Source organism: Barbus barbus, assembly GCF_936440315.1.
Source record: "Barbus barbus genome assembly, chromosome: 13".
Taxonomy (NCBI): domain Eukaryota; kingdom Metazoa; phylum Chordata; class Actinopteri; order Cypriniformes; family Cyprinidae; genus Barbus; species Barbus barbus.
In genome coordinates, this window is record NC_136741.1 from 10250503 (window position 1) to 10318181 (window position 67679).

Sequence of the window (67679 nt, forward strand, 5' to 3'; positions counted from 1 at the left end):
CCACAATTGGTGAAGAATGCAGGCAAAAATGCTTGAGTGAAAGGGTAAAGCCCAGTATACTTTGGTTTTTATGCATCCACTAGTGTATGCACAGTCCAGTTTTTCTAACCTTGCAAACTCTATATGCATAGAGCCCACATGCGAATGGAAATTAAATAAGCATAGCTGTAGATGCTAATGCACTGACCACCTGTGTTTGTGTACTTGGTCAAATGGTGTTCACTTTGAAAGGCTGTAGCATACAACCTGACCAATATCCAAATCTGACTAGTACTGTACTATACATCATTCCACTTCGCCCGACCTGTTAGACTTCGGCAGTGCCATCAGTCTCTCCCAGCCATCACTTCTAATTATAATTGATCCCTGTGGCCTGCAAACACAGAAATACCAGGTATGTTCTTTCTGCCGAAGCCCTTCTCTTCCTAGACTATGGAGGTATAGTTCCTAGACTTGTTTGCTTCAAGTTCTTCCAGTGCTGGGACTAGAATGGCATGGGGTATAAGCGGCTGTTGGTGGTACCACAAACGAAGATGCAGGCAATTATCATGCTGACCCATTCTTATTCCATGGTGGGCCTCCTTGGGAGCACAGAACACCATACAATGGATCCCTGACAGGAATGTGGGGCAATCGTGGCCCAAGGGTTAGAGAGTCAGACCTGTAACCCGAGGTTGCAGGTTCGAGTCTCAGGTCCTGCAAGGATTGTAGGTGGGGGGAAGTGAATATCCAGTGCTCTCTCCACCCTCAATACCACGACTGAGGTGAGACCCTTGACCAAGGCACAGAACCCCCAACTGCTCCCCGGGCGCCGTAGCAATATCTGGGTGTTTGTTCACTTCTCACTGCTGTGTGTGTGCACTTGGATGAGTAAATGCAGAGGACAAATTCTGAGTATGGGTCACCATACTTGGCCACACATCATGTCCTTTCCTTTCCACTGGCTGGGACTTGAAGGCAAGGCCAAGAAGTTTTGCCACCAGTGGGAGTCATTGATTCTCAATGTATCAGTGTGATAGAAAACTTAGCCAATGTCTGCAGTCTGACTATGCTAAAAACAGAATTTTCTCTTCTCAAAGAACTATGACGCTAAGCACCTTTGCAAACACAGTGCCTCTGTCAACAGTAGTTTAGTTATAGGAGATGGACATAAGTCTTTGTTCTATAACTTTGGTCAAAAACGGCAGATACCAAATTAATTTTGGAATTCATATTTCTTATTCACAGCTGTAAGATGCCAAAAAATCTTGATATTGTTACCACTAGGACAATCAACACAATCTCAGAAGTGACTCCTGTTATGTATACAAAAGGAACAACCATTCACTCTCACATGTAAATGCAGTTGTCACTACTAAAATGTGCATATGGCCTTCAGACATTCTATGCTATTAGGTTGTGAATAGATGCAAACGTATGTTAGCTTACCATTAAACACAATGGCACATTTTAACGACAAGTAATCTGTAGGATTGCATAACTGTCACTGCAGTGGGAAAGACCTGGTTTAACCCTTATTTACTAAGGTACAGTTACGTTAAATCAATTTTGTACTGTTACGTCCCACGTATTTGTTTAATTCCCTGTCTACACAAGATGTATGTGGTCCACTTATTTATTTGGTGCAATGTGGTTGTACTTAGTTTTTTTTCTGTTTTGCATTGTGTTTTGTACTCCCTCTCTGTTTTTTTCCCTCTCTGTCATCCCTTCAGACAGGTATAAGCGTCAGCTGTGCCTAATTAAAACCAAGCTCTGGGGGTGACCTGATTGGTTGATGAGACGGGAGCTGGTGGATAAAGCTGAGGTGGAAAGCCAGGAAGTGGAGAGTCCTTCCTCCTACCCCAGCATATGATTGTTGAGCCTGTGTGTGTTGGTTGACTGTTGTGAGGGCCTAAAGCCTGGGTTTGTGTTACTAAGCAGTTTTGTTGTTAATCAATCTAATCTGACTCTGTTGAACTATATTATCCAAGTTTCTATGTCTGTATTTAATTTTGGAAGCCATAGAGAGGTGGATGCCATTTTCTTTTGCTAATGTGTTTTCTCCTGTTTTTGGTCAGATAGGGAGTGAAGTAAAGTTATGTTGTTTATTTGCTTTTTCTTTATTCAGGTAAGATAGTTTGATCCTCCCCCATTTAAACTTATTTTGTTTGTTGTTTTGGCCTGGTCCCCTCTTGAAGGTTCTTGCTTCCTCTTTCATGTAGAGTCAATAAAAAGAAGTCAATTGTTATATCTCAAACCTGTGTGGTGATTGCTGGCTGGGACAGGAGTGATGACCTCCACTAAAAGCCTTGTTACATTTCTTTTCCCAGACGGGGAGGAAATGTAACAGTACGCAAGCGTAACACCAGTAAATGTACCCTAAGGCTGGAATACTCTACATGATTCTTGAAATCTGAACAGATTTCAAAACACAAGGCATCATACACTAAACTCAGAGCAAAATTGGTAATCATACACTACCAGATTTTCAAGTAGTTCAGAACACAATAAAATCAGAGAAATAAAAAAAAAAAAAAATGAAGACAATATGTTCTCTGAAATAGGTTAAAAAGATCAAATGTCTGGATAGTCTGATACAAAAAAAAATCTGAGTCTGTGCCCAATTATATACTACGCAATTTCCTGTAAAATCTTTCAACTTCAACTACCCAAAATCTGCAGACTAGCCCTGAATTTCGGCAGAAATGACTCATCCTGATTATAAATTTGGGTTCTCTGCAAGTTGTAGATTTTTAATTGTCCCAGGAAGCTGATCTCCAGCAGATGGTACAGGAGGTTCAAGGGCATCTTCTTGGAGATCCCCTGGCAAACTCATGTTTTTGCTTATCTGATGGGAAGCATTTTAAGTCAATGTAAAATATTTGTCCGAATTACTTTTGATCATAATTTGTATTTGCTTGACAGAAAATAGTCTTAACATAGTGTGAATTAAAAGTCTAAATTAAATCGGTTCAGATAAACAGATTGTGAATCTTCAGAATATGTGGGTTAAACAAACCTTTAACAGGGCGAATGAGACATGAGGATCCAAGTGCAAGCTTTTATTATGAAACATGGTCAAAACAGCAAACAGGTATGGCACAGGCAAGACAGAGGAGTAATCCTAGGGCAAACATGGGTCTTTGATCGGCGGACAATATCCAGAGGGCTTGACAAGAGGGGTAATCTGATAACGTGACCAAAAGTCCAGGCGAGGAGCAAACACAGTCCGAAACAGCAAACAAAGGGTTAATCCAAAATACATGGGTATGAATCAGGAACTAGAAAATCAGGAAACACAACGAGACTACAGTAAGACTAGAACTAGGAACTAGAAACTAATACAGGAAAAGGCTCTGTAAAGCAGCTATCACTTGAAGAGATGATAAACGCAGACCAATACTAGAGACTAGACAGAAAACAAACACGGAATGGCTTGGTACAGTACCTAACACTAGGAGAGTGCTAAACGCTAGACAATACTCGGCAACTAGATCAGGATATGAGTGCATTCAGCTGTGTATGTGCAATCAGTGCAATCAAAATTATGAAATTGACACACACACAGAAATACACACTTAAATTGTGAAATCATAAAGATACAAACAATATAAACATTAATCCCTGAAATCACAAATACGTCATTCATAAGTCATAACTGACCTATCAGAGTCAGCTACACCTAATATTCCCACTTTTTTATTAGCCCCGGTTCCAGTGGACCTGAACATCCTGTATACAACTTTTCAATGACCACTCACTGTACACCCCCATACACATTTATATTCAAGATTCAAGATTCAAGAATCTTGAATATAAACACCCATACATACTATAATATAAATGTGTATGGGGGTGTACACAGTGAGTGGTCATTGAAAATTTGTTCTGATAGCCTATGTTCTTTACAGAAAATGAGCCAAGGCCAATGAGTCTGAGTTTGAATAAATAATTAATAGTATAATTTTTCTTTTGATAAAAAGTGAAAACAGGCAAATGTACAGAAGTATAAAAAGGACTTAAAAAAATATCAGCATCATAGAAAGTTTGAATAGAATATCAATCTATTGACTTAAGAATTTCTTGGGTGGTTGATTCAAAAGTTAAATCAAGTGATCAAAAATAAACTAAAATCTTCTACAGGCATTTATTCTATCTGAAAAATGTGTTGTGCAAAGAAATGATAAAACAGTATTACATTTCATTAAGGAACAAATTTGTAATTTGTGGTTAAAATATAAAGACAAAAATTGGTAAGATTTGATTATGAAAGCACAGAATGCAAATATGAATAAAAAGATAAGTCATGTTTTTGGTTTTTCCACCGATCGCTGATAACATCAGTTCCTGACATGTCTTATAGCGTAGGTTATGCTAAAATAAAAGAGCTATTCAGATATAAACATGCTATGTAACGCGTATGAAAACAATTACAGTTACTACTTTGTATTGATGCATGTTAAAGGGGCGTGTACTCATTGAAATTTCTGCAATATCCAAAATCGTGTACGCGCATTCACCGGCGGCTCTGAACATCACCAAAAGCGTGTGCGCGCAAAGAAGAAATAGCCTAACAGGACAGCGGAGACGCGGTGGCTTGGAAAGGAAAGACAAATACCTAAACTGCGAAACGGATTGCCCTCCTGAATGAAATTCAGATGTTTTTGTCGACGGACACATACAGGTTATCATTACGCTGATGTTCCATATTTCGTTACATCTGCTCTCGCTCGTCTGCGGAAGATCCATCATTGAGATCTTGACAGCATACAGCCGATGAGAGGTGCACAGGATATAGGCTACTATTGATACCCAGACTCACAGAGCAGCAATAATGCTTTTTGTCGATTTTGTAGTAGACATTTATTTTGCAATGTAATTTCAGTCGTCTCGCCTGCTTTCTAGAACGGAGGTGGAAAGGAACAGAACGGGGTTTTTTCACCGAGTGCATTATCGTAACCTCCCATCAATTATTTAATTGATTCATGATCAATTCTGGTGTGACAGAAAGACTGGTAAATCAAATCAAGGACGGATACCTCTTTACTGCTTCAAATCAGATCAAATCTTTATTTATCTCCAGTCAGTGAACTCGCGGCAGAAGCGCATTTCTGAGGGTACCGGTGAGGTAGATAGGGGGAGATAGAGACGCCGGAAATAGCAGAAACAAATCACAGGAGAGTAGACGGTTGGGAGCAAGCGAGTAAAAAAAATGCTACCTTCGCAAGAAGCCTCAAAGATTTACCATGACAACTATATGCGTAACTCTCGAGCCATCGGTGTCCTGTGGGCCATCTTCACCATCTGCTTCGCCACCATCAACGTGGTAGTCTTCATCCAGCCTTACTGGATCGGGGACAGCGTGAGTACACCACATGCCGGTTACTTCGGGTTGTTCCATTACTGCGTGGGCGACGGTAACTCGAACCGGGAGCTGATTTGCCAGGGAACATTTTCCGACTTCAGTTCCATCCCGTCCGGCGCGTTTAAGGCGGCCTCTTTCTTCGTGCTGCTGTCCATGGTGCTCATTTTGAGCTGCATCGGCTGTATGGCGCTCTTCTTCTTCTGCAACACCGCCACCGTCTACAAAACCTGCGCTTGGATGCAGCTGCTTTGCGGTGAGTATTTTATTTTTATTCTGAAGGTGTTTGTGGGAAATAGATACATCTAGAATACGCCATAGTTTACCTTTAGTCTAGACCTTTAGTCACTTTCCAACAAAACACATGTTTACGACTGATGTAAGAACTGATGTCTGATGCTTGTTTATTTGACTGGAGCTCATTGTGGGTGCGTGTATTTTCAAGGGGTTCTGTTTGAAAGTGATAAAGATGCCTTCATGTTGCCTTGTTAGCGCAAAGGAAAATGTTATTACATACAGTACATACATTTATTTTTGAAATGCCTTTTGTGATGGAATATTGCACAATGTACGGTAGGCCATTTCTCACTTTTTTATACAGAACAAAACAGGTAGGGTTCAAAATCAATAAAACTCTTTTGTGCTTTCTGTGCACTTAATGCATTTCTTTTTATGTTTGATTCTCATATCAATATAAATTCCCATATGCCAGTGGTCTGTTTTCCTCTAGAACGCAAGTAAACTACTATTAGCCTACTGTTCCCTGGAATGGGGTAATTTAACTTTCTGGGGGGGAAAGTGTTTGCCTGTGCAAAACAGTTCATCATGATGTTGGTGGTTGCTAGGTATTGCTATGTGGTGCTATGTGTTATTTTTAAAAGTAAAATAAGTAGAAATAACTTATGTCTAGATGGAGAAAATCTTGAATGGATGCAAAAACAGCTGGGTGAACCTATCCTGTTGGAAGGAACATATATAAATATGTCTATATGCCAAACATTATTTAGTTACATAATGTTTTATAGTCAAGTATTAATTAACAAATTATTGAAATTATTTAGCCTACTGGTTTTGATCATTTACTTTTATATTGATTAAATTGTACTATTTGGAGTTAGAGTTAAGTAGAAATGTAATATACACATTGAAAGTCCACATTTTGATAGCTTTAATTCATATAATGTATTAATAATTGTTTAGGTTTAGCAGGAGTGACATTTGATTTTGAATTTCAGTGATTAAAAGCCTTAATGATTACAGCATAGGCTACTACAATTTTACCAACATTAGCAGTGCTGCATATGAAGTTTACAACAAGGTTTTTAGTGGTTATATGGATCATTGTGGACCCCAATATTGTTGTTTTGTTACTGTAGTGTCTGTTTACTTTTACATGATGGAAAAGAATGGGTATGAGTTTCTTTCTATTATGTTTTTCTCCTCATACACATTTTTCTCTCTTTTTGGAGACATAATAGAATGCTAATTTGCATGGTGGCTTTGACAGATAATTTGTTACAACAAATACAGCTGTGTAGTACACAACCATATGCACATTCACACAAAGTTAAATACTTACAGCACCTAATCATTTTCCTGTTCCCACATTAGGCTGTAACCTTTTGTAAGGCTTCTATACAATCTGTTATCTGTTAAATGCCATGCCTGCAGGGAGCTGTTGTTTCTTGTGCCTGCTGTGCTGTGAAAACATCTTTGTCCACAATTTCTCAGTTTGTACACATATTTATTTGTGGATTGTGGTACTGTGTGGTAGTGTAGCTTTGATGGTTAAACTGACACAATTGTTTGATGCAGAATTATCCAGGAACTTTCTAGAACCCTTGAGCAACATCCAAAGATCAGGCCTTTCTTGCCTTGGCAAAGGTCAGTAAACATGACTCTACCATCAGAAATACATTAGGTTTAAAATGGGATTCATGGTGGAAACCATTGCTCACCAAGAAAAACATGAAAGCTTGTCTCATGTTGGCTAAATAGCAGCTGGATGATCCACAAGAATTCTTGAACAATGTGAACAAATTGTGATCCATGCGATTCTAAATGGCCAAAATAATGTCCCACCCTATATTTTCTTAATTTCTCACATAATGAAAGAGAAAAAAAGGTTGAATTAATATCTACATTTTTAATTGCTTAAATTCAGTGTTACATAAATATGGTTTCTAGCTCCTAATTATTCTGACAGAGACAATCCACAATGGATTGGGACTTTGCTTCTAACTGTTTCATAACATGCTTTTCTTGCAAAAAGATGGTAAACTGAATGTTGAATTTAACAGACACTTTTCAGTGTAATCTAAAAATCATTTTGGAGCTTTGAGGGCAGCATAGTTGGATTCCTTGCTTGTGGTCCCTCTATTGCTCAATCTTCAACTATGCTAATTAAAAAAATCAAATACCTCAGACACAGAAGAGCAAAGCAAATTTTCTGTGATTTCATGGTAGTCTCGCGTAGCCAGACCTCCAGACTGACGGCTGAAGGTCTGGAATCCATGGCAGCTTTCGTTGGCCAAGGCCCGCCCTTGAGGCCGTTTGACTGACATGTCAAACAACCAATCACAGTTTGTTTCATTCAGCATCACATTTCGGGGCGTTGAAATGTCGCCACAATAACAGACCGGTGTGTAAAACTCTCGGACATATTTGAAAGATTCTATGCCGCGAACTTTAAATATTTCACATACTTTTGAAAATCCAGCGTTTAGTTGATCCTGATAAGCGCACAGTTGTAAACACACACACACACATCTCCTGGAAATCCTGTATAATTCAACCAATCCGATGACGACTTCAAAACTCCTGAAGTGTTTCCAGATAAGTGTGCCATATGCATCAGACATTTAGCCAACGGTCCGTGGGCGTGACGTCTGAGACTGAGACCATGTACATGGCAACTTTTGTTTTCTTTCTACCTTAACAAATTTTTGGACCAAAGATGTTGGACCATATGAGTTTTATAGTCTAGAGTAAATGTATTAACATCAGATGTTTGTGCTTCACATAGTATGCATTTATTAAATTACCTCATGCTTTTATCCTAAGCAAGAATCTGTGTTACTGTATGCCAGGCAGTGACATATATGTACATTTTTAGATTGTTGTTATGCAAAGTTATATTTTGTTTTCTTAAAACCACATAATGTGGTTAGCATCACTGGATCACAAAATGTTTTTGTAGCTCTTACAATTTTAGATTATATTCTGTTTTCAGGAAGGAAATGGTTTATAAATGCTTAAATAAAAAGAAAAAACTATCTAGAAAACAATAAAATATATTTCTTCTTTCTTTCTTTCTAATTTTTCTTTGATTGAAACCTTTGGTCATCTCATGTAAGACTTGAATCTGATGACAGCTATGATTGGATGTCATTTTGCATAAAAATTAAGTAAAAGTGCCCCACCTTAATGTGTTCAGAACATAACTTGAATAACTGGGTGCTGAATAATGGCAGCTGGTAGAATATAGCTGCATATGTTTTTAAGTCATTTAAAGTGGTTGTACAGTTGTGTGGGTGTTAATAGCTATCGCCAGTCGTTTTTTAAATCAGCAGTAAATGATGGTTGTCAGGAATTGATGGATTTCTGTTAGAGATAGTATGGTGCTTTCACTGACCGAGTCAGCCTGACCAATGGTTTGTTGTTGCTGTTAAGTTTCTTTCTGTTTATGTTTAAGATTTCAGTTTCTTCGATTGAACTCTCAGGCTGCCATCTACGGTGACCGAGAGAGCTCAACGCGCTGCAAATAGAAAAATACCTGCAAATTAAGAAAACAACTTCACCAATTTGACAACACACGTTGCAAATGCACACAACACATCCAAATAAAGAAACACACTGCAAATAGAAAAATAACACCTGCAAATTAAGAAAACAACTTCGTCAATTTGACAACATATGCACTGCAAATGCACACAACACAAACAAATAAAGATACCCACTGCAAATAGAAAAACAAAACACCTGCAAATTAAGAAAACAACTTCATCAATTTGACAACACACTTGCTGCAAATACGCACAACACAACCAAACAAAGAAACGTGCTGCAAATACAATTCTTTATTTGGTTGTGTTGCGAGCATTTGCACCACCTGCTGTCAAACTGATGAAGATGTTTTCTTGATTTGCTGGTGCTTTTACTATTTGCATGTGTTTTCTGAAGTTGCTGTGCGTTGAGCTCTCTCGGCCACCGTAGCCATCTCATACATTCATACTGAGTAGCTGGTCCTTGTCTCCCTGTCTTCTGCTGGTTAATTGAAACCTTTTTTAGTTTTGGACTTGTGATACAGTAGCCATGATTAACATGCTTAACTATTATACTGATTGCCATATTTTAGGCCATATTTTAGGATCAAACAATGTAAAAAATACAAATCACTACAGAAAAAGCAGGCCATTTTATATATTAATATTTGGGAAACAGCTTATATGCGAACAAGTACACAAAGGAGTGTGATCAAATAAAGAAAAACTGTGGCCTGGTATCAATGAGCTGCAGCAAATACAGTCGTGGTCAGAATTGTTGGTACCCTTAGTAAATGATCAAAAAAGGCTGTGAAAATAAATCTGCATTGTTTTTCCATTTGATCTTTTATTTAAAAAATGTACAAAAATTTAACATTTGTGACCCTGGACCACAAAACCAGTCTTAAGTGTTAATATTTCAAAATTTAGATTTATACATCATCTGACTAAATAAGCTTTCCATTGATGCATGGTTTGTTAGGATCAGACAATATTTGGCCGAGATACAACTATTTGAATATCTGGAATCTGAGGGTGCAAAAATATTAAAAGTTGTCCTTTAAAGTTGTCCAAATGAAATTCTTAGCAATGCATATTACTAATTAAAAATTAAGTTTTTATATATTTACGGTAAGAAATTTACAAAATATCTTCATGGAACATAATCTTTACTTATCCTAATGATTTTTGGCATAAAAGAAAAAATTATAATTTTGACCCATACAATGTATTTTGGGCTGTTGCTACAAATATATCTCAGCGACTTAAGACTGGTTTTGTGGTCCAGGGTCACATTTCATTGGAGAATAAGAATTTAAAATGGGGGGAAATCTCATTATGAAATAAATGTTTTTCTCTAATACACATTATGCATCTCTAATTCTCTAATACATGTAATACACCCTTTTATTCAACACCTTTTGCATCATTCTTTTGCCAAGATAACAGCTCTGACCTCCTATAATGCAGTCTTCACCTATAATGCTTGATAAGTTTGAAGAACACATGACAAGAGATCAGAGACCATTCCGTCATCCAGAATCACTCCAGACCCTTCAGATTCCCAGCTCCAGCTGTTGGTGCTTCTTCTCTGAGTTCACCCCATTCATTTTATAGGGTTCTGGTCAAGGGACTGCAATGGCCATGACAGAATTTTGTTTTTTGCTGAGTGACGCATTTTTGTTTTGAATTTGATGTTTGTTTTTGTATCGTTGTCCTGTTGTAAGATCCAACCTTGGTCGATTATAAGATTTCTAGCATGGCCAGTTAGTTTTTAATTTTTTATCTGTTGGTATTTAATTGAATCCATGATGCCATGTATCTGAACAAGATGTCCAGGACCTCCGGCAGAAAAATAGGACCACAACATTACAGATACAGAAGTATATTTCATTGTACACATGGGGTACTTTTTCCCATCTTGAGTGTTTGCTGCTAAAATACTAATTTTTTTAGTTTTATCTGACCATAGAATCCAGTCCTGTTTGAAGTTCCAGTAGTGTCTGGCAAATTACTAAGTTGAAGTTGTTTTTCTTTTCTTGATTTTTTTCGTGAACTTACTTTTTTTTTTTTAGGCTTTCCAACCCCAAGACTCAACTATTTTCACCAATTCTCCAGCTGTGATCCTTGGAGAGTCCTTGGCCACTCAAACACTCCTCCTTGCCTTGCATTAAAACAATATAGACACATGTCCTCTTCCAGGCAGATTTGTAATATTTTCTTATGATTGGAACTTCTTAATTATTGCCCTGATGGTGGAAATGGGCATTTTCGATGCTTTAGCTATTTTCTTACAACCACTTTTTAATTTGTGAAGCTTAACAATCTTTTGCTGCACATCAGAAATATATTATTTGTTTTTTCTCATTGTGATGAATGAATAAGGGAATTTGGCCTTTGTATTACCTCATATTTATACTCCTGTGAAATAGAAAAGTCATGGTTGGATAATTTCATGTTCCTAGTCACCCTGGTGTGCTAAAAAAAAAGATATATATATATATATATATATATATATATATATATATATATATATATATATATATATATATATATATATATATATATATATATATATATATATATATACTTTAAAGATATTTTACTCATAATAATTTCTAAGGGTACCAATAATTGTGGCCAATGTATATTAGAGAAAATTATTTATTTAAATTAAAGCTTAGATTTTAAATATACAGTGGTGTGTAAAAGTGTTGGCCCCCTTCCTGATTTTTTATTTTTTTATTGTTTGTCACACTTTAATGTTTCAGATCATCAAACAAATTTAAATATTAATCAAAGATAACACAAGTAAACACAACAAGCAGTTTTTGAATGACGTTTTTTATTATGAAGGGAAAACAAAATCCAAACCCACATGGCCCTGTGTGAAAAAGTGCTTGCCCCCTAAACCTAATAACTGGTTGGGCCACCCTTAGCAGCAACAACTGCAATCAAGCGTTTGCGATAACTTTCAATGAGTTTTTTACAGCGCTGTGGAGGAATTTTGGCCCACTCATTTGGCAGAATTGTTGTAATTCAGCCACATTGGAGGGTTTTCGAACATGAACCGCCTTTTTAAGGTCATGCCACAGCATCTCAATAGGATTCAGGTCAGGACTTTGACTAGGCCACACCAAAGTCTTCATTTTGTTTTTCTACAGCCATTCAGAGGTGGATTTGCTGGTGTGTTTTGGATCATTGTCCTGCTGCAGAACCCAAGTTCGCTTCAGCTTGAGGTCACGAACAGATGGCCGGACATTGTCCTTCAGGATTATTTGGTAGACAGCTGATTTCATGGTTCCATTTATCACAGCAAGTCTTCCAGGTCCTGAAGCAGCAAAACAGCCCCAGACCATCACACTACCACCACCATATTTTACTGTTGGTATGATGTTCTTTTTCTGAAATACTTCTGTTTTTTTATGCCAGATGTAATGGGACACACACCTTCCAAAAAGTTCAATTTTTGTCTCGTCAGTCCACAGAGTATTTTCCCAAAAGTCTTGGGGATCATCAAGATGTTTTCTGGCAAAACTGAGACGAGCCTTTATGTTCTTTTTGCTCAGCAGCAGTTTTCGTCTTGGAACTCTGCCATGCAGGCCATTTTTGCCCAGTCTCTTTCTTATGGTGGAGTCATGAACACTCTTTCTTATGGTGGAGTCATGAACATTGACCTTAACTGAGGCAAGTGAGGCCTGCAGTTCTTTAGATGTTGTTGTGGGGTTTTTGTGACCTCTTGGATGAGTCGTCGCTGCACTCTTGGGGTAATTGTGGTTGGCCAGCCACTCCTGGGAAGGTTCACCACTGTTCCATGTTTTGGCCATTTGTGGATAATGGCTCTCACTGTGGTTCACTGGAGTCCCAAAAAGCTTTAGAAATGGCTTTATAACCTTTTCCAGACTGATAGATCGCAATTACTTTCTTTCTCATTTGTTCCTGAATTTCTTTGGATCTCAACATGATGTGTAGCTTTTGAGGATCTTTTGGTCTAATTCACTTTGTCAGGCAAGTCCTATTTAAGTGATTTCTTGAATGCGAAAAGGTGTGGCAGTAATCAGGCCTGGGTGTGGCTAGAGAAACTGAACTCAGGTGTGATAAACACACACAGGGCCATGTGGGATTGGATTTTGTTTTCCCTTCATAAAAAAAACCCCTTCATTTAAAAACTGCATATTGTGTTTACTTGTGTTATCTTTGATTAATATTTAAATTTGTTTGATGATCTGAAACATTAAAGTGTGACAAACATGCAAAAGAAATTAAAAATCAGGAAGGGGGCCAACACTTTTTCACATCACTGTATATACACTCACCTAAAGGATTATTAGGAACACCATACTAATACTGTGTTTGACCCCCTTTCGCCTTCAGAACTGCCTTAATTCTAAGTGGCATTGATTCAACAAGGTGCTGAAAGCATTCTTTAGAAATGTTGGCCCATATTGATAGGATAGCATCTTGCAGTTGATGGAGATTTGTGGGATGCACATCCAGGGCATGAAGCTCACGAAGCTCCCGTTCCACCACATCCCAAAGATGCTCTATTGGGTTGAGATCCGGTGACTGTGGGGGCCATTTTAGTACAGTGAACTCATTGTCATGTTCAAGAAACCAATTTGAAATGATTCGAGCTTTGTGACATGGTGCATTATCCTGCTGGAATTAGCCATCAGAGGATGGGTACATGGTGGTCATAAAGGGGTGGACATGGTCAGAAACAATGCTCAGGCAGGCCGTGGCATTTAAACGATGCCCAATTGGCACTAAGGGGCCTAAAGTGTGCCAAGAAAACATCCCCCACACCATTACACCACCACCACCAGCCTGCACAGTGGTAACAAGGCATGATGGATCCATGTTCTCATTCTGTTTACGCCAAATTCTGACTCTACCATCTGAATGTCTCAACAGAAATCGAGACTCATCAGACCAGGCAACATTTTTCCAGTCTTCAACCATCCAATTTTGGTGAGCTCGTGCAAATTGTAGCCTCTTTTTCCTATTTGTAGTGGAGATGAGTGGTACCCGGTGGGGTCTTCTGCTGTTGTAGCCCATCCGCCTCAAGGTTGTGCGTGTTGTGGCTTCACAAATGCTTTGCTGCATACCTCGGTTGTAACGAGTGGTTATTTCAGTCAAAGTTGCTCTTCTATCAGCTTGAATCAGTCGGCCCATTCTCCTCTGACCTCTAGCATCAACAAGGCATTTTCGCCCACAGGACTGCCGCATACTGGATGTTTTTCCCTTTTCACCCCATTCTTTGTAAACCCTAGAAATGGTTGTGCGTGAAAATCCCAGTAACTGAGCAGATTGTGAAATACTCAGACCGGCCCGTCTGGCACCAACAACCATGCCACGCTCAAAATTGCTTAAATCACCTTTCTTTCCCATTCTGACATTCAGTTTGGAGTTCAGGAGATTGTCTTGACCAGGACCACACCCCTAAATGCATTGAAGCAACTGCCATGTGATTGGTTGATTAGATAATTGCATTAATGAGAAATTGAACAGGTGTTCCTAATAATCCTTTAGGTGAGTGTATATCCTAGAAGACGCTGCGGGCGGCCAGTGTACGGAAGCCTGTAAATTTAAACTTGCTCTTGCAAATACTTGATGGCTCTTGAAAGTAAACATTTATCGTTTTGTTTTGCTTGGCATATTAAAATGAATCTTAACATAGTCATAGTTAAATATATAACGCTGTAAAATAAAACGATATACAATTATATGAAATTAATAGGCTATGGTCCGTGTACGTTTTGATTGTTTGTTTTTCAATTTGAAATTAAATAAGCAGAAACGAGAAAACTGTATTTTTTTCGTTTGTTAAAAAAAAAAAAAAAAATTGATTTTGGCTCGATTTTAGTTTTTTTGTTTCACGGAAGAAAACGGATAAACAACTTAAAAATTATTTCTATTTCGTTCTTACTGACCGCCAGAGGCAGTGCTTCACACTGAATGTTATCTCATCGCAGATGCACAGGTCGAGTCTAATACAAACAAAGTCCCTCGTGACCAGGATGACTCGGGGTCCTCCCCTATTTAACCCCGTGACTTCCTGCAGACTGTCCCTATATCTTCTCGCGTGCATGTATTACAGGTCGGAGAATATTAAAGGAAGACACTTGGAATCCGTTTTTCAGCTTCGCAACAGATCAGCTGTTGGTGTTTCGCGACTGCGCGTCCTCCAGAGGCTGCATCGGATTCAGTCATTGAGGATACAGTGTGGTGAGTTGTTACAATTATGCTCGGGGTTCACTTTTGTTTTTCCCGGCATTTGTTTGGTAGCTAGATAGAGTGTTTTCGCTCTGTGGCGCTGCCGGAGGGTATTGTAGTATCTCACAGCTGTACAAGACCGCATTAAGAGTGGGTGTGCTCTGTTACGTGCGGTATCCATGTGTATCTAGCAGCTAATAGTAGTTGATACTGCTGGGTGCATGTAGACTTTGTTATTGCATACTATATGTATATATATATATTATAATAGTATATATATATATATATATATATATATATATATATATATATATCTGGACACGGTCAGAGTGTTTTCGCTCGGCTTACAGAAATTTAATCTGGGCTAAAATGGAAAAAGTATCTCATGCCTGCACGTTGTGCATGGCCACTCTGCAAAAGGATGATGGACACGACTGTTGCCCGTCCTGTTTAGGCTTGGAACACCTGAAACAAGGTCTTACAGAGAATGTCTGTATGAACTGCGGAGTTATGTCTTGGGAGAGGAAGACTTCAAGGATAGCTATGGTGGAGGGACTCTTGGGTGAGTCGCTACCAACACCACCACCACGTAAATCGGCAATTAAACGTAAACATACTGAAGCAACGGGTGCTTCGGCTGGTAAACAATCTAAGAAAGACCCCTTAGCTAAGATGTGTTAAGAGCTGAGTTTTCTCAGATTAAGGCCTTGCTTATGAATTTGCGTACGGGCGAGAAACTAGTTTCTTCAGTTGAAGCCCCCACTTTGGAGTCACTCATTTCGGAGGAGGATGTCATGTCGATGACTGCTTCTCACACTCAGTTCTATGATGAGGAAAAAAGGATTATATCTGAGATTCAGTCCCAGGTCTCTTATGATGAATCCCAGGATACTGGTTGGGGATCTGCAGAGGGACCACAGTCAGAGCAGGAAGTGGTGAAGCGAGCTCTTCAGGCTGCATTGGCTCATCTAGGTCTTGATACGGCCCGGCAGTAGCAACCTCTACTAGTGCTTTTTTTAGAGGTTCGACTCAACCAACTCTTCTTACCATTCCACATTATATTGATGAATTGCAGAAGTGTTGGGCTAACCCAAAATCACTTACGCACCACACAAGTGCAGGCAGAGCTTTGGCTGCGATGTAAGATGCAGACACTTTTGGCCTGGGCCAAATGCCTAAGGTTGATCCAATTATCGCCTCTTTTGTTCTCTCTCCAGAAGAGGTCTTGAGGCCTAATGTCCGTTGCCCTCGGCCTCAATGTCGGATTACAGATGATCTTCTCATACAGGCATATAACACGGCGGCGCATATGGGTCGCTTTGGCAATTCTCTCTCTCATCTTATGTTGGCATTGTCCCAGTCTCTTCAGTCTTCAGGGAGCGATACACCAACCCAGGACTTAAGTGATGCTACATTACAGTCAATAGCATTCATGACAAGAGAATTGGGCAGACTTATGTCAACGCTCACACAGGCACGCCGACAAGTCTGGCTCGCACAGTCACCCCTGTATGAGGCCTGTAGGAAAACACTAAGGGACCTTCCGGTTGTCCCCGGACATCTCTTTGGCCCAACTGCACAACAGACACTAGAACGTAGTGTCCAGGCAAATCAGACCAGACAGCAGTTTGCGGACCTGAGGAGAGTTCCACCATCTCGCTTGCAGTGTAGACAGCCCCCTATGGGCTGTGAAATGCCGCGCTCTCAGTTTTCAACAGGCCCAGCTGATATTCGTAGGAGCCAGCCTCAGCATATGGAGCAGTCTCATAGAGTAGAACGATCTGTTCAGCGGCCACGAGGACGGGGACAGCAATCATTTCAGGCCTCAAGGGGGAGAGCACCTGGCCAGCAGCCCCCCAGGAATGCAAGAGGCTAGGGACGCAGGTCCTGAAGGTCTGCGGCCGGCCGTCGGACGTTTTTCTCATCAGCAGCTAAGTTACTGGGAAAAAAACAACCTCAGACCCATGGGGTATAGCAACCTTAACTCAAGGGTACAAGCTGCAGTTCCGACGGCGGCCTCCCACTTTCAATGGGGTCAAGATGACCACAGTTTCAGATTCCAATAACGCAAATTCCTTAAGGCAAGAAATAACAGTTATCCTAGAAAAGGGGGCTATCGAACCAGTAAAGAGGTCAGAACGGCTCGGTGGGTTCTACTCAATATACTTCATAATTCCAAAAAAAGACGGAGGTGTAAGGCCTATACTGGATTCCCTCTCGGCGGGAGGTAGTCCGAACCAATGCTTCTTTTACCAGCTGGGGAGCAGTCTGGCAACACAGAGGGCAATGGGATTCCCGGCAAAAAGGGGAGAATATAAATACGCTGGAACTACGAGCAGTGCTACTGGCACTGAAGCACTTTGCGCTGAATTTGGAAGGCAGGCATGTTCTTGTCAGGTCAGACAATACATCAGTGATTTATCACATCAACCATCAAGGGGGCACAAGATCCGGCCAGTCTCTTCGAGTATCACAGGAGCTGTTGCCCTGGGCCTTCCCTCGGTTGGCGAGTATCAGACCAATGCACATCCCAGGAGTGACAAATGTGGTGGCGGACTTCTTGTCATGCCACAGACCTCCGTCGGGGGAGTGGAGACTCAACCCAGAGGTGGTGGAAATGATATGGCATCGCTTTGGCAGAGCAAAGGTGGACCTCTTTGCCTCAGCAGCATCAACTCAGTGCCCCCTCTGGTTTTCACTAGCAGAGTAATCCAGTCCTCTGGGGCAGGATGCTCTAGCCCACAAATGGCCAGGTCAGTTACTGTGTGCCTTTCCCCCTATACCTTCAGAGTCCTTCAGGGACACCACAGGCTACTGCTAGTAGCACCAAACTGGCCAGGGAGACCCTGGTTTCCAGTGATGTACAGGCTCTTAGAAGAGGAGCCCTGGAGCCTTCCCAGGAGGAGGGATCTCCTCCACCAGTTGGGAGGTCAGATTTGGCACCCAAATCCAGATCGCCTAAAGCTCTGTGTTTGGCCTCTGAAGGGCCAGAGCCACTTTTGAGAATCTGTGATCAAGATGTACAGAACACCATAATGAACTCTAGAGCGCCTTCCACCAGGAGTGCTTATGCATATAGGTGGAAGTTCTTCTCTAATTGGTGTAGGGAGCAAAGAGTGTCCCCAGAGGTATGTCCTGTCCCCTTGGTGTTACGTTTTTTGCAATCTTTGCTGGAAGAGAATCGGGCAGCTTCTACCTTAAGGGTCTATGTGGCGGCAATTTCAGCACATCATGTACGAATAGATGGTCAGCCATTGGGATCTCATGCCTTGGTTACTCAATTCCTTAGTGGTGCGCATCGACTGCGCCCCCCTCAGTCCATTTGGGTACCCTCATGGGACCTGAGCCTTGTCTTGAATTCTCTTACATTACCTCCGTTCGAACCTCTGGAGCACAGTGACTTGAAGTGGCTCTCATTGAAGACAGCTTTTCTCTTGGCCATTACTTCGGCTAAACGAGTGAGTGAGTTACACGCGTTATCAGTTAACACAACTTGCATGCGCTGGAATGCTGATGATTCAGTAGTGACGTTGTGGCCAAACCTGGCATTTCTCCCCAAGAGGCTCTCTACCCTGTTTAGAAATCAGGCTATTGAGCTGGCAGTATTTAATCCTCCAGGGTTGGATACACAAGGAGGAAGTGAATGCAGACTTTTGTGCCCAGTAAGGGCTCTCCGTGGCTACATCAGGGCCACAAAAGATTTTCGGCAATCAGACCAACTTTTTCTCTGTTTTGGGAGGCGGAAAAGAGGTCAGAGATTTGTCAAAGATTGTCCCAAAGATTGTCACATTGGGTAGTTGAGGCTATCACCCATGCTTACAAGTCTAGTGGATGTCCATTGCCATCGGGAGTGAGATGTCATTCAACAAGAAGCATCTCAACGTCTTGGGCGGCATTAAAAGGTGTCCCTTTAAGCGACATCTGTGCGGCAGCTAAATGGTCATCTACAAACACATTTTCCCAATACTACAGGATTAATGTGGCTGCATCGGATACTTTTGAAACAGCTGTCCTGTTGGGACCCTCAACTTTTTAGAGGTGAACAGGACCTCCTCGTGACCTTGTGGTTATAAGTCATCCAGTGTGAAGCACTGCCTCTGGCGGTCAGTAAGAACGAAATAGAACGAGAGTTCCGAATGTAACTGCGGTTCTATGAGTTCTGGATGACCGCCAGAGCTTTCTGTCACTTGGAGTCAAGGCGAGAAGATTCCGTAGGGACAGTCTGCATGAAGTCACGGGGTTAAATAGGGGAGGACCCCGAGTCATCCTGGTCACGAGGGATTGTTTGTATTAGACTCGACCTGTGCATCTGCTATGAGATAAAATTCGGTGTGAAGCATTGCCTCTGGCGGTCATCCAGAACTCATAGAACCGCAGTTACATTCGGAACTCTCGTTTTCCTCTTGTAGGCGGTCGCGACACGCCCCTTTCCGCCGACTGGCCAACCAAATCTGAGCCCGGCATGACGTCATCCTCAGTTCGTTCAGCAAAATAATAGTCCTCTGCTTAAAATAAATAAATAATAGTCCTCTGCTGCTGTATGGGGCAGGTTCAGATTGGGCTTTCCTCTGTGTAACCTAACGCGTTTCACAGAAATATTAATTTCAGAAATGTTAATCAGCACCCAGCCTGTTTTGTTTAGCTGTGCGCATAGTTAAATCTGTATGGTGAAGCAGCGCTACCCATAAACAGCACAGAATGGACGAGAAGCACAGATTTAAAAAAAATTAAAATAAAATAAATTTAAGGGGGTCCCCCAGATATTTTTTTTAGTAAAAAATAACAATGACAAATCTGATTAAGCTCACGCAGTTAGGATACCATACATTTCATGAATTAATTATTTACTGTCATTCATGTGAATAAAGTCTGTTTTTAGGCTGTCCAAATATAAATGCCACTATCAGAGTCGGTGCCAGAGCGCACAAATATAAGCACAATTATTTTCATTGTTTTTAAACATGCAAAAAATAAATTTTACGTTTTTGAGAGAAAAAAAAAAAAAAAAAGATAAGTCACTTATAAGTGGATAAATATTATAAAAAAATGTATATAATATTTATACTAATGGATAAATAATTGCAGTATATAATATAGGTTTAGCTATAAACAAGCCAAACAAAGTGAAACTGAAGTTAAAGTTATCCTACCTCTCATTCGCACAAATCATATACGCGATATAGGCTTGAAGCGTTATATAGGCCTTTTAGGCTTTGTAGTTCACGTACGTTCCAGTATCGACGGAAAAAATCATAATGAGCTAAAATATGCCACAGTGGACCGGTGCTGACGCTGGCACGACGGCCTATATTAACAAAACGATTATATCCACGTTAAAACAAACCTTTTCCCCCATTAAAATGAACGCTCAGTTTGTGGTCCATTATTATTACGTTAATGAAAACACACACACACACAACATTTCCAAACCATGTAAAATAAAATAATAATAAAATAATTAAACATTGTTGCTAGCCTATATATATTTAAATGACTATTTATTTGATCATGGTATCCATGACTAGGCTATCATTATAAGAACAGGCTTTTGAGTTTTAATCAACATACAAAAATATACATATTCAGTCAATGCAATGTTAGGTTATATAACAAAGCCATAAGCCATTGTTCGTCTTTTTAATTGCTTACCCTAATTAACATTTGATGTGACTTCCAAATACATTGAAATATCAAAAAATAAATAAATAAACTCACTGGAGGGTATCACTGTCAAATTCAGTAGCAATTTATTAGATTATTTAATCTTCATTTACTATTTTTAAATAAATGGTTATTTATTTTTATTTGGATAAAAGCGTCTGCTAAATGACTAAAAGTAAAGTAAAAGTATTTACTAGTGAAAATTCCAGTCTGAGCAATGGTGCCAGCTGTCCTTTTGCGCCAGTAGGTGGAGATTTCACTAATGAGTTTGTATGACTGCATGCATACTTGAAAGAATGTCTTGCACGATCATTTTGATTCACTACATTTTGGGTAGTTCTGATGCCATGAGCCAGTTTTGATGACTTTGCAATAATCCTAAATATAGACAAATAATTAATGATCAGGTTTAATTACAGACTTGTCACAGGACTCGTAAACCACTTTGGATAAAATCATCTGTTAAATGATTAAATGTAAATGTATAAAATGTTTTAAAAAATTAATAATGTTTAATGTTTGTAGGTAAGATACAAAAGCTCCGACATGGAGTGGATAAATATAGTAGAAAGATAGAAAAAGAGAAAATTACCCATCAAAAAAAGTCAGTTATAAGAAGATCTCTCTTGCCGACTCATTTTTATTTATTTTTTTTGCTTAGCTTCACCAGAGCGGCACAAAACATGTAGCCCCTAAATCATGTCATGCGCTTAGCGGTCTATAGAGATGTTGTAGTAGAGGTATTTACATTTTGACAGCCTAAAAACAGACTTCATTCACATGAATGACAGTAAATAATTAATTAACAAAATGTATTGTATCCTAACTGCCCGAGCTTAATCAGATTTGTCATAGTTATTTTTTTTACTAAAAAAATATCTGGGGGACCCCCTTAATTTAAAAAAAAAAATGTATCTTCTCATCCATTCTGCGCTGTTTATGGGGTAGCGCTGCTTCACCATACAGATTTAACTACGCGCACAGGTAAATAAAACAGGCTGGGTGCTGATTAACATTTATGAAATGAATATTTCTGTGAAACGCGTTAGGTTACACAGAGGAAAACCCGATCGGAACCTGCCCCGGACTATTATATTGCTGAACCGAATTGAGGATGACGTTACGGGCTCAGATTTGGTTTGCCAATCGGCGCAAAGGGGCGTGTCACGACCGCCCACAAGAGGAAAACGAATTTTGAGGTTTTTTTTACTCCTATCCGTTTTCTACCCGTGAAACAAAAAAACGAAAATCGAGCCAAAATCTTGTTTTTTTTTAATAAATGAAAAAACTAAAAATGACTGTTTTCTCGTTTCTGCCTATTTAATTTCAAATTGAAAAACAAACTATCAAAACGTACACGGATCATCTATAATAGTATGAAATGTTTTAATAAGTTATGACATTTGATTGTAATGTTATGTTATATTTATTGTTCATTATGCTGAGCAAGCAATTATCATTATGCTTGTTAAGCAAGAACACATTGCATCTCAATTCTCACAAGGATGCGTTGTGTTCTCGCATCCTTCCGAGTTCGTTCTTCCAAAGGAAGCTAGGCATGATATCTATAATGCATTAGAAACACTACAGCTTTGTGCAGCTATTTTTATTGACTTTGCTAAAGCTTTCGATACAGTTGATCATTCTATTTTGTTATCCAGATTACGTAGTATTGATGTATATAATTCAACTCTATCTTGGTTTTCGAATTATTTATTTAACAGATCCCAATATATAAAGATTGACCAACAATTATCCGTACCATTAACTATTAATAAAGGGGTCCCTCAGGGCTCTGTGTTAGCATCAACCCTGTTCTCAACTGTGGTCAGAAAACCTATATTCACCTATTCTTTATGTTGTGGGATCATCATATGATGAAGTTTTAAAACAAGTACAAGATAGTTTTAATAAAATTCAAGAGGCTTTTAATGACTTGAATCTAGTTCTAAATAGCACAAAAATAAAAGTAATGTGGTTTTGGAAAAAAAAAAATAATAATAAAGACAGTATAACTCCGGATGGGGCAATAATTGAGGTTTTATCTTCGTATAAATATCTTGGAATCTGGCTTGATAGTTCCTTGAGATATACTACCCACATAACTAATCTCCAGAAGAAAGTTAAATCTAGACTTAGTTTTTGTTTCGAAATAGATCTGTGATTACCACATCAGCCAAGAAACATCTTGTTGAAACTACTATTTTGCCCTTGTTCGATTATGGTGATGTCATATATAGAAATGCATGTAAAGGCGTTCTGGAGAAATTAGATGTGTTGTATCATGCAGCAATTAGATTGATTACTAATGCACCTTACAGAAGGCATCATTGTGAATTATACTCCCTTTTGTCACAGATCGGCCAGGCTCTCCTCTCCACCAATCACAACGTTCAGCATCACCTGAGTTCTGATCACGCTCACCTGCTATTTTTATTTACAAAGTCTTGCTGGGTTTATTACCTGAATATCTTCAAAAGTTGTTGAAACCTCATCTTAATACATATACAACTAGATCATCGAATTATATTTCCTTGGCTATTCCTAGAAAGAAAACTACTTATGGTCGTTCAACTTTTGAATTTCCTGCTCCAAATGACTGGAATATGCTACAAAAGTTATTGAAATTAGAGACAAATATTCCAGTGTGTGCATTTAAAAAAATACTAGTGAGTGTTTTGACCTCGACCTGTAAATGTTTTAACTGAGATTTGAAACATTAATTTAGATTTTTTTTTTGTGAATTATGTATTGTGATATATGTTTGTATGTCTCAGGCGATATTAATTCTCCTGCCAGGCTGTTATTGTAAATAATAACTTGTTCTTAATTAACTTGCCTGGTTAAATAAAGGTAAATAAAAAATGAAAAAATATGTGGTTTAGGTAATATGTGCACATATACTATCATTCACTGTATGTATAATAAAATGAAATATGACAAGCACAACTCTGCCTTTTTTGTTAAATGACACCTGCTAAAAAAACAAAACAATAGAAGCCCAATAGAATTCATCACAGAAATTCCAATGGTTTCCATTAAAATACCATTATAAACCACTGCGCCACTGCTGAGGGTGAGCATAGGCTGAGCTCAGAGGAAATTATGGATGTATATGTGGACATGCCAATTCTTCTCCCGACTTCTCTGCCTGTCCTGTGATGACCAAGGAGGCCGTTTATGAACTGTCTGTCTTCCCTGAACTGTCTGTTTGTCCCGTCAAGACCACAGAGGTCGTTCCCCTGTCCGTGGCACTCCCTGTAATGGGTGTTGCCAATTTGTGTGTGAGGGCCGCACACACCACCATTGGTCCTCCCGTGATGGTTACGTCTGTCCCTGAACTGCCAGTCTACCACAAACTGTCTGTCTGTCCTGTGGCGACCACGGAGGTCGTTCCCCTGTCCACCACACTCCCGGTGTTGGGAGTCGCGATCTGGTGTATGTGTGGGCAGCACAAATCATCCCAGAATCTGCTGTCAATCACGATTTCCCACCCAGCCTCTCTTTCCCGCCTCCTCCTATCATCAGTTAGGAGGAGGCGGGAAAGTTCAATTTTAGTTAGTTTGCAAGAGCAAAAGTATAACCACAACAAGGCTGTAAAAGCGTGCTAATAGTAGATGAGTTTTCCTGTTCACCATGATGTGACTCTGTAGTCCCATTTAGTCACTTACTGTATTTGCATCATTGAAACATTATTTTCCTGTTTAACACGGTAAAGCTGCTTTGACTCAATCTGTATTATATAAAGCGCTATATAAATAAAGGTGACTAACAAATTCTGTGACACTCCACTTTAAACAGTAAATTTAGGAGATCTTCCTTTTTGTTGAATTGCAGGTTTGTTCAGGAGAGACTGTTGTTTGCCCTTTTTTAGACCAGATTGCAACAAATGGGTTTACACATAATTGCAATCCTGACATATCTCTTCAAATTTAGGATAAAGTGATACACTATAATTAATGGAAGACCATTGATTCCTGTACACTATTAATGGATAAAAATCAAAAAGTTCCTCTTATATAATACAAATTTAATCTGAATTTTGAGACTATTCTCCTCAGACAGTGAATATCCTTATTAATCAGCTCTACAAGCCTACCTTAAAATAAGACTTTGACAGTATCTAAATGTCTTATAGCACTTCATTGAAAAAAGTTGGAGGCACCAAGTATAGGGAGGTGGCTTAAGGAAATGGCAATGAATATGTCATTGGAGAAAACATATATTATTAAAGACAGATGTAAGGTTTTTGAAGATGCTTTGAACCCTTTTATGTTTTTGTTTTGCTTTAGGTTTTTGTTTAGAAAAAGAAAACAATGGAGATATATTTGATGAGATAATAGAAAATATGTAAGAAAATGTGTGTATGTACATGGGTATTTGTGTATATGTATGTACATATTGTATTTTGTTTTTTGCCTGTTAATTGTTGCATGTGAATGTGTACATTCACATGCAACAATTAACAGGCAAAAAATTATATGTGAAAACGTGAAAGTTTGTGTCGTTATGACTAGTTATTTTTGTCATGCAAATAAGCAATAGAGATATTGTCACAGAATGGCCCGTCTTCACCTTCACTGATCACTTTCACCTGTTCCTCATTAATCATCATGCGCACCTGATCCTTTTCACCACAGTCTTTCTGAGCAGGATAAAGGCACTCACCTCTGTCACCACATTCGTCCGATCTTAAAGTAACATGCTGCAAGCTGTTGTGACTACAAGGACTGACCTCTTACAAAGCTACTGGCTGAGTATACTACCTGAAATTCCCTACCTGTCTTACTTACCTTCTGCCCTGTTTCTCTTCATCCTCTTCGCTCTCAGGATCCAGCTCCTGGTGAACGCCGTCTTCCCCGAGCTCTCTGATACTGCAGTTAACCACGGACCTGCAAAGAAAGAAGGGACTGTTAGAATCTTGACGATCTATCACCATACTCACGAAGAATCACCACTCACCTATTTCCACGTCGTCCACCTTTGCTGTGTGTTCACCCACTCTGTAAATAAACCTTGTCACTTGAACCATTTACCTTTTGTGTCCTGCAGTTCCGTTACAGAAGATCGGAACTATACTGAAGATTACAGCATGCAGAGGAGGCGGTTGGTTTTGGTTCCCCGGAAGGGAGCTCCGGAGATCCACAGCTCGCTTCCCCTGTCCGCCAAGAGTTGGTGGATTCCGCCCGCGGCAAGTTGGTTTCCGCCCGCGGCGAGGAGGATTCCGCCGCAAAGGGCGACGAACGTTGCGCCGGCCGCGACTAAAAGGGTTCCACCTGTGGTGAAATGGATGTTTCCGCCGCCCACGGCGAAGTATGTTCCATCAGCGGCGATGAACGTTGGGGATGATTCCACAGCCCACTAACAATCAGGCTCCGCCAACGCAGAACGAGGGGCTAATGGATGAGGCTCTTCCCCCGGAGTTCTCGGCTCCCGTTCTTTCTCCAATGTCTTCTCATCAGTGCCTTCCATTGCCTGCTCCTCGTCTGCGCCCACCAATTCCTGCACCTCGCAAGTGCTCCCCTGTGTTCCCGCTGGTCCCGTCCAGCCCACCTGAGTTCCCGCTGGTCCCGTCCAGCCCACCTGAGTTCCCGCTGGTCCCGTCCAGCCGTCCTGAAGTCCCACTGGTTCCGCCCAGCTCTCCTTCGTCTCCGCTGGTTCCGCCCAGCACCGCGCTGCAAGAGCGCCCTCAAGAGTCCGCGCTGCAAGAGCGCCCTCCTGCGTCTACGCTGGTCCCGTCCAGCTCTCCTTCGTCTCCGTTGGTTCTATCCAGCTCCGCGCCTCCCGTGCGCCCCCAAGAGTTCGCTCCTCCAGAGCGCCCTCCAGCGCCCGCTCCTCCAGTGAGACACCTTGTGGGGAACATTCCCAAAGAAATTTGGGGGGGGGGGCTATATACCTGTAATCCTGGTAGCCATAGTGGCCTTGCTAGGGACATTGGTCAGGGCCACTATGGCTCATTTCTCATGGCCTCATGATTCCCTTTGGGCTTCCCAAAAAATATGGCCATGGCTGCCCAAGCTCCCTGATCCGCCATGGCTGCCCAGGCTTCTTGATCCACCGTGGCGGCCCAAGCTCCCAGATCCGCCATGGCTGCCCAAGTCTCCTGTCCCGCCATGGCATCCCAAGTCTCCTGATCCGCCAAGGCTCCCCGTGTCTCCTGATCCGCCATGGCCTCCCGAGTCTCCAGTCCCACCATGGTCTCCCGTGTCTCCTGATCTGCCCTGGAGGCTTCCCTGTCCTGTCCTGGTCCTGCTACCGCCTCCAGGACGCCCGCCCCCCCCTCCCCGGTATTGTTGTTACGTCGCGGGACGCGCCGTCCGGGAGGGGGAGGTAATGTCACAGAATGGCCCGTCTTCACCTTCACTGATCACTTTCACCTGTTCCTCATTAATCATCATGCGCACCTGATCCTTTTCACCACAGTCTTTCTGAGCAGGATAAAGGCACTCACCTCTGTCACCACATTCGTCCGATCTTAAAGTAACATGCTGCAAGCTGTTGTGACTACAAGGACTGACCTCTTACGAAGCTACTGGCTGAGTATACTACCTGAAATTCCCTACCTGTCTTACTTACCTTCTGCCCTGTTCCTCTTCATCCTCTTCGCTCTCAGGATCCAGCTCCTGGTGAACGCCGTCTTCCCCGAGCTCTCTGATACTGCAGTTAACCACAGACCTGCAAAGAAAGAAGGGACTGTTAGAATCCTGACGATCTATCACCATACTCACGAAGAATCACCACTCCCCTATTTCCACGTCATCCACCTTTGCTGTGTGTTCACCCACTCTGTAAATAAACCTTGTCACTTGAACCACTTACCTTTGTGTCCTGCTGTTCCGTTACAGATATAAAATAAATAATTAGACCGCATCCGTGTACTGTGTTAAAATGAGTTAAATCTCACCCACACCTTCACCTACCAGAAATGCATTCCTTTTTACTTTGTGCCTTTGACAGTAATTCAGTTAATGGTTAAAGTGGAGTCATGAGTTTAATTAAAAATTGCCATTTTAATGATCTCATTATAGTTACATAAAGTTTGTTTCTTCCCACCTAGTTTCACCAGTTCAGCATGGACTACACTTGTATTTACAATGCAATCTGTTTGTTTATTTACTTACCAAAACTTTGGGTATAGCTTGTTAATTGTGCCCTACTGTATCACTGTTTGTCACTTTCTCTATTCTGGGAAAAACTTTCTGAAGTGACAAAGGTTTGTATTCACTTTTGTTTCTCTTAAGTAAAGGTTGTTCATGACAAGATATCAGAGCAGGAAATGGGCTAGAATTGCCCTATTTAGATTATTTTTAAGAGACAATTTAAATATTATTGGTTCTTATTTGGAAAATGGTTTTACTTAAATATTATTTTAAAAGTTTTCAACATGAATCTAGCCTCTTTAATGTTCCTGCTATGCAAGATTTTAATCCAGGTTGGAAATCAGCTCTTAGGAGGCCATTGTTTATTCACCTTGTTTGTTCATTAAAATTGAGCTTGTTTTTGTAGCCAAAGGTACAAAACTACACTTTGGCCCTCTGTGATCCACATCTGAAGGTTCAGTTGTCCCCCTTTTTTGGCGGCCTTGCTGCTTTGCCACGACATATCCACAAATATATCAGAAAAGTTTAGTCAGCATGTCTTATTAATCAAACACACCTAATTCAACTCGTCAGCTTATTAGTAGAGACTAAGACCTGAAATATCTGTGTCAGATAAAAAATGTGTACTAAGACACCAAGACTCTTGCCTTATTTTTGGCACTACAGTGTAAAACTAAAAGTAAGCTAAACTAGAGCTAAAATGCATTACTTCAGCACCAGTTTTGGCCTACAGTGATTTCCAAAACCTTGTTATGGACATAGATGTCAACCTTTCTTGCTTGAGGGCTGTGCTTTTATAGGAATAATGAAGGATGACTAAGATCATTTGGAAATAATAGAGACAATTATACAGTTTCTTATGGTTAAATTAAACAGTTTAAGAAATATTTTTGATTCTTATATGTGACCCTGGAGCACAAAACCAGTCTTAAGTGTCAATTTTTCGAAATTGAGATTTCTATATCATCTTAAAGCTGAATAAATAAGCTTTCCATTGATGTATGGTTTGTTAGGCTAGGACAATATATGGTCTAGATACAACTATTTGAAAATCTGGAATCTGTGCAAAGAAATCAAAATATTGAGAAAATCACCTTTAAAGTTGTCCAAATGAAGTTCTTAGCAATGCATATTACTAATCAAAAATTAAGTTTTGATATATTTACGGTAAGAAATTTACAAAATATCTTCATGGAACATGATCTTTACTTAATATCCTAATGATTTTTGGCATAAAGGAAAAATCAATAATTTTGACCCATACAATGTATTTTTGGCTATTGCTACAAATGTGGTTTTGTGGTTCAGGGTCACATATGGTGTTTACCAATAATGAATAATTGAGATATCTGGACACAGCAAAACAGTGCAGTCTCCCTCTGATGAAATCATGTTCTATGGTGGTGTTCCCCTGGGGGATTCAAATATAAATATTTTTTGTCTATTACAATAATCTTTACCACCTTTAAACCCCCTAACAATGGACCTGCCTATCCCGCTTACAGATATCTTTGAAGCATAGGTGTGGACGTCCTTGGCCTTTCTTTCCCATGTCAATTTGTCCATAGAGAAGGTCCTTTGGGATTCTCTCATTTTTCATTCGGTAGACAAATCCAAGCCATCCAGGTCAATGCTGTCTAACAAACTTGAACAAGCTTGATATCAGCACAGTCCATGACCTCTTTGTTTGAAACACAGTCGGTCCACTTAATGCCAAGAATGTATTGCAAACAATGCATTTTAAAAATGTTTAGTCTTTTTAGCCCTTTTCTCGAATATAGGGTCCAGGATTTACACCCATACATCATGGTAATCAAGGTACTTAGAACACAGGTTCTATACACTTTTACTTTGGTGCGAACTGTCTGTATGCCATTTTCGCAGACATGCTTTTTCAGCCTGTTATTTGGTCAACAATTAATTTCTTCTTTTGTTCAGTGTCCATGCTGAGGCTGTATTTTAAAATAGAGCCAAGGTACATTAACTATAGAGCTTTCTATCTGATTATTATGGAGTTTCTCCACTGTTGGGGCAAGAACGCAGACCTGTTTGACACTGCTCTTGATGTCAAATGCCTCCGATGATGAGCCATTAAACTGAATGATTCCCTTCATGCCTGTGTGAAATCATCTGTAGCTGCCTGGATTTGTTCACAGAGCTTTAGCCATTTATACAATAGTAAACAGTTTTTTGCTTACATCTAACCTCAGTGCCTGTATTGTTGACTGTAATTAGTGAAGTTTATATTCCAAAACTGCAGTGAACTCTTGCTAAAACTAATCTTGGGTGTTCCCCTGCTTCTTGCCAGAATAATTCAAAGGCAGTGTTTTAAATAGTGTCCCTTAAACAATTTCAATTTTGCTGGGGTAACCTTTAGAAAAGCCTCTGCCTTTCCTGAACGATGTACCTTACTGTTATCAATGTATTGTTCTCTAGTGACTTGGTATCACAATCTGAGCTTTGACAGCAGCAGCAGTGTCTTGTGATGATCAGGTCCAGCCGATGTTTAAAACAAGGATGCCTCCAAGAAACCTTGTACCAGGCTAGTATTAATGTCGAATTAATATTAGGACTTTTTTTCCCCATCATATTTCTGTTTAATGCCTTTTTTACAGTGTTGCACATTATAACCAATCACACACGATTCCGTTGAGTTTATGAACGCAATGGCCAATCAAAGGCGTTCATGAGTTATTGCAGAAACAACAGAGTTTTGTTGTTCAGTGCATGTGCTTGCTGACTGAAAATCTGCTCTCTCGCGAATTCTTCAATCAAGCACGTGCATTGCAATCTCTAGTGTTTTCAAAGAGAGAAAAGGTATAATCTTGGAGGAAAAAAGAGCCAATCACTGCATTTATTTGTTTGTCGTTTTTGCTGCTACAATCCCAAAACACACATAAATTCTTGATGCAGGATGAAGTAAAGAGAGCAAGGTAGTCCAGGTCAGTACTTCTACTCCCAGAGTTTTTATGGAGACCAAAGCTCGATTTTTGATTAATTCAGAAATAGAAAGTTTTGAGAAAACCAAGTTTTCACTTCATCTAGGCAAACAAAAAGAGATTTCAGAGCACTATGTTTATTGCATTTCAGGGGTAAATAAATTTGGGTATCATGTGCACAGCAGTGAAATTATACACCATAATTTCTGAAAATGGAGCCCAATGGAAGTAAATACAGGTAGAAGATAACAGGTGTGAGAATTGCACCCTGTGGAACTCCACAAGAAAATTGAGCCAGCGATGAAGAAAAGTTACCCAATCCTACAGAAAAATGTCTATATGTTAAATAAGATTTAAACTAATAAAGAACAGTTCCTGGGATGCCCACATAACATTCTAATCAGGATAAGACCATTTTATGATCAACTGTATCAAAAGCCAAGGTTAGGTCTAAAAGTACTAGGATCAAACAGTCAGTCGCTGACAGTGTATCATTAAAGACCCATAAAAAAAAGGAAGAGTAGAATTGGGTTGAAAATTATTGAAATCACTAACATCAAGTGAAGGTTTCTTGAGAAGAGGAGTAACAGCAGCCTCTTTAAGGCTATGAGGAATAGTCCCTAAACTTAAACATTTATTCAGAAAAGACATCAGTCTGGGTCCAACCAAATCAAAAAATTGTTTCAAAATATGTGGAGGGAGAACATCATGGGAGCAAAAAGAGGGTTCAAACAGGAGTAAAAAACGCCCTATATGGCTGAAGAACAACAAGAATCAGACGATACATTAGCAGATGGCTGCAGATCTCAAAGTAGTCATCAACAAAAAACCTTGAGAAACCTTCACACTGAGGGATTTGAAATCACATTTACACAAGGATTTAAAACTTAAATAACAGAAACAGAGAGTTAATAACAGAAAATAAAGCTTTAGAGCTGTGATTACTTTTTGCAATTAAATTTGAAAAATATTTAGACTTAGTAAATTTCTCTGCATTCTGAAAAGCAAGAGAGCTTCTAAGCATTTTCATAGGTGATTTGTAATTTGTACTTTTTCCATTTTCGTTCTGCTCTTCCACAAGCTTGTCTCAGAGAATGGATGTTGTCATTACTGTAATAGGGTTTTTTCAAAGTATTTATTTCTAATTAGTTTACTAAATATCATGCAAAATAAATATTAATTGTACTGTCTTAAAATGAAATGTGATGTCATATAGACCTAAATCGGATTCATATCGGCTATTGGCATTGGCCATCAAAATATCCATACCAGTTGAAAATTCTGCCTGATGTGGCTTCTTATCACAGAGTGAGGCAGAAATTCTATAATTTTATAGTATTGTATACAGTGATAAAGGCTATGTCGATTGACACTGGCTTGATGAACAGATACAACAGTACAAAACTCTTCAAAATGTCTCTGCCTACATCTTAATCAGCTACAGCTATAGCTGGATGTCTTTGTCCATATTAGGGATTTCCTGGAACCTCAGACGTTTTATTACTCCCTATGAGTCTGTGCCGGGGCACCCTCCGGCATTGTGTATGAATAAAACATAAGTTACATGTGAGAGTTTAGCACTCCATAATGCTCACATTGCCCCATTTTTGGGTAAAAATAAATAAATACTGGTCTCGAAAGATATTTGAAGTACAAATATGATAATCCATAAGTTTTTTTTTATCTGATAAGCACACTTTTAGACTAAAAGGCCAGAGGAATGTAAATATAATAAAAAAGAAAGAAATTAACAGGTAAATGTAACATTTCCCATTTCAAGACTAGCAAAATAATCCCAACTAAAATCTGCAAGATAATGGGTATTGCTCCCTTTTGTGCTTACTGTTGACTGGAAAGTCCTGCATACTGGGGTAATGGTAGAGTATCTTGTCTGTCATACCTGTGGCTGCTTTCCTTTCACAACTGCATAATGACATGGAGAAGACTGTGGCATTGACAACAGAGCACTTGCCACAAAAAACTCCATCAGAAAAAGTATTTAGTTACAGAAAGCAAAGACTTAAGTCGTATTTACCTGTATGGCCTTACTTTTACTTCAGGATGGACCACCTAGCCACACATCATTGATGTGCACCACAGGCATGGACTATTGACCTCTATGCCTCTAGCCCTGGTCAGACAGACTGCATCAGTATAATTTTCAATTACAGTTTGCACCTGGCAAGGACAAAGCAAGAGCCTTCTTTCCAAGTGTTACATGTACAGTACTGTCTAGTTGGGGAAATCTTGCAATGCCCGTTGGAGCTATGCAGTATTATAACATCTTTTTCTCACTAAGCTCTCAGCTCTTCTATTTCAACATATCAAAAAAAAGTAGTGTTTATAAATAGTAAATAGTGTTTTTGGTGTGTTCCTCATATTGGCTCTTTTCGGAACCGGTGGCTCTTTTCATGTCAATGACATTGTACCCAATTCGACATGTTGAATTGGTGTTGGGGCTGTCAGCGAGAGTGAGAACTCTGACTGGATGTTCAGTTTAGCGAATGAGAATTAAAGCGAAAGTGATGAAAATGAGCATGTTAATAAAAACGGCACAGGCAGAAGGCTGATCGATTGCTTCTGTCTGTCGTGCTGCTGAGAGGTTTGCAATTGTAGCTCCGTACAGCTTCGCTTTTCTGTTGAATCTCTATCTTACTTTCACTCTCTGTTGTTTAAAGTGATAATGTATAACTTAATTCCCACCATATTTCTGGTATTATCTATCAAACTAATTTAACTAATTTGATTGTTTGCTTTTTGAAACCACTTGCGGCTCCATTCACATTTCTATTCGCGCCTACTATTGTTTTCTTTTTTCTCGCTCCGTTTTTCACGAGTTCATCAAACAACAGCGGTAAGCGAATCATTCTTCAATCACTGTGAGTAATGGCTTCTTCTCCTGCTATTGTTGTTTGCACTGTTTGCCACATGTACAGTTTATCTCTCTCTGTCGGCGATGAGGGATTCACATGTGATAAATGCAGGGAAATAGTTAGGCTGACAGAGAAGATTTCAGATTTAGAGACATGCATCCAAACTTTAGTTGAGGACAGTAAGAATGTGAGGGCTGTAGATACTACTTTGGATGCGACTAGCTCAGGGAGTCCTGTACATTGTTCAGTTCCGGTTGAGCCCGTGCAGCAGGGCAACTGGGTGACTGTGAGGCGGCCTAGTCACGGGTCAAAACACCTCTCTTCCGTTCCGATCAAAACATCAAACAGGTTCTCCTCACTCAGTGACGCACCCACTGAGAAACCTGATGAAAGTGCTCTAGTTATTGGCGATGAAAATAGAGACACCAGCCACCATAGTCCAATGTTTACAGAGAGCCAGAGCGCCTGACATCTTGGCAAATTTAAAAGTGCTGGCTAATGCTAAACGTAAATTCAGTAAGATTGTTATTCACGTCGGTGCTAATGATGTTCGACTTCTCCAGTCGGAGATCACTAAAAATAATTTTAAAGAGGTGTATGAACTTGCAAGTACGATGTCAGACACTGTAATATGCTCTGGTCCCCTCCCTGCTTACCAGGGTGATGAGATACATAGCAGATTGTTGTCACTCAATGGCTGGATGTCTAAGTGGTGCCCGCAGAATAACTTAGGTTTCATAGACAATTGGAAGAATATTTGGGGCAGACCTGACCTGTTGAAAAGAGATGGTCTTCATCCCTCCTGGGGTGGTGCCGCTCTTCTCTCTAGAAATGTGGCACATAGTCTTAGAGTTCGAACTTCACTAACTGGGGCCCAGGTCAGGAAGCAGATAGACTGGCTAAACCGACCGTCTGCTAGCCGCCTCACGTCACAGAAGTCAGTTAATTCATAGAGACTCTTTCACCTAGATATCACACTATAGAGACTGTGTCTGTTCCCCGAACTAGAAAATACAGAAAACATCCAAACCAAAGTAAGAGTAACAATTTAATTGATGTTCAACAAATAAAAAACATATATAATACAGATAAACAAATGATAAAGCTTGGCTTATTGAATATTAGATCCCTTTCTACAAAAGCACTTTTTGTAAATGATATGATCACTGACCATAAACTAGATGTACTTTGACAGAAACTTGGCTAAAACCAGATGACTACATTACTTTAAACGAGTCTACCCCCACGATTACTGTTACAAACATGAACCGCGTCCAAAATGTAAAGGGGGAGGTGTTGCTACAATTTATAGCAATATTTTCAATATTTCTCAGAGGTCAGGTTTCAAGTATAATTCATTCGAAGTAATGGTGCTTCATATAACGTTATCCAAACAAACAAGTGTTAATGATAAATCCCCTGCGATGTTTGTACTGGCTACTGTATACAGACCACCAGGGCACCATACAGACTTTATTAAATAATTTGCTGATTTTCTATCTGAGGTAGTGCTGGCTGCAGATAAAGTCCTAATTGCTGGTGATTTTAATATCCATGTTGATAATGAAAAAGATTCGTTGGGATCAGCATTTACAGACATTCTAAACTCCATTGGTGTTAAACAACACGTTTCAGGACCTACTCATTGTCGAAATCATACTCTAGATTTAATACTGTCATATGAAATTGATGTCAGTGGCGTTGAAATATTGCAGCAGAGCGATGATATCTCAGATAATTATCTAATTTCTTGTATATTCCATATAGCTAAAGCTGTAAAGCCAAATATGGTAGAACCATCACTTCTACCACAAAAGACTACTTTATAAATAATCTTCCTGACTTATCTCAATTCCTCGGCACATCCAATAGCTCAGAACAACTTGATGATGTAACAGAAACTATTGACTCTCACTTTTCTAGCACTTTAGATACAGTTGCTCCTTTACGCTTAAGGAAGATTAAGGAAAAGAGTCCAACACCGTGGTATAATGAGCACACTCGGACCCTAAAGAGAGCAGCCCGGAAAATGGAGCGCAGCTGGAGAAAAACAAAATTAGAGGTATTTCATATTGCTTGGTGGGAAAGTACCCTATCCTACAGAAAAGCATTAAAAACTGCTAGATCTGCTTACTTTACATCTCTTTTAGAAGAAAACAAACACAACCCCAAGTATTTATTTAATACAGTGGCTAAATTAACAAAAAATATAACATCAGCAGGTGCAGACATTACCCAGCAGCACAGTAGTAATGACTTTATGAACTACTTTACTTACAAGATCGAAACTATTAGAGAAAAAATTGTAACCATGCAGCTGTCAGCCACAGTATTGCATCAGATACTGCACTATAGATCCCCTGAGGAACAATTCCACTCATTCTCTTCTATTTTGAAATGAAGAATTGTATAAACTTGTTAAATCATCTAAACCAACAACCTGTATTTTAGACCCTGTTCCATCTAAGCTCCTTCAAGAGGTGCTTCCAGAAGTAATAGATCCTCTTCTGAATATTATTAACTCATCATTGTCATTAGGATATGTCCCAAAAACCTTCAAACTGGCTGTTATTAAGCCTCTCATTAAAAAACCACAACTTGACACCAAAGAATTAATTAACTCTTTCCCCGCCAGCATTTTTTTTTTAAGTTGCCAGCCACCGCCAGCATTTTTGATGATTTTTACCTAAATTTGAAGGCCCTCAGAATATTTTCTGCTATGAATATATGAACATATTATATATCAAAATAAAGAACCAAGCCTCTGCTTTTAATTAAAACAAAAGACATTTTTTATTCTATCTTCATGTGTTCATGTTTTATCACCACTTGAATGCACATCGGTTTCATCAGAAATGCAACATTTTGGACAAAAAACTGAGAAGTAGTGCATTTTCAAGCAAAATACATTCAAATGTCATATTCTTTCACCTGTAAATGATTATATGGATAACTGAAATTGCATTTAATAAACAGAACAGACAAACACAGACACACACACACACACACACACACGTTTATACACACATATAGGCTACATACATACACATTCTGTACATACACACAGGCACGCACATACACATGCACACACACACACACACACACACACACACACACACACACACATATAGATAGATAGATAGATAGATAGATAGATAGATAGATAGATAGATAGATAGATAGATAGATAGATAGATAGATAGATAGATAGATAGATAGATAGATAGATAGATAGATAGATAGATAGATATAGATCATCACTCACACATACACACACATTCAGATTGACGGGTTATCGGTCCATACACAACTAGAGATGTTTCTGTGTCTGTAAAGGCATCTCTCTCACTGACTACTTCGTCCCGATCAGATTCAAAATGGTCAAAACATGACCTACATATATGATCTACATTTTCTCTGATCCTTCCATTTATGCCGATCGTCTTGTATTCAGACCCGTAAGTCCCTTAGCTCATTCAGGACATGCGCTAGGGCTTTCCTTACTGTAATATACCTAGAACACGGATTGCCGTAAAAACTCGTCAATGGCTGGGAAGCGTTGTCTCTTAATTGACAAGATATCTCGTCAATGGCGGGGAAAGAGTTCATTACAGACCGATCTCGAATCTCCCTTTTCTGTCAAAGATATTAGAAAAGGTAGTATCATCACAACTATGTTCCTTCTTAGAGAAAAATTATATATGTGAGGATTTCTAGTCAGGTTTTAGACCATATCATACTACTGAGACTGCTCTCATTAAGTCAAGTCAAGTCACCTTTATTTGTATAGCGCTTTTAACAATGCAAATTGTGTCAAAGCAACTGCACAATATCAAAATAGGAAAATAATGTGCCAAAAATGTAAAATCACCAGATTAAACACTCAATTTTCAGTTAAAGGCATTTCATTATTGAATTCATTGCTGTCATCATCCAGCTCAGTTCAGTTTAAATAGTGTCTTTGCAATCAGGTCGACGATATCGCTGGAAATGAAGTGTCCCCAACTAAGCAAGCCAGAGGTGACAGCAGTAAGGAACCAAAACTCCATCGGTGACAGAATGGAGAAAAAAACCTTGGGAGAAACCAGGCTCAGTCGGGGGTCCAGTTCTCCTCTGGCCAAATGAACCAGCAGTTCAATTCCAACTGCAGCAAAGTTAGATTGTAAGGGCTCAACTGGTTCCAGTGGTCTTTTCCTGATGGCTGTCTAGGTGATGGGGTCCTCACTGGGGATCTGTCTCTAGGGCTCATCTAGGTGTCCTGGTCTCTGCTGACGTTCAGGGCTGTAGAGGTCGTCTCTGGGTGCTGTTCCACCATCTGGGCTGGATACGGACCGGATCGGGTGGCTATGGTGACCTCGGAATAAGAGAGAAACAGACTAATATTAGCGTAGATGTCAATCTTCTTAAGATGTAACAAGTACATTGTGTGTTATGGGAAGTGTTCCCGGGTCTGGTTGACCTATAGTTAATGCAGGCTAACAATCCTTTAACAGATTTGAATATTAGAAGCGTATTAGTGTGTATGTATACGCCAGGTTAAAGAGATGGGTCTTTAATCTAGATTTAAATTGACAGAGTGTGTCTGCCTCCCGAACAGTGTGAGGTAGATTGTTCCAGAGTTTGGGCGCTAAATAGAAAAAGGATCTGCCCCCCGCAGTTCATTTTGATAATCTAGGTATTATCAAATGGCCAGAGTTTTGAGAACGTAATGGACGTGGAGGACTATAATACGATAAGAGCTCGCTCAAGTACTGAGGAACTAAACCATTCAGGGCTTTATAAGTAATTAACAAGTGTTTTAAATGTATACAATGTTTAATAGGGAGCCAGTGCAGTGTTGACAGAACTGGGATAATGTGGTCATACTTCCTGGTTCTAGTAAGAACTCTAGCTGCTGCATTTTGAACCATCTGTAGTTTGTTTATAAAGCGTGCAGAACAACCGCCCAATAAAGCATTACAATAATCTAACCTTGAGGTCATAAACGCATGAATTAACATTTCTGCATTTGACATTGATAGCATAGGTCTTAGTTTAGATACATTTTTAAGATGAAAAAAGCAGTTTTACAAATGCTAGAAATGTGGCTGTCAAAGGAGAGATTGTTATCAAATAGCACACCTAGGTTCCTGGCTGATGACGAAGAATTTACAGAGCAGCCATCAAGTGTTAGACAGTGTTCTAGGTTATTACTTTTGGGGGTTTTATGTCCGATAATTAACACCTCTGTTTTTCCAGAATTTAGCAGTAAGAAATTACTCGTCATCCAGTTTTTTATATCGACTATGCATTCCATAAGTTTCTCAAAGTTTCGCGAAGAAATATAGAGCTGATTATCATCAGCAAGTTAGAGTTACAAATGATCTGCGTTTATCATCTGATCGTGGTTATATCTCTCTATTAGTGCTACTGGATCTTAGCGCCGCGTTTGACACTATCGACCACAACATTTTTTAAATAGACTAGAAAATTATGTTGGCATTAGAGGAAGTGCACTGGCATGGTTCAAATTGTACTTATCTGACCGCCATCAGTTTGTGGCAGTAAATGAAGAGGTATCACACCAATCACAAGTGCAGTATGGAGTACCTCAAGGCTCAGTACTTGACCCCTTACTTTTCATGCTTTACATGTTACCCTTGGGAGATATCATTAGGAAACATGGTGTTAGCTTTCACTGTTATGCTGATGATACCCAGCTCTATATTTCTTCGCAACCTGATGAAACTTATGTCATGTCTGTGAGGCATGTATTCACTGACTTTCGGTTCATTTTTGTGAAGCGCTCCTGTTCAAGATAAAAGCACAACGTTTTGTTGATATTGTGAGTGCACACAAATAAAAGTAGACACTTTACAGTTACAAATTATGTATTACTCTTACCTTTATGAGCAAAAATTATGGCGTAAGTTGTTTCCGATGAAAAAAAATTGTAATTGATTGCGCTGGTGCCTCCATGTCCTGCGTTTTAGCTTCCACTCGCCGCACAAACTACTGGATACAGCGCACATTTATCTAGGTTTAACGTTTAAACATTGTTATATGCTTGAACTGTTTTAGTATATCTATAGATTTATTATAGGCAAGTCATGATGATTTGAGAAGGCTAAATTGATCAAGCATAAGCTATGATCAGCCTGCCGGTCTGCCGCTGGCCGCTTGGTCGTTACTTTAAGAAAGAAAAACGTTTTTTCTAAATGATCTTAATAAAAAGCCGGAACGAAATATAAACACTTTGCCATTAGGGCAGGGCTCTAGCATATTTTGTCACTTTAGAATGTTAAGTTCTACTTCTGTAGATATTTTGGTGAAAGTACCTCAAAAGTAATACAGGAGTCATGTAACGCATTACAATTCTGAGACAGTAATATTGTAAGGTAAGGAATTACTTTTAAATAACAGTAACAAGTAATCTGTAATGTATTACAGTTTGGAAGTAACTTGCACAACACTGCTCATATTTGTTTTGCGTAGTGACTATGCAACGTTTGAATTATTTGAACATAAAGAGACTGCTGTTGAGAGTGAGACAGTGGTAGAAAGGTTCACAGAGGCATGGGGTCAGTCGGGAGCCTTTAGGAGGTATATTCTTTGCTGGGTCCAATCTCCTTCTTCCTCCAAACCCTCTGACCCATCACCAGGGACAAGTTCCTGGATCAGAAGATAAGATTGTCTGCCCACATTCCCCCTCTGCAGAGTATAAGTTTCCTTAAGGATGGGTTGCTTTCAATGGGCCTCTTCTCTAGAGGCAAACTGAATACAGGAGTGAGGAACCCAGACAAAGCAGAGGTGGACTGTATGATGGTGATGATCTGTTCTCTCATCGATCACCCTTTCCAGCACATTAAGTCTAGAGGTGCAGACTTATGTGGCAATTCCATATCTCATCAGTTGCCTGGTCAGTGGACTAATCATACTACTGGGACTGTAGGTGAAACTGTTTGTGAATTCCTTAGTACTCAACCTCAGGTCTAGGTCGGGTTAGTGCTTAGCTGACTGACTCTGTATGATCTTCACAGCTTAGTGGAGCAGGAATTTGAACAGTATGGTGTAGTGGGTATTAACATTCCTATAGTGTCATATTCAGACAATAAAAGTTGATGACGTGTAATTTTGATGCCCTTTTATACACACTGGTGCTCCATGTGATATCATAGGACTGCTATCTGTCAGTAGAATTTGGCGTGTTTCTACACATGCTTTCATGATACCATGACGCTGAGTCTTGTCCCAGGTTATATACATAACACGAAGATGTACAGTATACACTGCTTAGAGCACAGATGACCAGAGTAACCTCTGAATAGAATCAAATTTTTAATTTCAAATTTGTACATATCAGACCTGTACACACATAATTGTCTATATTATATATTGTGTTTTTGCTGTTTTGTACATTGCCTATTTGGATATTTGTATTATTCTTTATTATCTGTGTCCTGTCCTGTTGCTGTCTCTCTGTTGCACTGTGGAGCTTCTGTCACTAAAACAAATTCCTCGTATGTGTAAACATACTTGGCCAATAAAGCTCATTCTCATTCTCATTCTCATAGAGATAGAATTTATCTTTCAGGAAGTGACTGCTTCTTTTCTCAAGCCACACAACTGGATTAGATGAACTTTCTGATAAATTTTACAAGAACATTTGAACAATAATTGGAACTGTTTTGTTTTTTTAAGTATTGCAACACACCAAACCGACGGCAAAAGGCGCAGAACGGATGTGCTACTTGGCCGTCGGGTGTCGAGCGTCGGCTTGGTGTGTCAGGGCAACTTTGGACACAGACGCTGCCGATGTGAGCCGACCCCGCATTCTGCTTTCGTCGCTACTTTTTCGTCGGTGTCGGCTTGGTATGTTCTGGGCTTTAGGGATTCTTCCAAGAAGCATACCTACTCACACAATTGACACCTCATACAAATTTCAACCTATTAGTGACCTCAACCTGGCAACCTAAAATCCAGTTCCCCTGTTGATATCTGCGCAATAACAGATGTGGGAATCAAGCGAAATGGGAGAATTTCAGGTGGCGCTCCGGTGAAAAAAATAAATATATATGTAAATTTAATAACAGCAGGGCAGAAGAATTCAATTTCATATCTTGAAGCCATATCGACAATGCCCATGCCTTTTTCAAAGTGTGTTGCACTGATTTTAATATTGGATATTAATACCCACCACTGCTAATAAAACATAAATTTATCCCCCACTTTTTCGGGCAAATGTGTTCACATAGAGGTTTTCAGGGGCCAGTGTGAATAAATCTAGATTCAAATTCAAAGAGAAAAGCTAGTCTATAACCTCATGTTTTATTTGTATCCAAAATAAGGTTCATGTCAGGAGGCCTTCCTGTGTTGACTTTCCATGTTCTCCCCATGTTGGATCTCTCCAGTTTATACAATCCAAAAATTACAGGACACGTGAATTTGAGATGATAAATTGTCTTTAGGTGTGAGTGTATGAATATATAAGTGTTCGTTAGCCCTGTGATGTACTGGCCATCCATCCAGGGTGTTACCCTGCCTTTGGCCTGAGTTGCTGGGATAGGCTCCAGCATTCTTTCGACCCCACATAAGACAAGAAGTTTGGAAAGTGGATGAATGGGTGTCTGCTTAGTATTAGTGTCCAAGTGTAAGAGATTAACTCAAACATGCGCACACTATGCTGAAGCACTGAACATTTCTAAGCATTAAGAGTTATTTGGTAAGTTATGTTTAAAAAAAAAAACTATTTCACATTCTAAAAGCTGTAATAGATTCCAAGTGGGATACTTAACTTACTGCAGGTGGCAGGTTGTTTGTATGCAACAGCATGTTTGAGATTGATGAAATACTCTCTACAGTAGTTGTGCAATGGAATTGTATGCATGCAGTAAAATTTACAATAAAACATATTAAATAAAGGATTAATAAAGAACTGAGTAAGCTAAATACATGCAATATGCCAAGTAGGAACAGGAAGTGTTTCCACTTTCTCGTAGCTGCATGTAGGTATTCTAGGCAAAGATTTTTTTAAATAAAATATCTGGAATTTTCAGGGAATTTTGAATAATACACTGGTCATTTTCAATGCATTTACAATCCATTAATTACATTTTAAAGAGAATATATAATCTCGGTAATACAAAATATGCTATGGTACACCCAATAAAATCTAAACATTTGTATGCATATTGAAACTGAAACTTAATTTGGACAGTATCGATGACTGAACATAAATGTAATTTAATAACAAATTATTTGACTTTAAAATCTTTTTTCAGCAAATTTATCTACAGTACACAAATTCAGTTGTCCTACATGCACTCCTAAGAGCTGGTATTGTTATACCCTCTTTGGCTAATAACTGTTTGTAGTATAAAGTAAAAAGATGTAGTATAGTTTGTAGTATAAAGTAAAATCAGTCTCTTACATCAACTAAATGGCCATTACAATTGCAAGAATTCTTTTAACTGCTGTGTATTAGAAGTCCTTTATATTTATACATTTGCTGGCTCAAGTAAAAATATGTAGTATAGTTTGTAGTATAAAGTAAAATCAGTCTCTTACATCAACTAAATGGCCATTACAATTGCAAGAATTCTTTTAACTGCTGTGTATTAGAAGTCCTTTATATTTATACATTTGCTGGCTCAAACCAATCGAGCTATGTCCACTACAGACCATCTTTGATTTACGGAAATAAAAAATATGTTGTCACCACTTAACACTCACTGACAAACAGATGTAGATAATGTGTTACGTAATATTTAAATATAATTACAATAACAACAAATACTACAAACAAACTTATTGAATATGTTTCAGTCATGGACAGTGGAACATGTGATTGAATCATGTTATTTGGACACGATTGAATCAAGTTTTGGACATGTCTAATTTTAGTTTATTTTTACTCAAGTTTGCTTTAACATGTTCCCATCATGTATAACCACTGTCCTTGCAAGTTCAGCCAAAGGGTTATAATATGTAACGAAGGAGACGTGACAACGAAGGGGGGGGATCCAAATGCAAAGCTTTTATTAAAGAGCGTAATCAGATGGGCAGGGTCAAAAACAGTACATCCAAGACAATCCAAAAGAGTAAATCACAAAAGGCTAAGGTCAGGGTAGGCAGAAATATATCAGAAACAAGTAAACTGTCCAAGGATCAAAACACAATGACAAGGCAGGGCAAGAAAACACAGGAGAATGTTACAGGCTAAGCAATCATCAGCGATGAGTAGGGGTGCTTCTCAATATCCCTCCTCGCTCCTCCATCCTATGACCCGGAAACCAATCGAGCTCAGCCATCTTGAAGGACATCTCAATTCCCTAATTGTACCACGAGGAGTGAGGAGCCTGCCAGAGGAGCTATGAGCGAGGATACACAGGTGTATCCTATGCGGAAGTCTTTTTCATCGAAAAACCTGACGCACGTGTACATTCTCCTCCCCCTTCTCATCTGTTGTAATCATTTTAATTTATATTTTACCTTTGCAATTTAAATAAACCATACAGGTCATATATTTCAACAGGGCATCTTGCTTTATTAATATTTATATTGAATGTCTTAAAAAACAAACTTTAAAAACATAAGGGCACATCCATTTTGCGCAGCTGATGACGCTCTGAAGTGACGCTAAAGGGAGCGAGGATATCATTTCACTTGATTCAATTCCACCATCCTCGCATCTTTTCCGTGCATCCTGAAGGGGTGGAGCTAAGATGCGAGGAAAGGAAGCAAATAAAGGAAACGAGGATGCACAAATACGAATTGAGAAGCACCCAATGTGTGTGTGTGTGCCAAGTGGCCGCCGATGCCTCTGCCGCCCCCCGGATCGCCGCCTCGGGAGAACTGTGAACGGGCTCCGCAGCTAACTCCATCCTGAAGGCTGAGCCTCTCACCTGCAGAGCTAGGTCGATGTAGTGCTCCAGCGACTCCTCGGGGTCCCAGTATGGCACGAGGGACTTGAAGGGCTCGGCCAGGCCTCCGTAAAAGACCATGAGGCAGGTTTTATCCATAGCCGACCACCTCCCTGCTGGACCCATGCTTGCTGGGTTCATTCTGTCACGGAACGGCGAAGGAAGCGCCGTGAAAAGACGTAGTCAGGGTCCAGATGCAGGTGAGGTGCTTTTAATAATAAACAAAAAGGCCAACACGGCACAAAAAAGGACTGGGATACAAACGGCAACAAAGTGCATGTATCCCAGACCAGAGCCAACACTAGAAATACAAAACACATCAGATAACAAATAATGAACCCAGGCAGAGCGGTGGGAGAGGGGAGACTATATAGTCCGTGGCAATGGGGAACAGCTGCGGGTGTAATGAGTGTGACAGGTCTATGTAATGTGACAGGTGTATGTGGTTACGGGAGATGAGTGTATGTGGAGGAAGGGAGATGGTGACCTCTGGTGGAGACGGGAAGAACTGCCGGGCCCGGACTCATGACATGAATATGGTGCATTTTAACTAGGCAATTACAAAAAAAACAAAGATTACAGACTTTTCACGTACCATGTCAAATTGGTATGAAATCAGATGTTTTAGGTCAGTGTCATGTTGAAAGATCTGGTCATTGTTCAGATATTTTTACAGATGGCTTCGTATTTACATTTGACGTTATGATCTGGCAGGTTTATTAGCAAAACACCCCTATATAACAGTCTCACCACCTTGTTTCACAGCTAACGTTAATATGAGTTTTTTTCCTCAAATGCAGTGTTTGGTTTATGTTAGACATGACATGTGTAACTGTGGTAAGACATCTAGATAGATCTAGATACATTCTAGATTTATATATGCAGAGCACATTGTTCCAAAAGTCCTGTTTCTTGTAGTTGATGAACAAAATTTTGAAAGTATTTGAAATATTTGACTTAATGTTAAAACAAAACAAAAAAATGGATCATTATGATCGCTATAGTCCAGAGACTTTAATTAGAGGTTTAGTCTACTTTAAGACTTCAGTGTAAATGCTGTGATTGGGTAATATCTTTCCTGTCTGTCCATATCACTAATATACGGCAGTGGGCCAAAGAGGCGAAGATGAAGAAGTAGTTATCGATCTGTTCCTGTGCAGGCAGTCTTGCACTGATGTATTCATCTTTATGACATCAGATAGAAATAGAAACAGTAGAACCTCCAGGAAAATTTGAATGGAGTGGCCTGAAGGGCACAGTAAAAATCGTAGAGGCACACTAAAACTTAACCTGCATTTCAAGAATCTATTTCTACATGATCTATCCCATAAAATTACTGCCACTGATACAATTTGTCAGTTTAATTTAGTTATAAAATTACATTTATTGACATTAAGTTAACATTAAATTACATTTTTAACGCATAAAACAATTAATTAATTGAGAACATAATACATAAAGCCCATTTTGCTAAAAAGCTAGCATTATTAAGATATTCTCAATGCATGTAAACTAGTACAGATTAATTAACAAAAATGAATCTGGCACCAGTTAAAACCTTTGCCATCTTCTAAAAATAGTTGCCAAAGTGCCCAGTCACCAAAATAATCCTGGATTCTTGCTCTTCCTCTGTACAAACCCATATTTTGGGAACAACCTGGGAATTCTAGTGTATTTAGACGCATTAAAGCAACTTTTGTAACAATGGTGTGACTAGGATTGAATGGGCCCCAGTGCAAAAGCACTAACACCCCCACAGCTTACAAAAATAAATCTTTGTAAGAACACTATAATTTTGTGTTAACAGGCTTGAAGTTCAGTGTCTTTGTTGTCTCTTCTTAAATTATCTTTGAATAAATTTCACAAAACCATAGGGCTCAAGAAGCAAATTTTTGGGATAAATTAATTCTACCATGAATTCAGTTTTACCATGAATCCCCGGCACTTTGTGTTCTGCATTGCGAAGCTGTGATATTCTTTTGTGTGAAGAACAGGCGAAACAATTTAAGTGATTATTTATAGAAATTCTTCCTCTCTGCTCTGCCTGTTCAGTTTACAATACACACACAAATTTTCCATTCCAGTGGAAATGCATCACACTCATCACCATATAAGGAAAAAGGAGGAGTAAAAACTGTGCATAATTGGTCATCGTCTGCATTGTTGTTGTGCCAAATTTGAATATGCAGAAATTATACAATGAATATACAATGAGAACTAAAGGTAGATATGGAGGGTAGGAAAAATATGATACGCATGGTACTTCATGAAGTTGTATGTAATAGAGAGACTTTTTTGAGGTCTTCTAATCACGAGTATGATTGAATGGAAATGGAAAACAACATGAAAGGGCTCTTTCCATAACTAGTTCCAGGGGTGAAATGTTGTGAGAGCACTGGGACTTCTTCCAGCGGACCAGTAATCTTATGTGCCGGGTGCTAAAACAAAAAATATGTATACAAAAAAAATTAATGGAGAAAAGGTTCAGAGGTCTGGAATAGGTGAAGTAGGTGGAATGAATAACTGCCTTGGTAAATTACTTTTGTTATTTTTTGTTATGTTTGTTTGTTTTTAACAATTACAAAAATTAATTTCCAAGTGAATTTTAGAATCTAAATGAATTTATTTAGTCATTTATTTTCATATGTGTTTTTATATTATTTTATATTTATATTATCTAAAAATAATAGAACAATGTATTACAAAAACAAATGGTATGTATATAATTATATCTATTTTTACAATTAATTATATCTATTTTTACAATTAGAATGATTCTTATCAGAAATGATTCTGATTCTGATGACAGATTTTTTATTTTTAAAAATGTTAATATTGTTAGCTCATATATATTAAATTTCTCTTTTGAATTCACTTTGGAAAAAGGTTAATATATGAATATAAATGATGTCCATGTTTTCCCTTATGCAAAAATGTTACGAAGGGGAGCATGACCAAAAAAGCACTGGTTGTGTGATATACAGGCAGTCCACAGGGTAGCACTTGTTTGTCTGGAAATCTAACTAAGGTGAGAGATTAGAAGTAAAGAAAAATTCATAAAAAAAATAATAAATAAATAATTTTTATCTCTCACCTTAGTTTTAAAATTTAAATATATTCCAATTTGTTACTATAACTTACCTCACCCTTAAAAAATGAGAAAAGCGTTGATGAAATTTTGCACATCTGTTTTTAGGTTGTTTCTTACAGGTATAACATTAATGCCTTCCTAATTATATAGGGAGGCTTTAAAGTGGACCTTATGCCATGTCAGTGGTTTTCCACTTTGTTCTGCTCTTTGGGACTAAAAAAGATTGTCAGCAAAAAAAAAATATATATATATATATATATATAGACGCTGTTTATATTCTTTTTCTCTCACTCTCCATCTAGCAGATACAGTTCTACGAGAACCTTGTAACACGTTATTTTGCTCTGCCTGTGTTTAGTGTACTATTATTAATTAGTAGTAATACGAAGTATGACGTACAAACAACTGCACAAAATAATTACACAGTAAAAATGTAAATATGTAACAAAAACTGAATTCATAATCTGGGGTGGTGATGGCGCAGTGGATAAGATACATGCTTTTGGTGTGAGAGACCCGGGTTCGAATCCACTGTGAGACACCAATGTGTCCCTGAGCAAGACACTTAACCCCTAGTTGCTCCAGAGGCGTGCGACCTCTGACATATATAGCAATTGTAAGTCGCTTTGGATAAAAGCGTCAGCTAAAAATGAATAAATGTAAATAGCACAGTATTTTTTAAGTTTCTTATTACTTACTGCTGTGTAGATGTACAGCAACATGAGCACTGTAAAATAAAAGGTGACCAACTTTTCTGTATGGTACTGTTTAGATTTATGGTTAGATTATTCATTTGTCTTAATTTATATGTAACTAGTGTTTGTGTTACACACATTTACACATCTACTCTGACCACTGTGTCTTTTTAATTAATTAATTAATTTTATTTTATTTATTTATTTTTTTTTTTGGTGATACAATCCTTTGTCTCAGTTTCTCAACTTTTGTCTCTTGGCAGCTGTGTGCCTGGTGCTGGGCTGTTTGATTTTCCCAGATGGCTGGGATGCAGAGGTCATCCGGGATATGTGCGGAGAGGAGACAGGAAAGTACACACTGGGAAACTGTTCAGTGCGCTGGGCTTACATACTGGCAATCATCGGCATCCTAGATGCTCTCATCCTGTCCTTTCTTGCTTTTGTCCTCGGAAACCGCCAGAACGACTTTATGCACGATGAAATCAAGGCTGAAAATAAAGGTGAGAGGTGGCCTACAGATTTTTAATCAATTAATGAACTGGGTATTGTTTGATATGACAAAACAGTCGCAGTGTTGCTGTGGATTTTTTTGGGATGCCATCATTTTGTTAGATCTGTTTTGGTGATGGATATGATGAGTGAGTACGCTTGAGTGACTGGGGATATTTACACTTGGCCATCATAACTATTCAATCATTAAAAGACCAAGTGTAAGTGTCTTCCAATACACATTCAAGATGCACTGCAATCCAGTCCTCAGGGTGTATTTCAGATGTAACTCTTTCAAATGAAAAAGCATCTGCTTGTTCATGCAACATATGCAAGTTTACTCCTTCCGACCTTGAGTATGTCGGCATACGGAAGATTGGTAGCCCTATAATCCACACATGAGTAAGCAATGACGGGTGAGATGGATGTAGCAACCGCAAATCTCAAACATTTACTGCCATATGGACAGAAGAGAGTGTTATTATTACAACGGAAATTAACTACTTTTAGCTGCATTAGCGCAAGAAGGGTCTGTTTTGTGGCCACACATTTATGTAGCCAAGCATTAATACTAAAAGCTCAATTGGAAAGCATTCCGAACAATCAAAGATGCATGAAGTGGCCAGGTGTAAATACCAGTCTGCTGAGTGCATACGGAGGTATATAGTATGCTCATAAATATTTGATATCTTAAATTAGACCTTTCCACGTTTCCTCATCCTGTGAATGCTTTTACAACAATCAATAATTGGCAAGAAAAAAAGAGAGAAAAATCTGAAGAAAACACCCCCAATTTCTTTATAGCATTCCAAATCAACTGGGGAAGTTGTCATGGTTGCATGTCAGATTCCAGAAAGATAAGAGGATCTGCTGCTTTCTTTCCAGCAGCTTGGCACTCCACAGCTGTCATGGCACATACATGTTCTCCATCAACCTTGCACTCTGCTAATTAATTTGGAAAGAAGGTACATAAGCGATGACGACAGAAAGAAGGAAAATGTGTGAGTTTGTGTGCACAGCATCTGTGATATATGGGGCATTGGTTCTGAAAAATCAATACAAACCTTGTGGGAGGTTACCAAATCTCCCCCACCTTCCATGTGTTCTCTCTGCTTTTAATTCGCTCTACTGTACTCCACCATCTTATTTGACCCCCCAAAATAAAACTTTCATTAAATCTCATTCATTAAAATTCATTCTTTGACAGGTTCCACTACATGCATTCTGTTGGTCTGATGTTAGAAAGGTGTATTAAAGTGAGATCCACCTGTGAACATACCATTAACATTATGACCAGAGTAAGACATGCCCACGGTGCAGGACACAGAATCTTAACATTACCCAGGATAGCCAGTGGAAATGAGATTACAATTGGATATTACAAACATTAGCAGCTTTCAAAGCATTGGAAATGTCAGTATATACAGGAATGGCAGTGTATTTATTTTTATTTTGTGTTATCACAATGGAGAGCAGTCCATTTATGTGTGATAGAGATGTGGACTATGCACCTGAGAGCTGTGTTGCTTGATGGTTGTCCACCACTGATCATATGAGGATAATTCTTATAATGAACTATAAGGCATTTTTGAGGGAGTGTGCTTGCTATTTGGAGCCAGAATATATGCAGTGGATTAATCTGAAATGGAGCAAGCAAATACAAAATGCAATGGACTGATAAACAAACTTCCATTTTCCACTGGCTTTGCATCAATTGTTGTGGAACTCCAACCTAAATTGTCTAGGCTCAATTTAACCATTGAAGGTCTGCTTTGATGGGCTCAGTAATATGTTCCATAAAAAATCTGTATCACTGGTTTACTAAAGGCTAATGCAGGAGTTCTAAACTCAGAACAAAACTACCTGCACTTGCATACAATTAACCAATATAACACCAGGACAATACAAATGATAGTGACAGTTATTTGGACTGCACTTGATAATGAATGAACAGGTTTGTTGATTGCAGTTAGCATGACAAGAATGAGGAGCAGGACAGCAAAATCAAGAACACAGAACTTAGTGCTAGGCAACAACCAATGGGTACAATCACTGATACATTGATATAGATTTCCACTGTCTTTGTATTCTTCTTTTGAAGGCTTTGGGGGGAAATCCAGTATTAAAACTGGTAAATAATGCTAACTCTTTACACAGCACACACCTTACTAAACAATCACCTCTATTCTGTCTTCACAGATTTGGCAGTATCCAGGGTAAGTCGCTCCGCTGCTGTGACTTTTGTGCTTGTGTGGTCGTGTAAAGTTGTTGTGGCAAAAACATTAGTCTTGTAGTATCTCCCTGACTATACGTATTTTCTGTTGTCATTGTTAGCAATTAGCTTACTTCATAAAATCCCCATTTTTGCAGACATATACTTATTTATAAATGTCATTCATGGGTAGACATTAAAAAGGCAAAACATAACAAGACATTTATTATTCAAAGCAGGTAAAATACTGCATGATAAAGTGCATGTGTTAAAGCAAATATCTGGCCTGCTATTTGACTACATGAATATAGCCTACCATGTGCAAGACAATTTATTACAAAACATTTTAAACTGAACTCTGATAAAAGAGCTGAGCAAATGTTTTCCATGCTAATTAAAGTTGGATTTTTCTATACAATAAATTTGGAGAAAGAGGCATTCAAAAAAAAAAAACTATTCTATGTACAGTTAACAACTCTATACTAGGCATAGTTGGTACATTGGTGCATACAGTAAAATGTGTATGAACAGTTGCAGTGTTATCAGAATGTTATTAACAGCAGTTTTCCTCCACAGCAACCTCTACGTGTAGGGTCTTCTCTTCGAGTGGATGGAGTAAGCTCTTAACTTCAGTACAGTTTAACTTCACCGTTTCTTATCACTCCCTAAAAATACTATGCATGCAATCATAGCATGTATCTCTAATCTGATATTACCAAGGAGCTTCACACTTGGAATATTTTCTGATCCTGTCGGCTCTAATGCTAATGAAGTAATGGTGTTTAACACTCCCTTGTTGTGTCTTTTTGTGTGTAATTTCCTTGGCAGTGGCGTAACTATTTCCAGTTCAGGTAGAGTAGTCAGTTGGGCCCACAACAACCAAGCCCTTTCACATTGTTTTACATACACATTCAATCCTACTCTGTTATTGAAAGGATCTGAAAAAAGCTTCCGATCAGTGGTATAGTCCTAAAAGATTTACTATCATGCAGTCCCTTTAAGTCAACATTTAATACTAGAGGTGTAAAGATTGAAAAAAAAAAAACACATAATATTCAGTGTTTAATATCACTTGGTTTTTAATTGAAAATACATAGCATTTGTCACTGAAAAGAACACTACTGGCCATGTACACACTCCTCTTCTGAGTGTTTTTATCCAATTCTGTACAAAAAATTCAAGTAGTGACAACAGCATTTACAGAGAATCTGCATAGTGTGTACGAAGCCAAACTGAACAACTAGTTTTTCAGTTGTTTCTCTTCTTCGAATATAGTCTACTGGATTTGATGAATCCTGTTAACTTCCCAAAAATCTTGGGATAATTTTTTGTATTTTGGGGGGGATATTTTCCCCCACCTTGTTACACTTATGGTTTTCCCAGTTAAAAATTACTGGCCTAAAGAATAGCTAATAAATCTCACTATCACCGAATCTTGAATTCAATATTTTTGTCAACTTGCTTTCTTTCAATTAGGACAGGTTTTGTATTTCTTTTTGGAACTAATTGATCATAAGCCTCTTTAGCCCCTTTTGCACCGCTTTAGTTCCAGAACTAAAAGTACAGTACTAAAGTACTGGGACGATTTTGCACAAACTAAAATGTTAAAATATGCCCTGTTTAACTAGGAAGTTTGTTTTGAAATTCATTTTGATTGATTGATTACTACCAAACAAGAGTGAGACGGTGAGACATGCTTAATATATATAAAATAAGTGCAGTTTCTGTCCTGTCAATGGTCAACCCCACATCATGTGAATTCTTAAGTATGTAAGAGTGTGCAATTGTATATGAATTTGCATGATCTTGTTTTTGTAGGGAAAACGTCACCATGAGTGTTCTCCCCTAAACCTATCAGGGAGCAGATTGCACAAAAATATTTAAATGAGATGACATTACATTCATACGAATTTGCAACCAGTTCACCAAATCGTAAAATGCTTAAGAATTTATGAAAATGATGCCCCAGACAATGGAAAGCAGGGTTCATTTAGATGATGTAAGAGACTAAAACAAATGATTAATTTAATAATTTCTAAGATGGACAGTGTTTTGTTTTTGTGAATTATCATGCCCTGATAAACCATTACACCCCTAGAAGTGAGTGAGTGAGTGAGTGAAGTGACATTCAGCCAAGTATGGTGACCCATACTCGGAATTCGTGCTCTGCATTTAACCCATCCATCGTGCACACACACAGCAGTGAACACACACACACCGTGAACACACACCCGGAGCAGTGGGCAGCCATTTATGCTGCGGCGCCCGGGGAGCAGTTGGGGGTTTGGTGCCTTGCTCAAGGGCACCTCAGTCGTGGTATTGAGGGTGGAGAGAGCGCTGGACATTCACTCCCCCCACCTACAATCCCTGCCGGCCCAAGACTCGAACCCGCAACCTTTGGATTACGAGTCCGACTCTCTAACCATTAGGCCACGACTTCCCCTTCAGTATAATATAACATGACAGTTGTTTGTGTACTTCTTCAGCAGCAAAACAAATGGGTAAATCAAAGGTATAAGCAAATCTTGATCATTAAAAGTCATTGTATACTATAACTGCCCTGGAAAAAAGTAAGGATATGGCCCCAATTACACCACTGGTCTCAATATTATGAACGTAATGTAACACATGCATCAGAGCATCTGTATTTTACCTTGTGTATCCCATCTATGGTGGCTACCTCAAATTTTTATTTTAGATTATGCATATCATATGGAAACAGGCCAGGGTCAAGTTTATGATTTTACTGTTTTAATCTTTCTAATTCTAAATTGTACAATAAAGCTTAATTGCACAATTTAAAGAAAGAAAGAAAGCCATGGGATAGTTGCCAGGGTTTAATGGAGTAATTATTAATCAATTGTAATTAATTATAATTGTGATCAAATAATTATTTACCCCAGGTTTCATTTTAAAATGCAACCTTTAAGAATAAATTAACAGATAGTGGTGAGAATACCATAAAATAGTTTTGCACTAATGCCTATACATTCCTAGTTACTCCACTGAGTCCTACGATCCTTTCCCAATTAAAGCACAGCCTCATACTTCCAGCCTAAGGAATTATTGTAAACTCATTCTTGTATCTTTTGTTACAAAGTTGAGATGATGTGGCCCACAGACATAATAAAGGCATCTTAAAGAAAGTTTCTGTTATCTACACCTGGCTTCTCGTATCAGAATACTGATTAGAAACTGATCCTGAGCGTTAATTTTAGTTTAAGAAATGTGACCTGTGGTAATCCTAGATATACTAAATTTAAGAAAGGTCTATAATAAGGGGTGCAGGTTTAACAAATTGCCACAGAGTTAAAAATGTCATATACATTGTATATGGCAAATTATTGTGTGATCCATCTTTAGATTACTGTAAATTCCATTCATTCCCAAAACCCACAATAATTTATTATGACTCATGTGTGTAATCTAATTTTTGTTAAATTGGCTGATTCTTCAACATGAGTCATCAGAAAGTGCTATTATTAAAACAGCATAGAAGACGGTGAACTTCCATAGAGGCCCAGTCCAATAAATGTCTGTATATGTTTGTGGGATACTTTGATGTAGTCATACAATATTTGTCATTCACTAAAAACAACAACAACAACTTGACATGACTTTCAGAATAGAAAAAAGATATAGCATTCATTAGGGAAGTGGTTCTCAAATTCAGTTCTGGGATATGTGCGTAAGCACAGATTTGATCTTAGAATGTCTGTACAATAAAATCCACGCCAACATTCAGATTTATAAAAATGGTCTTTCACGTGGAAAAGCGCTTAGTGTCACGTCAGGGTCTAAGCAGACATACACAGTTCTCGGTGTCCGAGTACTGCAGGTATGCTGCTCACCATTCTCAAGGAAAGGATTTGAACTCTTGTTATGTTAATGACATTAATTAGGTGGCATTTACAAGGCGGAGATCTGAAACCATTCAGCTCCACACAATTTCAAGATCATTTGCGATTTATAAATTTCACACCTGCAATAGGGGCATATGTATGTTTTTGTGCATACGATTGATCTTTGAATCACACTTACACACATTTGGGAAATGATTGTAAGATCAAATGTAGGAGAGTTTCTACACAACATTTTAAAAAATAAGGCCCCTGGTGTCCCACCAAACTGCACATTTTATATGTCTTTTATCTGAGGCACTCAGTTCAATTCATTGTGCTCTGTCCTAATGAGCGATGATGTGAATCAGCTGTGTTAGATAAGGAAGTCATGCAGCATGCGCAGAGCAGTGAATCCCCAGGACCAGAGTTGAAAACCACTGCATTAAGAAGTCTAATAATAATGGCCGGGTGTGGGGAATTATAGTGTCACATACATTTCTTTTTCCACATGGACTCCCAGCCTTGCAGGCAATTTGTCATCTGTGGAATCACCCATATCTGTCTTGTTTCACATGTCTTGGCATTCCTATTCGGTTATCTGTTGAGTGCTTTGTCGTAATGTCTTGTCGGTTCCCGAATTATTCTGTTCTTTGACTGTTTTTTCCTTGCCGAGTTCACATTTGTTTGCCTGCATTGCTGCCTAGCAGATACCAATTGCCAGCTCTGTTTATCTGCCAGTGACTTTCTGTTTGCCTTTTTCTGGATAATTTTTCATTAAAGCCTGTGAATTGTCTATCTGCTAGTGATTCCTCATTTAAACATCCCATTACAACAATCTAGCTAGCATGGAATCATCTGAAGGTGACTAGCTCTGGGTCAGCAAGGTGCACTTTCGGGAAAAACACAAGTCTCAGCCTTCCCAAATCCAGCCCCTTAAGCTTGATCAGGGTAACCTTGGTATAAGCCCTGTCTTCTTTCTCATTAGGTCTTGAACCCCCCACATATGCTGGTTATCCTAATAGCTGCCGCTGATTCTTCTTCCGGTGTTTGCATCTTCCAACTTTCCAACCCTCTAACTTTATATCCAACAAGGCAAAGATCACTAACATCATTATGCAGCTTACTGCTAGGGAGTGGCTGTGTGAGAAATCCACATCCCCTTGCCGTCAGTTCTTTCTATGGCATATCTACATTTTCACTTTCACTAGGGTAGTTGAATATGGGGCTATACCATATTGGAGTCTGCATGGACGGTTGTTGGAAATAAAGAATGAGATCCAACACTCTAATTGACTTTGTTTGTGTTCCTGGTAAGCTGAGTCTTTATTTAGCAGCATGTCCAGTAAAAGCCTATGCTTGTCAGTAGTTGCAGTTCTATTGCTGTGAGCAACACTGCTTTCTGCTCAACATCTCATAAGCGAGACCTGAATTGGGTGTGTCTGATAAGGGAGGGAGGAATATAAAATATGTAGTACTAGTATTAGTGCTGGGGGCCTGTCCTTGGCAACCACTCCAGGGAATGCTGTCCTTTCCAGTAACCACTGAAAGTAAATTTCTTTTTATTATATTCATCATCGGTTCTTGCACATCTTTGCCTCATAGTTCCTCTTTACCTGTGCCAGTGTATAGAGTCATGGGAAAAACAACTCAGTCTAATCCAGGCGTCTCCCATCCTGCCTCGAAGATTCTAGTGAGTCTGAAGCTGCTTTGGATGTTTAATTAGGGTTAGAGCTAAACTCTGTAGAACAGTGGCCCTTGTATATCTGTGTGGTGTCGCTCTTGGGGTTTATCATCCTGTCTGAGTGTTCAAATGGATTCAACATACTATACTTGGGTTTGCCAACGTCTTAAGCCGACGCCGACACCCGACGGCCAAGTAGCACGTCCGTTCTGTGCTTTTCTCACGCACTGGTTCACCAGCTGAACAGCCAATCAGAATGATCAGATGCCCCGACTGACGGACGAGCTCCGACGTCGATTCAACATGTCAAATCGGCTGAAAGAAATACAACGAGGACCAAGTTCAGCCGATGGCGTGGAACACACTGAGAAAACTTATTCAGCCGACGAACATAAACTGCTCTGGATGACTCTGGATGTCGGCTTGGTGTGTACTGGGCTTTACCAAGGTTTGTCTGGAACCACAGTGCCCCCACCCCCTTAGTTGTCTGGCATAGCTCTGCTCAGAGAGTATTCGGTGACCATACAAATTCACTTTCCCAGATACTGGTGTCCAGTTAATTGCAAGCAGTCCTCTTTCAACACTGTACAGGGACAGTAAAGTGAATCTCTGTCTGTCCACAGGATACAGAAACTATAACATTGGAAATCAGAAACTGTTGGCTGTTAAGTTGACTTTGGAGAAATTATGACTGGATGGAGCAATCAGTGTGAATTACTACAAAAGCCTTGAATACATCCAAGCAGTCAAGTGTTTGAACTACTGTCAGACCAGACGGACACTGTTCTATGTTTGCTTACAGTTTTCCCGTTCTTACTACACAAAATATCTGATGGCTTTCCTTTTCCTGCTGTCATCCTGCCCAAGGATTTTGTTTGGCCTTGCTTATTTGTGAGATTTGTTTGACTTTTTCTATACTTTAAAAAACTCTCCCCATTTAAGGTTAAAGCCCTGGACTTACTCATTTAGATGTTCTGCAAGCTAAAAATGACAGCCTAAGAGCTCAAGATCAGTGATTTAATGAAGACAGAACCAGAAAATGTATATTCCTAGAGGATTGGAAAGGGAAAACTCTGTTGCTTTCCTACCTCCTTCACTGAACAGTTTAGTGCTTTCCCAAAACCAGTCAAGATCAACAGTGATTGGAGATTAATATCATTATGTAGGTCAAATATCCCAGCTGTACACACCATATGCTTGTTCACTCCTATCATTACCAAACTGTCATGAATCTGGTCTACGAACTTCCGTTAACTCACCACCAGAGGTCACTCGCGCACCACATGTACTCTTGCACCACACTAACTGTTGCACGCCACCTCAGACTACAATTCCCATCCTCTATTGCACTGACAACACACAGCTGATTACACTGATCACACACCCTACATAAACCATGGACTTCCTCTTCCTCACTGACGAGTATTGTATTGTAGTTATCACTCCCCTAGTGTTAGCTGCCTTACCGAGCCATTCTGTGTTTTTCTGTTTAGTTCCAGTATTGTTCTGCATTTATAACTCTCCTAGTTTTAGCTGTGATACGGAACCCACTTTGTTGTCATAGTCTTGCCTTGTTTGTTTTTCTAGTGTTTTGATTCTTGCCCGCGTTTCCTGGATTTACCCCTTTGCCTTGCCGTTTGGACTCTGTTTGCACCTCTCTTGGACTACTGCTCGTATACCTGGATTATCTCTCTGCCTTGCCCTGTTGGATATTGTTCGCCGATCGTCGACTCTCTCTAGCCCTAGGATTGCTCTGTGTCTTGCCCGTACCATATCTTTTTGCCGTTGTTTGACCCTGCCTGTTTATTGACTATGTTTATAAATAAAAGCTTGCACTTGGATCCGCACGTCTCGTTTGCCCCGTTACACAAAGTTTTTGTTAAATTTGAAAGATTCTATAATATATTTTAATGATGTGAAAACTGACCTCTATATCAGAAGGTTTTCGCACACCTCCAAACTTTTGGCAAGATAGAACATGAAGATTTTGCAATCCTGTTTTAAACAATATTGTTTGAAGATTGTACTATGGAAAAGAACTGCATTTGGCTGCAATTTCTTGCTAAACCCTGTTGAAAAAAACAGCATATGCTGGTTAGGTGTGTTTTGAAGCGTGGCTGCTGGTTTGAGATTGTCCTTAGCTGGTCGTGTGCTGGTTTAAGCTAGTCCTTCATGTGCTGGTCCTAAAATTGTCCTAAGCAACTAGTTCCTGCTCAGGACCAGATTAGGACCAGCACTTGACAAGCTTAAACCAGCTCATGACCAGCTAAAGACCATCTTAAACAGCTCAAACTAGCAGCCATGCTTCAAAACATACCTAACAAGCATATGCTGTTTTTTTGTTTACTGTAAAATTGATTTTCTCCAATATAGATGTGGCTAAAGTAAAAGAATAAAACTGTAATTAAATAAGGTTCTACAGTATTAAAAACTAAATTTAATTTTAAAACCCAAATTAATCCTTAAAGGGCTGCAGAAATTTTTCCATGCATTTTAGCCACTTACAATGCACTTGTTGCAATGCAAGGTACATTCTATTATTTTGCATGTTCCCTGAGATTGATTAATGCTCCACCCATAGAGGTGCAAAAAGAAAAATTAGCTCTAAAATATAGTCTACAACAAAATATTTTCTCCTCAGGCTGCTCATTTTCATACAACACATGCATTATATTCCAATGGTTATGGGGCTCTGTGACAGATTTGTGAGATGAACACCATAAGCTGCTATTTACTAAAATCTCTCCCTCTAATCTTCATTTGTCTAAATGGAAGTACAAATCATAGTGCTTAGTGGCCACTAGTGGTCAGTTCAACTAGAACCTGTCTACCTGCAGTATTGTAACATTTTTGTTTTGCAAAAACGTATGTAGGGTCAAATATTTCTCATGAGACAAAGAAGGATTCTTAATTAGTTCTTAAGTAGCATAGACTGTAATTGTACCACATTCACAGACATATATGTCTATAAGCTATAGATGTATTGTTTATTCAAAACAATTTAGTCTCTCTTTGGTTATGGTTTGATAGCTGGGTTTCACATGTTCTTCAAATCCAGACACTAAACAGGGACCAAAGTGGGTTAGGAGGTAGGAGGATGTGTTATTTGTCTGAATGAAACCTTTCCCTTCCTTTGTCAATCTGTGCTGATCCAGGCTATGCTATACTACTCCTGTTATCTGTCCCTTGATTCCTCCTGCTTCAATGTCCCCAGACAACTGGAAAAACAAAAAATTAATATGGCAAAAAACAAAAATGCATATCGATTACTGAATGTAGTTCTGACTGATAGCTGCTTATTACTTTTATGCTGTAGTAATTCAGAGGTTTTAATTGTTATGTTGGGTTGTGATCTTTACCAGAGTAATGTTTGTTTAATTATGTATCATGTAAGTAACAAACTTGATTTTTTTTCTTATGGAAGGATAAGGCATAATTTCACCCCAAATTAATTTGATGAATCCTTTTATATTTTTATATAGGTTTGTCTGAAAAATCACCAAAAAATTGTTCACCAAAAATGACAGTTCTGTCATTATTTACTCACCTTCAAATTATTTTAAACCTGTATGACTGACTTTCATCTGTGCAACACAAAAGAAGATATTTTGAAGAATGTTGGTAACCAAACATTTGTGACATGGGCTTCCATTGTGTGGAGATATTTATCAAACCTTTTCTTATGTTTTTTCTTATCTAAAGAACTCATACAGTCTTGAAGGGACATCAGGGTAAATTAATGATGACAAAATTTTCATTTTCGGTGAACTATTTTTTATTCATAGTCAGTTCTGATTAAGTATATGAACTGCTCTTTGTATAATTTTCTCTTTTTTCTCCCTCTTTATTGTCTATTTTAGATTGAGATCCGTGATACGAAGGACCCTCGATTCGGTGTCCAGCGGCTTCCGTGAGGAGACAGCATCCTCCCTCCTTTATCTTCTCCTCCATCCCTCTCTCCTTGTCCTCAGGCCTGTGTCTCTAAACTCAGTCAGGATGCTGCTAGTTCAGCTCTTTGTAATATAGAAAAAGACTGGAATACACTTCAAGAAGAGAACATATTCAACATACACCAATTTAAAAACCATGAGAATTTAAAACCAATAAAAAGAAGAAAATATCAACTTTACATAAACCAACAACTCTGGGAAAGTAACAAGTTACACATATTACTACTGTTATTTAATAATGCTTTGATGACAATTATGATGATAGTCATGATTATGCTTGCAACAGCGATATTATGTTCAGACTTTCATACACTCACCTAAAGGATTATTAGGAACACCATACTAATACTGTGTTTGACCCCCTTTCGCCTTCAGAACTGCCTTAATTCTACGTGGCATTGATTCAACAAGGTGCTGAAAGCATTCTTTAGAAATGTTGGCCCATATTGATAGGATAGCATCTTGCAGTTGATGGAGATTTGTGGGATGCACATCCAGGGCACGAAGCTCCCGTTCCACCACATCCCAAAGATGCTCTATTGGGTTGAGATCTGGTGACTGTGGGGGCCATTTTAGTACAGTGAACTCATTGTCATGTTCAAGAAACCAATTTGAAATGATTCGAGCTTTGTGACATGGTGCATTATCCTGCTGGAAGTAGCCATCAGAGGATGGGGTACATGATGGTCATAAAGGGATGGACATGGTCAGAAACAATGCTCAGGTAGGCCGTGGCATTTAAACGATGCCCAATTGGCACTAAGGGGCCTAAAGTGTGCCAAGAAAACATCCCCCACACCATTACACCACCACCAGCCTGCACAGTGGTAACAAGGCATGATGGATCCATGTTCTCATTCTGTTTAAGCCAAATTCTGACTCTACCATCTGAATGTCTCAACAGAAATCGAGACTCATCAGACCAGGCAACATTTTTCCAGTCTTCAACCATCCAATTTTGGTGAGCTCGTGCAAATTGTAGCCTCTTTTTCCTATTTGTAGTGGAGATGAGTGGTACCCGGTGGGGTCTTCTGCTGTTGTAGCCCATCCGCCTCAAGGTTGTGCGTGTTGTGGCTTCACAAATGCTTTGCTGCATACCTCGGTTGTAACGAGTGGTTATTTCAGTCAAAGTTGCTCTTCTATCAGCTTGAATCAGTCGGCCCATTCTCCTCTGACCTCTAGCATCAACAAGGCATTTTCGCCCACAGGACTGCCGCATACTGGATGTTTTTCCTTTTTCACACCATTCTTTGTAAACCCTAGAAATGGTTGTGCGTGAAAATCCCAGTAACTGAGCAGATTGTGAAATACTCAGACCGGCCCGTCTGGCACCAACAACCATGCCATGCTCAAAATTGCTTAAATCACCTTTCTTTCCCATTCTGACATTCAGTTTGGAGTTCAGGAGATTGTCTTGACCAGGACCACACCCCTAAAGGCATTGAAGCAACTGCCACGTGATTGGTTGATTAGATAATTGCATTAATGAGAAATTGAACAGGTGTTCCTAATAATCCTTTAGGTGAGTGTATTTTATCTAAAATGGGGAACATATTTCTAGCTTTAAGAAAATATAATGAATCGATGCATATGTACAAGAGATTGGGTGCTACTCTGAACACGCAGATGAAAAGGAAAAACATCAAGCCAAAAAATTTAAATAATAAAAAAAAAAGAAAAAAAAAAAAGTATTTTGTACAGCACAAGATGTAATTTTGAAGACCCATCTTTTTCTGACAAATTTTGAATTCCCCTCTTTGTACATGTGGTCAGCAATCAGAGTTAATTGATTAATTAAATAGTTAATTTGTAAATTCTATATTTATATGGATACAGGGTATAGTCATTAAGCATTTATTCACCCACATTATATTCCTTCTACAAACGAGTGAATTTAACAGATTTATTATTTGATCTCTCAGTTCACCTGAAGGTACCAGTAATCATTCTATGACTGTGCAGCAGAAAAGACTAACAACAGTTAAATACACCACTATCCCACAGACAACTAATTTGGCATGAAAATCTCTTCTTACGTTTCCTTTTTTTTACAGACATGTCCTCTCTTGATATTTCCTTTTTTATTGAACCTTTTGGAGAGAGTGAGATAGATTTATCAATTGTGATTAGCACATGAACATTCTTTGGATTCTGTTACATTGATTTCATAATTGGTCATTTTCTGCAGCTTTTTGTGGTCATAAGACCAAGGTGAAATTTTCTTTCGTTGTTTTCATTGATCATTTGTCTCGAGGAAAAGCCCTGCATGCTGCATTTTACTCAGGCCCAACATTTTATCTGCCATCTCCCACATTAGAGCACAGTGGTACAGCACAAAGTTAACCGTAAAACATCTATAGATCACTACTGAGACTTGGTACACAGTCATGAAAATGATTACCTCTATGTTTCCGAGGCAAGATGTGTAGCACAATTATCCACACAATTTCTCAGCATAAACTCACCATACATTCAATGGACTGATGTGACTTAGAATGCAAAATGCAACAACCGATTATCGTAATGATATCAACAGTCCCAACTGCAAATAAGACAAATATTTTGTTATAAATTTCTTAAATATCTGCACCGTGGTGCGCCATTCAATATTGGTGCACCATTCAATATTCAATATATACCAACATCTCCCTCCATTTTGTGTTCAACAATCTTGTAATGGCATGATTTCTGCTAAGTGGCAAGAACTAACACAGACCTGCAACGTGTACTGGACAACAGCAGTTAGGATCATCTCAAGAGGAAAGCCCTGTTGGGGGTAGGTCTGGCCACCGGTCTGCGGCCCCTTGAGTGGCGGATTTTGGAGATGCCATGAGAAGGACTCAGAGCTGAAAATAAAATGTGATGTACTACATGGTGCTTAAACCCTCTTCACCCTTAGATAAAGACTGCTTTGCTGCTCCCCATCTACCTCAGCCTTGAACCCCTCCTACTCTATTTTCTTGATATGCTCCACTGGGAGACAAGCTAGAGATGAATGCTGAGATCAGACGGAGAGTGGGGGTGTGAGGAGCAGGAAGAATAGACTGCATTGGACTTTGAGACTAATGGGTTTCTATTCCATAATCTTAAAATGCAGATTCTCCATAAACTGCCTGCATCCCATCATTCAGCTACACTGCCGTTAAAATGTTAGGAAATGCGAAGACATTTTTCTTGCTTGTTTGTTTAAAGAACTTTTATTTACCTAAGATGCATCAAATACATCAGAAATGACTGTAAAGTAATTTACAATGTTACAAATGCTGTATTATAAATGCTGCATTATTCAAACTCAGTTCATCAAAGAGTCTTACATGTGCAGCATTCAGTATTCAAGCGGCTTATTAAGACATTCACCTGCTTTCTGCAGCACTTCCCACAAGTGTTTTGGCGTGTTTTGGCACTTCCCATGAACCTCAGCTCAACACTAGAAACTTAAATTCTTCCATCTATAATCCCTTTTTAAAAAATAATAATAATCACAATAATAATTTATAATCCATTCTTTATGTTCTCTTGCCCATTTAAGCACTTTATTCTGCCAGAGTCATTTTTGAAACTGCATAAAGGCCGACAGCACCTTTTCTTCACTGTGGAAGCTGGACTTTAATGTGTACAGTTCGTTAAAGCTGAGCAGCAGTGAGGTGTCTGTTCCTCAAATTAGAGACGAGTCGTGCATCTGGGCTGTCCACTTCTCTCCATGTGGTAGTTACATCCAGTTTACTTTCTAGAAAAATCGACAGACTGATGTTTCTTAAAAAAAAAAAAAATTTTTAAAGTGTGTGTGTTTTTTCAAACCCAGTAATTACTTACAGTGTCATTAAGCTGCAAAATAATTTGTGCTACTAATAAAAAGGTTTCTCGAGTACAAAACAGGTGCATTCAAAGGAAGACTGTATAACAAAAGGTTTTCTTAATAGACTGGAGCAATGGCTTCAGAAAATAGCACTTTGGCAACACTGCTAAAATTTTATTTTAAAATGTACAAAAATACAAACCAGTTATTTCAAACAGTGCATTTTGTTTTGATTAACTAAATGCTTAATGCAACATAAAGATGTCTTGGTTTTGCCAAACTTGGTAGTGTATTTCTGTATCCATCATTCATCATTCACATTTCATACTGTACAATACATCATACATTCAAAGAAATTCATAGCCCTTAAAACTACGAATTACTGTATTTAATAGTAATTTCAACCTGGGTGCACTGTGCTGGTCAACTTTATTTGACAGGAAAAACACAAAGCATAGACTTGCATACATATACAGTACCCCCGATGACAACTAGTTGTGTATACCAGTGTATTTCTGCAGTACTGAATATAATTTCTTCTCAAAGCTGTTTAAATTATTTTCCCTAATGCCTGTAGCCTGCACTGAGCAATTGTTACGGCATAGCAACTTTAATTTATTCAAAATAATATGTTGCAATTCTAGATCATCTACCTTGCACTATAAATGATGGGTTGTTTAAATCCGTCAAACATTACCATAAGCATTACCCAGCTGATTTATGCAACATTTTCATCATGACAGTGTAGATGTCGAAAGAACGTTTTGAGAGAAATGTACTGGACTGCCAGTATTCGGATCAAAGTGTAAAGCTAATTTGATATGTACGTGTTGGTCTTAGCTGTTATCTTCATTACCACACAACATCCATTCAGTTAATCTCAAGTGAAACAACATTGTCATCCAACATCCAGTCATTAACATTTCAATGTAAAAACAAGCATTGATAGGCCCATGTTACTGAAGGCTTAGTAGTGTTTCATATATTTTTACATTTTACTTTCTATTCTGTCTTGCAACACTTTATATTGATCTACCATTTAAAAATATAAAAGAAAAAGAAAAACGTGCCAAAATTAAAGAACGAGACAACTGTGGAAAGATATGACATGGTTGATTTCTGAAGTTCACATTGTCTTTTCTTGTGCTTCACGTGTTTAATGCCTCTCTTTTGAAGATTATTGCTTTTTGCTGTAGTTGTAAATGTTTTTCCCCCTCTGATCTTTCTGGAATGTTGTAATCTCTAAATTAAACAAACATGTATAAAAATATTTCTGCAAGTCATAGGGGAGTGCAACATAACGGACATCGTCACCATCACTGAAACATTGTTGGTGTTGTTGTTTAAAATATTAAAAAACAAAAAACATTGAGTACCATGTTATGGGTTTATTTTGGCGGAAGGTACAAATTTTACTCAGGTATACAAAAAATTAAATAATAATAAAAAATTGGTGTCAAGCAAAGTAGACAAGCATGAAATGCATGCTTTTGGAAACTGGAAATATTCCTGATCAGTGCTTCTGATCAGAAAAAAAGAATATCGTTATTTCAGATTCATGGCTGAACAACCTAACATACAACCTCCCAAAAACATTATGTGGGTAAAATGGCCATCTAAAATCCACACAAATAACACAGTAACATCCCTTTTAAGAAAAAAAGAGAAATGCTCACACACCTCATTTAATCGTTTTGATTCAGTATGAATTTGAGTGTGTGTTTGTGTGCTATATTTAGCTGAGCAAGAAAAATATGCTAGAAGCCTGCTTGCACATTACATAACAATTATGAAAAAAAAAATGTTGTCTGTGTGTCCAGTCTGGCAATTGTCGGCAGAAAGCCACTTCCTGTAGCGCTGGTTAACAGCACCAGGGGAATGGAGGGCTAGATCAAAAGAGCGAGGATGATGAAAGAAAAAGGCTGGGCACTGGCCAACACAGACAGGATGGGCCATGGCCAGATTAGGTGCCAACATATCAGCAGGCATTAAACAGCATCTTTGCTACTGCCAGGTGCAGCAAGCTGTGCTATAGAGAGAAACACCTCCACCCTGGGAGTAATTACAAGCTGGCTTCACCGGAAACCCAAACATGATACATATTGTGTTCCTGTACACCAGGTATTGCTATATGTTTCCTGTTTCTGCTATTTTTAATTTATCATACATTAAACAAAATGTATAATTCACATGAAGCTTTTTAAAGAATTTAATGAAATATAAACCAAAATGAAACCGCTACTTTAACATTAACCCCCCCCCCCCAAATTCTACAAACTAAACTCTTAAGACTCATTATTGAAATATGTCAAAAATAGGCTTTGAAATGTCAAATACTAATAATAAATATAATGGGCCTAATGCTAATTCTTGATTTATAATTCTTTATTATAAATGTTCAATATCGTGATGAAAGAATTTTGAAACAAAACACTGTGATATTCTTGTTCTAACTTTGACACTTGTGGCTGTTGTATATTAAAATGCTATTACTAATATAAGCAATTCATTCAAAGCTCCACCACAGAGTAGAGGAGGTGGTCATCAAACCAACAAGATTTATGTCAATTATGATGTCACATGTTAATCAGAAATTGGAGCCAATTTAAGGCTGTAAAAAAACACTGGTTCTCCACTCATATTAATAGTTCTCTTTAGAACCATACCCTTCTCCCTTTCTGTTGAAATGGTTCTTGTTTAGTTTTTTTCGTTTTATTTTGTTTCAAGGGGGAAAAATCTTTCAAAGCCACCCCACACTTGACTCCTGGCAGCTCAAGCATCCTGTCAACAAGCTCTTCACAAGACCGGTAGCTACACTAATTCTTTTTTATATGTCCTTATATTTTTCAATTGTAATTAATTTCATAAAAAAAAAAAAAATTAAATAATACCAGAGTTCATCTTGTACCAATATTCTTATTTTTTTATAGCACAATTAAAGTTGTAAACAGCACTTTCAAAGCATTGTTCTTGATGAAACCTGTAAAAAGCATTCTATACCAGCATTCTTCCTGTGGCTATTCACTAGAAATACCCTGAGAGTTTAGGTAATAGTAATCTTCGAAATGAATAAAATCTTACATGTCTGCTTGGAACATATTTCTGTTGTTATTTTTGTTTTTTGACAT

At 38.8% G+C, this 67679-nt stretch overlaps 1 protein-coding gene across 1 annotated transcript; it reads left to right on the plus strand.

Annotated features, from left to right (window-relative positions):
• Positions 1 to 5191: 5191 nt before the first annotated feature.
• LOC306878803 (LHFPL tetraspan subfamily member 3 protein-like) lies at positions 5192 to 60719 on the plus strand (the record flags this gene model as incomplete). The annotated part of the gene is made up of 5 exons (XM_079431339.1): positions 5192 to 5597; positions 48845 to 49081; positions 51270 to 51286; positions 51859 to 51897; positions 60666 to 60719. The coding sequence occupies 5 exons, from the start codon at positions 5192 to 5194 to the stop codon at positions 60717 to 60719; spliced, it is 753 nt and encodes a 250-aa protein (XP_079287465.1).
• Positions 60720 to 67679: the final 6960 nt, after the last annotated feature.